The sequence below is a fragment of the Callionymus lyra genome, chromosome 16 (genome assembly GCF_982586985.1).
Source record: "Callionymus lyra chromosome 16, fCalLyr1.hap1.1, whole genome shotgun sequence".
Lineage (NCBI taxonomy): Eukaryota > Metazoa > Chordata > Actinopteri > Syngnathiformes > Callionymidae > Callionymus > Callionymus lyra.
In genome coordinates, this window is record NC_141833.1 from 25,070,894 (window position 1) to 25,142,982 (window position 72,089).

Consider the following 72,089-nt stretch of genomic DNA (forward strand, 5'->3'; position numbering starts at 1 on the left):
TTTATATGTGTAGTATTGTCCAGTACTTGACTCTGGTGTTGTGATAGTGTAGTAACAAGTATATATGTGTAGTATTGTCCAGTACTTGACTCTGGTGTTTTGATAGTGTAGTAACAAGTATATATGTGTAGTAGTGTCCAGTACTTGACTCTGGTGTTGTGATAGTGTAGCAACAAGTATATATGTGTAGTATTGTCCAGTACTTGACTCTGGTGTTGTGATAGTGTAGTAACAAGTATACATGTGTAGTATTGTCCAGTATTTGACTCTGGTGTTGTGATAGTGTAGTAACAAGTATATATGTGTAGTATTGTCCAGTACTTGACTCTGGTGTTGTGATAGTGTAGTAACAAGTATATATGTGTAGTTTTGTCCAGTACTTGACTCTGGTGTTGTGATAGTGTAGTAACAAGTTTATATGTGTAGTATTGTCCAGTACTTGACTCTGGTGTTGTGATAGTGTAGTAACAAGTATATATGTGTAGTATTGTCCAGTACTTGACTCTGGTGTTGTGATAGTGTAGTAACAAGCATGCAGAGGATCTTCCTGCAGATGTTCAATGATCCTCCTCAGAAAGTACTTCTACTCTGAACTTTCTTATAAACATGGTCTGTGTTGCAGGTCTGTTTACTGTCCAGACACACATGAGGCACTTATAGTTGAGAACTATCTTCACCTCATTACCTCTGATGGACACTGGACTTCTATACTTATACTTCTGTAACTCTATACTTCTTTAACTCTATACTTATACTTCTGTACTTCTATACTTGTACTTCTGTACTTCTATACTTGTACTTCTATCTTCTGTCTTGACTATTCTATTCTATTTCATGTCTAAACAAGAAAACATTTCTCACGTCCTTAAATCTCTTCACTACTTATTATTTATTTTAGGATCAACTTTAAAAACTTGACCTTTTAAGTTTTTATTTTATTGTTTAAGCACTTTGTGACCCTGGTCTAGAAAAGCTATAAATACTAATTACTTACTTCTATATGTTTTGTATTTTCATCAGCAAGTAACATCAGAATCCGTCCAGCTTTAAAGTTGAAGGTATTTATAAGATCAATATTATACAAGTAAACGTGTACAATGATTTTTACTGAGTAAAACTTCCTCGAAAACACATCACCTGGTGAAGCCAATCAGGTGCTTTGATTGTCACGTGACACGTGGCCAATGAGCTCGCTCTGCTCTCACAACAACAACAACAACAACAACAGCCTCGTTTCTTCCTCAACGTTCTCTCTCTGCAGTGAACGTGTTCACGTCAAGTTGTGTAAAGTGCTCAACAATTGTGTAAAGTGCTCAACAATTGTGTAACTGTAACACGAACAACAACTGCGAACACGAACAAAGTAGAAACACCGTCGAGTGAACTGCGTGTAAAGATGACGATGAGCGTTGATGGTGAAAAGAACACAAACTACACAATAAAAGCTACAGTTGTTGATCAACGAAGCCTTGAATAATGAAAGTGTGAAGTTGTTGCTCGACATGTTAGCATCAAGGCTAACGTTAGCTCAGAGGCCTCAGTGCGCATCACCTGAACACACACACACAGGCCTGAAGTACACAAGTTTACACGTCAACTGTCTACACACATACACACAAACACACACTTAATTCGAACCTTCGACTGAACAACAGACACACGTCTGTAACACATGGTCTCTCGAGCGTCAGTGTCGCAAACACATCAACTCACCAGCTGTCGATCAAAATACCTGCGAGTCTGTCTTCGAAGAATCAACTTCGATGATGAAGATGATGATGATGAAGATGATGATGATGAAGATGAAGATGATGAAAGTCACTAACCGTGTCAGCGAATAAAAGAGAGAGAGAGAGACAGATAGAGAGAGAGCTGAGCAGCGGATGTAAACACATGTCACGTGGTTGCAGCACTGCTCACTCACTTTCTCTCTTTATCTCCATCCGTCTTTATTCTCTTTATTTCTATGTATCTTTATTCTCTTTATCTCCATCCGTCTTTATTCTCTTTATTTCTATGTATCTTTATTCTCTTTATCTCCATCCGTCTTTATTCTCTTTATTTCTATCTATCTTTATTCTCTTTATCTCCATCCGTCTTTATTCTCTTTATTTCTATGTATCTTTATTCTCTTTATCTCCATCCGTCTTTATTCTCTTTATTTCTATGTATCTTTATTCTCTTTATCTCCATCCGTCTTTATTCTCTTTATTTCTATCTATCTTTATTCTCTTTATCTTCATCCATCTTTATTCTCTTTATTTCTATCTATCTTTATTCTCTTTATCTCCATCCGTCTTTATTCTCTATATTTCTATCTATCTTTATTCTCTTTATCTCCATCCGTCTTTATTCTCTTTATTTCTATCTATCTTTATTCTCTTTATCTCCATCCGTCTTTATTCTCTTTATTTCTATCTATCTTTATTCTCTTTATCTCCATCCGTCTTTATTCTCTTTATTTCTATGTATCTTTATTCTCTTTATCTCCATCCGTCTTTATTCTCTTTATTTCTATCTATCTTTATTCTCTTTATCTTCATCCGTCTTTATTCTCTTTATTTCTATCTATCTTTATTCTCTTTATCTCCATCCGTCTTTATTCTCTATATTTCTATCTATCTTTATTCTCTTTATCTCCATCCGTCTTTATTCTCTTTATTTCTATCTATCTTTATTCTCTTTATCTTCATCCGTCTTTATTCTCTTTATTTCTATCTATCTTTATTCTCTTTATCTTCATCCGTCTTTATTCTCTTTATTTCTATCTATCTTTATTCTCTTTATCTTCATCCGTCTTTATTCTCTTTATTTCTATCTATCTTTATTCTCTTTATCTTCATCCGTCTTTATTCTCTTTATTTCTATCTATCTTTATTCTCTTTATCTCCATCCGTCTTTATTCTCTTTATTTCTATCTATCTTTATTCTCTTTATCTTCATCCGTCTTTATTCTCTTTATTTCTATCTATCTTTATTCTCTTTATCTCCATCCGTCTTTATTCTCTTTATTTCTATCTATCTTTATTCTCTTTATCTTCATCCATCTTTATTCTCTTTATTTACATCCATCTTTATTCTCTTTGTTTCTATCTATCTTTATTCTCTTTATCTCCATCCGTCTTTATTCTCTTTATTTCTATCTATCTTTATTCTCTTTATCTCCATCCGTCTTTATTCTCTTTATTTCTATCTATCTTTATTCTCTTTATCTTCACCTGTCTTTATTCTCTTTATCTCCATCCATCTTTATTCTCTTTATTTACATCCATCTTTATTCTCTTTATTTCTATCTATCTTTATTCTCTTTATCTTCACCCGTCTTTATTCTCTTTATTTCTATCTATCTTTATTCTCTTTATCTTCATCTGTCTTTATTCTCTTTATTTCTATCTATCTTTATTCTCTTTATCTTCATCCGTCTTTATTCTCTTTATTTCTATCTATCTTTATTCTCTTTATCTTCATCCGTCTTTATTCTCTTTATTTCCCTCTATCTTTATTCTCTTTATCTTCATCCGTCTTTATTCTCTTTATTTCTATCTATCTTTATTCTCTTTATCTTCATCCGTCTTTATTCTCTTTATTTCTATCTATCTTTATTCTCTTTATTTCTATCTATCTTTATTCTCTTTATCTCCATCCGTCTTTATTCTCTTTATTTCTATCTATCTTTATTCTCTTTATCTTCATCCGTCTTTATTCTCTTTATTTCTATCTATCTTTATTCTCTTTATCTTCACCTGTCTTTATTCTCTTTATTTCTATCTATCTGTATTCTCTTTATCTTCATCCGTCTTTATTCTCTTTATTTCTATCTATCTGTATTCTCTTTATCTTCATCCGTCTTTATTCTCTTTATTTCTATCTATCTTTATTCTCTTTATCTTCATCCGTCTTTATTCTCTTTATTTCTATCTATCTTTATTCTCTTTATCTCCATCCGTCTTTATTCTCTTTATTTCTATCTATCTTTATTCTCTTTATCTACATCTGTCTTTATTCTCTTTATCTTCATCCATCTTTATTCTCTTTGTTTCTATCTATCTTTATTCTCTTTATCTACATCCGTCTTTATTCTCTTTATTTCTATCTATATTTATTCTCTTTATTTCTATCTATCTTTATTCTCTTTATTTCTATCTATCTTTATTCTCTTTATCTTCATCCGTCTTTATTCTCTTTGTTTCTATCTATCTTTATTCTCTTTATCTCCATCTGTCTTTATTCTCTTTATTTCTATCTATCTGTATTCTCTTTATCTTCATCCGTCTTTATTCTCTTTGTTTCTATCTATCTTTATTCTCTTTATCTTCATCCATCTTTATTCTCTTTGTTTCTATCTATCTTTATTCTCTTTATCTTCATCCGTCTTTATTCTCTTTGTTTCTATCTATCTTTATTCTCTTTATCTTCACCCGTCTTTATTCTCTTTATTTCTATCCATCTTTATTCTCTTTATCTTGATCCGTCTTTATTCTCTTTATTTCTATCTATCTTTATTCTCTTTATCTTCATCCGTCTTTATTCTCTTTATTTCTATCTATCTTTATTCTCTTTATCTTCATCCGTCTTTATTCTCTTTATTTCTATCTATCTTTATTCTCTTTATCTTCATCCGTCTTTATTCTCTTTGTTTCTATCTATCTTTATTCTCTTTATCTTCATCCATCTTTATTCTCTTTGTTTCTATCTATCTTTATTCTCTTTATCTCCATCCGTCTTTATTCTCTTTATTTCTATCTATCTTTATTCTCTTTATCTTCATCCGTCTTTATTCTCTTTGTTTCTATCTATCTTTATTCTCTTTATCTTCATCCGTCTTTATTCTCTTTGTTTCTATCTATCTTTATTCTCTTTATCTTCATCCGTCTTTATTCTCTTTTCCTGCATCCATCTTTGTTTTTTCTTATTTCCATCCCTCTTTATTTATTCTTTATCTCTATCCCTCTTTATTAATTCTTTATTTCGATCCATCTTTATTTATTCTTTATCTCTATCCCTCTTTATTTATTTTTTATCTCTATCCATCTTTATTTATTCTTTATCTCGATCCATCTTTATTTATTCTTTATCTCTATCCCTCTTTATTTATTCTTTATCTCGATCCATCTTTATTTATTCTTTATCTCTATCCCTCTTTATTTATTCTTTATCTCTATCCATCTTTATTGATTCTTTATCTCTATCCCTCTTTATTTATTCTTTATTTCGATCCATCTTTATTTCTCTTTATCTCTATCCCTCTTTATTTCTCTTTATCTCTATCCCTCTTTATTTCTCTTTATCTCTATCCATCTTTATTTCTCTTTATCTCTATCCCTCTTTATTCTGGACGTTTTTATGATCCACGTTCATTATGTTTGACACGTGGATAGTTTAATTTCCAGGTATTGAACGTGGAAATATAGTCATAAATATTGCGAACAGTGTGATCAACAAATGAGGATATTTTTTCAAACGTGGTAAAACCAACAGAAGAAATAATTCATCCTCACACACTGAAGCCTCTGCATCCAACGCTCATGTTTGAAAGTGTGTGTTGGATTCATCACTAGCGGCTCATTTTCACACATGGTGTTGACGGCAGCGTCACAATTGTCGTGTGGATAACAATGATTTTAAACTTTAAAAATGTGCTGGTTTAGTCAATGAAAGGAAATTTAAAGTGTATTTGATCCTTTCACTGTTGTAAACTTGGGTGCATCGATGGGCATGACAGGTCTCAGGAATGTTGCTTCCAACCTAAGAACCTTCTTCACTTACAGATCCTCCTGACAGTGACGCCCTGGCCTCACTCTCCTCTTCACCTCCCTTCATCTCTGTCCTTCAGCTGACCTTCACGCCTCTCACTCTCCTCACTCTCATGTTGTCGTCACATGTTGTGATGCTCTGTCACTTTTATGTGGTGCATAATGAAATAAGAACACGTATGAAGGCGCTAAGATAACGATGAGTTCAAGGATCTGCTGGTGACACAGCCACAGCCTTCTCGTCCTCCTCGGGCCTCCTGAGCCACTGCTCATCTAATGATGTGAACGCATTGATCAAGCCACTGTCTCGCTGAAGGACGATCGACAAATCACAGCTGGATGAGATTCAGATGACTTGCTGACCACCCAAACTCTTTTGCTATAACTCAGCGCGCACAGGCGTGGACGACACCCAAATCAATTAGAGGTTCATTGTCTTGCTCAAGGACGGCCCGACCGAGTCGGTGTTTGGCTTCACTAACATGTTGTGTGTGAGTGTGTGTGTCACACCAGCATGTTACTAGTCAGTCGTATCTTACCGCAGATGAGACTAAACTAGTTCATGTCACTGGATGTAATAACACTTGATATTATCATTGATATATTGATACAAGGATGATCAAAATGTAACAAAATAAACCTTCTTTGTTTCTCGATCAAAAGTATGGATCAGTCTTGACTCTGATATATTGTTTCAAACAATGGTTTGTATATAACTCGCATGTTCTCCTCCAACAGAAATGAAGTTCTGCTGATGGTTCTGGATCCACGTCTGACCACTAGATGGCACAAGAGCCTAATGTAAGTAACGGCAACACAAACGATTTGCAACGTGTAGTCGAGGCAAAGATTGCGGTGTGTGTGCGCGTGTGTGTGTGTATATATTAAATATATTAAATATACAGTATATATATATATAGATATATATATATATATATACTGTATTTATATATATAACCTTAAAATGTGCTGTCCCTGTAAAATGATCTCTTATTAAATCTTTTTTTAAATCACTTCCTTGCAAATCGTTGAATTGCGACGGATCTTTCTTTCTTCTTCTCTTGACTTCTAACTGCACGACTGTGTGATAAAGCATTTCCTCCTTTTTTCTCTTCTCTCAGAGATCAACCCTGTCAGTTGTTTCCACCTGTTCCACCCTGTCTGCACCAGGGCCGGGTCTAGACAGGCATGTATGAGGGGGCAGCCACAAATCTTGAGGGGGCATTGTTGTAGGCGCTATATAAATAGAGATTATTATTATTATTATTATTATTGTGCTGTTACTTACTTACTTACTTGTAAGTTTGAGGGGGCACAACATTTATTTGAGGGGGCCAGGCCCCCTCTTGCCCCTGGTCTGCACCCTCTTCTTCACCTCCCTCCATCTTTGTTCAAATATTTTTGGAATGTCTCTTGTTTAGAAGTGAATAATACACACGCCCATTTAAAAAGTTTATTTCTACCATACACAAACTGTACAACACAGCGCATATCTGTTTATTATGAAATAGTAAAAGTAATAGTCATCGATTTACAAACTACCTCAAATGAAAGAAAATAAAACTAGCATTTGAAGGGTTAAAGAAAAAAATACATTACAATTCCAATTCATACGAGTGTTTTTCCACAAAAGAAGCATTTCACATTACAAAACATCAAATACTAACAAGGGAAAATAAACATTTTCACAAAAACTTCCTGAGCAAACAATGCGTGGAGTAGGAATGAAATATAACTTTTGAATAATACATGAAGTCTAGGTTTACTGAATGTGATTCATTAAGAAATAAGATGATTTTAAATTTGGAGTTTGGCTTTGAAGCTGTTACATTACTTTAAGTGCTCATGGTGTTATGTTTTAACTCAATTACATTAAGTTTAGAATCCAATGTTTCTCAATAATTGACTTTATTACAATTAAAATATTCACCCACTTTTTTTTTCTTGTTTCCATTATTTTCCTCATGTTTTTACACAGAAACAATAATTCCATCACGTGCTCAGAAAACTGTGGAACTCTTGTGCAATTATACAAATTATTGTAAAGAATAATAATGAGAATACAAGAAAGTGCTTTTTGTGTTTCCATGTCTACGTAAATCATGAGTCTCAGTTGAGCAGTGAAGATCATTTTGTTGAAATACTAGCAGTGAGCTGTTGAGAAAAGATCATTTTTGAAAGACGAGTAAACAATCAAACTGATTCAAGTGTTAAGGCTTTTTCAAACAGGGCTTTTCGTCTTAATCCACCCAATTGTTTTTTTAAAAAAGGTCAAACAAACGCCAGAATGTATTTGGTCTGAGACCTCAAACAGTCATTCGAGACATATGAAAATAATTGTACTGTGTAATAAATTCGACACCATTCACGTAATACTGTCCTACCACAAAACATACTCATATATTTGTATGGATCCATGTACATTTAGGCACATACTATATGCACACACTCAAGTGTGCACAGAAGGCAGTTTAATAAGTATATTTGATTGAAAAATGAAAGAAAGAAATGGATAAAGTGGGTTATTGTTGCACTTTCAGTCACTAATTGCATTTAGTTCTTGTTTCTTTTTTGTTGTTTTGTTTTCTTGGAAAAATCCTAATACAGTACAATTGCATCTTCGTCATCCCAGTTGTTTTGTCATATCATACATTCAGTTTCCAATACACAGTAAAAAGCACAAAGTTAATATTAATTTGGTAGTTTTCTTCAAGGGAGCGTCAACAGGATCATTTCAACACTAGATGGCGAAGGAAAGCCGTGAAACTGAAATGTCATTTACAATGTGCAGAACTTTAATTCCATTTACTCTTCATGAAATAAATAAAAGTCAAATAAATACGTGAACGGACAAATATAATAATAATAAATAGCAATAATTCCAGAGTGACACCAACATATATATATATATATATTTTTTACGGAGTTAAATCAAGCAAACCATACAAAATAATGAAGTGCAAGAGGAGTAGAAATCTCAGCAGGATAAACGTATGAATGCAGGAACAGTACAAGCATTACAAATCTGGCTGGTCATTTTGGGCACCGTGTATTTACCAGGAAACACTCGTGTTACACATGCAACCACCGGCACTCGTCAGTAAAATAGATCTATCTAGTGCCATTATCTCAAGTCAAAGGAACCTACACGTGGATGCCCTTAATAGCCTGTTTGATGTTATCCAGGAGGACCTTGCACTCCGGAGAGTATTCATGTTCCGAGTTGTTGTACATGTCAGTCAAGGTGTTGACGTAGGCTTCAAAATTGTGCTCACTGATGGGTCCCTGCAAGCAGACAACACGCAGGTGACTATTATGGGAAATAGGAGGAACCCGAGGATGGTTTGTGCTCGGGTGTTACCATCTGAGGCAGCTGGATGTCCGTGAGACTGTTGATGAGCGCTTGGCTAAGGCGTGCGAGCTCCTTCAGAAGGCCGTCGTTGTGCTGTTCGATCATCTTGTTCTCCTCCTCGATGGTCCTCAGGTTACATTCCATCGAGGAGATCTGCTTTAGAGAACATCACAGTCAAATGGATGGACGGACGCTGGAGGGCCTCGGACCCTCTGTGTCGGGGGGGAAACTTACCTGGGTTTGCAGCTGCATCATGTCCGACTCGATCTTCATGTTGGAGTCGTTCAGCTCCTCGATCTCATGATCCAAGTGCTGAATGTCCTCTTTGTCCTCGATACCTTCGAGACAAAACATCTTTACTTCAAATAACATTTTTCCACGACTCGCCTTAAATTCTCTCTTCCAGTCAGTGAGTGAATATGTCTTTTCTCAACCTGTCACTCAAACTCTGGGATGGATTCTTGAACCTCACCAGCCTGTGAACTGATCTGAACCTCCTTGATATTCATCATAACTCTGACTTCAGTGACCTTTTAAAACACTTGTTTCATTACTACAAGATGACAAATACACATATTTGAATCTTGAATACTTTGAATACTTTTACTTTACTCGTCACCACAATGTATGATAATATAAATACATTGACTTTCTAAGCCTGAGCAGTAAAATACACATTTTTCCATAATAATGATCATATTTCAATTTTTCTTAAAGGAAATGCACTACTGTAGTAGAATGACTTATCTTTGTCATCAATGTGTGGTTTAAGTTTCATTTCTTATTATTTCTGATTCAGAAAATGTTTCTTTATAGTTATGTGACACAGTTTTTAAAACCATCTTTTTGAATGTGTGTGAGATCCTCACCACTGCTGGTCTTCAGCTTGATGGTCATCATCTCCTCCTCAGAGTGTTTCTTCTTGATGCTCTGAGCGTTCAGAGGACAACCCGACAGGCTGCGGCAGACTTGACGTTAGATTGGCGGTGAATGCAACATGTGTAAGATGGAGGACGGCGAGCTCACCTCCTGTGAGTGGCAAACACATTATTGGCGTGTCCGAGGCCGTTGCAGCCGGGCAGAGGACAATGAGGCAGCTCCTGTTTATTGGCCTTCCAGGCAAAGGGCAGACCGTTGATTGACGACTCCTTCTGTCTTTTGGCAGCCAGTGGACAACTGCCTGCTCGGCGGTGGCTGCTGTACTTTCCCGATATATGGCCCTGTCCATCACAGCCGAACACTGGACACCTGAAGCACAGGTGAGTCAGGAAATGACCATCAAATAATATACAGGTGCTTCCTCAAATGTAGATGATTGACAGCAACATGAGACATACTTCAATATATCGTCTCCATAACTTCATGTCGTGTGACTTCACGTTGAATAGACTTTCTTAAGAGCTTCAAACCCTTCTTCTTATTTTAGAGAAAATAAATAATCATAATATAATAAACATTGATTATTGATATAATATATATAAAATATATCATTGATTTATTCAAAATACTTTCAACATTTTTTTGCTTGTTGATCTGTAGTGTTGATGTACGTTTAAAAAGAAACAACGTTGTGTCATTTCACATTTTCCCCATTATTTGATTTTCTTTTGTAATATTTTAATGGAACTGTTTGACCTGAAAAAGTTCTAATAATTAGAGAAGTTCTAATTGATATTATTTCCAACAGGACAGAATATTTAGTGAATTTATACTCTTGTTTTTGACGTGACCCAATAGTGAGCTGTTGTGTGTCTGTTTATGCTTCAGTTGTGTGTTTGAAATCATTCAATGAATTGATGAAATGGTGAAAGTTTGAATCTATTATTGTGAGTAAAGGTTAAAGAGCACCTTCAGATGTTTCAGGAACATTTGTCTGCACCAAACGCATCAAAAAGGTCTAAAAACAAATAACTCTCTGAGATCATTAAAACTCCCTTTCAATAACTAGACCGGAAGATTTGTTCACCATTAAGTTGATTAATCCAACCAAATGCTGATTAAAAACAAAGTCTCCAAAAGTAGAAATGGATTCAAATAATCACGTTAAATGTAACTTACTAATCCGGTGAAACTTGAGCGCACGGCACGTTGCTTTCATTTATTTATTTGTGTGGCACAAACATCAGCAGGACGTCATTAAGAGTTTCTCGCTTGCGTTTCCATGCAGGTCAGTAATGGACTGACATGAATTACAGATAATTGTCATGTATCCCCTCATGCGAAAGAATGTAATTTGGAGGGGGCTCACCCCGTCCCTTATTGATAAAGGTGAAAGGTCAGCTGAGATGATGCAGACGATACAGAGTGCTGCTGCAAAAAGCCTGTTTCAGCATTTTGTGTTGGAGTGCTGCGCGGCTCTTAGAGGACAAAACAGCGGCTTCATTACATCCACGCAGGTAGAAGCTGATGCAAGTCACCAGGACAATAGCGGCGTGCCATATGGCCCACTATTTGCTATAATCTAGGGACATTTGCTACCATCCCCCGTCTCTCGCTTTCTCTCTTAATGTGTATGAGATCTATTCCAGTCTAATTCCTAAGCTCGTGCCCTTGCATTAGTAATTAAAAAGAAAAATCAGTGTCCAGATGTAGAAGTAAACAACAGCTCACATATCTGACTTTGGATTTCAACTGCAAATCAATTACATTAGTTTTGATCCAATACCACTTTCACAAACACAAAGAGCGCACACTAAGCTGCCAAGCGAAGTCCAGACCCACAAATATTTTCTTAATATAGTTTAATTATGAAGAAAGCACTGAAAATAAACATGCAGCTAATCCAAGAAATTAATCCACTAATGTTACCACGGAAGAAGTATTATGGTCTTTGTGTAACTAGTGGCCTGCAGGTATAACACTATCAACAATATAGTCTTTGTCTCAACAGCCACAACAACACAAAAACATGACAACAAAATGTCTTACTTAAGCTCTTGCTCATCTTTTTCATCCTTGTTTGGTGTGAGCTTCAATCCTCCTTTCCTGGCACGAGGACATCCTGACAGGCTGCAGATGTTTGGAAACAGCAGAGCAACATTTCAGGAGAAATATTCTGGACTTAGGAGCCGTGGAAGTGTTTAGTGTCGCTCTCAGGATGACACGTCGAGCACTTGTGCGACACGTGGATGTAACGAGGCCACTTTGATAGTGTTGTCGCGTGAAACTACAAACCACTGGTTCAATTCGAGGAAAACTATTAACAAATGAAAGAAAGTTCTTTTTGACGATCTCTCGCCACAATGTAATGTTGAAAACATTCATATCGTGCTTTTAGGATTCGTCTGCTGAACTCACAATAACTGACATGAATGAATGGTGAATAATTATAATTCAAATAATAGATAAGATACATAAATATTATATATTTAAATATAAAATCCAACTCATAAAGTGAGGCTTGTTTATATGGGCAACATTGGCATGAAAATGACGAGAGACGTTGGTGCTGACGACCTTTAAGCTGTTGGATCTGTGGATATATAGAGTTGGACGCAGAGAAACAAAGTGTCAGCCAAGACCAACTCATCACCACAGGAATCCAAAAGTGCAGCATGTTTGCAGACTCAAGTGAGATTTTCACCATCTGCTGGAATGTGATGCTCCGACAAATATAGATTTCCTGCTCGATGGAAGCTTCTGCGCGCGTACCTTCTGTGAGAAGCGTAGTTCCCGGTCACATGTCCAGATCCATCACAACCAGGTGTTGGGCACCTGCAGGTGGAGGAGGAAGCAGGTTTTTACAGCCAAGAAGAGAGAAGAAGAAACTCTGTCACGATGCATGCAGGAGGAGATGAACGACTCAAACTATCAGAAATCCTCTGGCGACAATGAAGGGCTGAGAAAACACCTACTTTAGTTCCTGAGAGTTGGCTGCCATCAGAGATTTGAGTGTTTTGTCAGCGAGGGGACATCCAGACACGCTGCAGAGGATCAAGAGCTCACCGTCATTTTAATGCACTCTTTGATCAGCGCCCAAACATCTCCACACAATAGCAGCGTGTTTACAAACAACAATCTGCAACTTGTTTTTCCATCCGTTGGTGAGAGTCATGTGTGCGTTATTGTGTTGAAGTGAGTGAAAGAATGTTTGTGTTGTTTGATTAGAAACAAAACCTTAAGAATACATTTAAACCAAAACTAGGTGTCAAATATGTTGTGTTTTCTTGAGGTCATGAATGTTTCTGACTTGTTCAGTTCAGACAGATATTTGTCGTTACTTTCCTGTATAAGAAAAAACACGTCAAAAGTGTTTTGTTATTATGAGGCAAGAAGGTTGTGAACCAGGAGTCGATGAAAATCATTTTACACCAGAGTTACTGACATTAGCATCTGATACTATCATTATGTTGAATGTAAATTGATTCTGTATTTTAAGACAAGAGCGAGTGAGTATTTATTTATTTACGAGAGTAAACTACAGTTTATTTGATGTGATTCACTCTTGAGACTCGTGGATGTTGAAGCAACAGAGAATCTCGTCCACCTTTGAGTCCAACTTTTATATTTAATCAAATTACAATTAATTACAATTAAGCTCAACGTTCTTTCCCAAAATGCACCACAACAGTTATTAATAATTGTTGCTTCAAGGTGTTCGAGGCTCAGTTTCCATTCATGGGTTCTTGAGATGAAACCTGTTGCGTAACAAGGTGACGTACCTGCGGTGGGAAGCATAGTTCCCGGTCACATGACCACTGCCGTCACAGCCTGGGGTCGGACAGCTGCTGGACGACACAGACATTCAAACAGAGATTAGTCGTCTCGTCTCGGTGCAGCCGCTCATGAACCTTCAACACTGAAGACTTGTTAGAGTTAGTACTGCAGGAAGTTTAGTAGAAATCAATCTGTTGTTTGCTCTCCAGTGAGGATATTACAGGAACTACAGGAGTTATTGGAGCGACATGCACTCTAGCTAGAAGATCAGAGGTTGTAGCTTTTTCAGGTGGAAACTCACTTTCACATCTATTTCTTCTCCATGAACCTGCAGACACACCGGTCACAATCAAGTTTGTGTCGCGACAGGAAGTGACGCCCTCGTTTAAACAAAGTTACACGTCTTATGCGCCGCGACCATCTGTCAGAGCGAGGCTACAAAGGCTCTCATTATGCACAGTTGACTGAGTAAATATGCTGCCGTCTCACACTGACCCCCCGGACCGCCCCCTTCGCTGCCCCCCCCAGTGTCACATGACGAACCTCAAAAGCTCTTTCTTTGAGTCTCGTAGAAGCAGTTTGGCTCTGGCGCTCATCAAACCTGCGTCTCCTTGATAATGTTCCTCCAGGGCGTCGTAATCCTCCTGAAACAACAGTGAGATATCAGGACGAGGAGGTGCAGAGTCTCCTGCAGGAGATTAGCATCGGAGGAACAAACCTCCATTTAAAGTCACACATAATCCACATAGTGTTCCTGATGTATAGACTTTCCTTTTTTCCCTCCAGTAGCTGGCAGATGTTCCACAAATGCAGGTCAAACGGGATAATTCTTAAAATCCCACAGAAGACTTAACTCGGTGCTAAATGTCCTACAAAGCCTGTGTTCTGACTCGACTGACGTGAAGTCGACACAGATGCACCTGAGATCTGGAGCAGGTATGAAGAGACACATGTTCTTCTGGAGACTGCTAACGTCCTCGTGGTCCAGCTTCACTGACACGTGTCCAGGGAGCATGACTGAATACGTCACATACATGTCAATCAAAAGTGAGTAAGAGGGCGAGGTGTCGTGTCCAGAGAGACACTCTCACCAGGAAAACCTTCAGCTTAATCCCTCTCGTATCTTAATCTTCTTACAAGTCGAGAATCCATCTCATTGTTTCGGTATCTGCGGCGTCTGCGAGCCGTGACTCCAGACGCCGTGACCTCTTGACCTCTTGACCTCACCTCGCTGTACTGCGGCGCGTGTGCTTTGCTGAAGTTGAGGGGTGCGTCCCAGCTGTCGCACAGAGGACGGTAGAAGGCGGCGAGCGAGCTTCCACTCTTGGGCGCCGCAGACTCCGGCGGAGGCTCGTCTGCCGGGGCTTTGGACGGGACTCTGACCACGTCCTTGGACTTCTTCATGCTCAGGTCCAGGGTTCCGTTCTCGTCCACTTCGATGAGCATCTCCTGAGAACACGGGAAGTTTCAATCAATACATTTGAGGATCGATGAGGACGTGTTTTCTGTGAATCTTTATCTTTATTTAGTCAAACGTCACGTGTCTCACAATAGTTGGTCGAACAAAATCTTCTTCTTATTGAAATATAGTGTCTTATAATAAATAATAAATAATAAATATTCTTAATTTCTTTATTTGGGTTTTAACCCAGAAGTATCTTCAAGCTTTTATATTATAGTCAATTGTTAATGACTGCAAAATAAATCTGTTAAAGTACAAAAACGAATCTGTTTTAAAAAAAAAGGTACAAACAAATATATCTTAAATAATAAATAAACAAGATAAACAAGTATATGAAAGAGGACATCGATGATAGTAATAATGTATATTTTGTATATAACGTGTATTCACACCTATTTAGCATATGCTTATATATTTCACTATATTATGTTACAGTGTTTATATTTTAATACATATATATATTTATTTATTGTCTTCTGTGTAAATATGTGCCACAAACAAAAGAATCATTAAAAAGGGAATAAAAAAAATACTTTCTCCTTTTTCAAACTACAGGGTTTTGTTTTGTTTTTTCATTCTGCTTTTGTGTTTGTTTGGTGTTTTGTTATTTTGTTTGTACAAATAATTAACACCTTTTTGTTAGAAAAAGTTTCAAACAAACAAGTTCATAATCATGACTTCAAACTTCAAATCAAAGATAATTCACACCAGTGACTGTAAACGAACATTTAAAAAAGCTTGAAGGTTAGAAGCTGAACTCAAACAACATTCATGTGTAAACAAGAAATATCAAAGCAAATAAACAACATATTTAAATAATGCATCGAGTGGTTATCTCCTTCCAGACAAAACACCAAACTAAGCCTGTATTAATTCTGCTGCTGAACACAAAAAATAATCACTGGTGTGTAGTTTTTTCCAGTGACAGCTGTGTCATCTGTTTTCTAGGACACACAACCAAGATGGCAGCTGGGGGTTGGGGGTGTTGGTTATGCAGGCAGAGAGGAGGGGGCGCTGGTTTTAGGTCATTATTATTAAAGCAAAAATTAAAAAGCTTAATGCGACATAAGTTTCCTCGCTGACAGATGTGTGTTTCCCCGTGTGTTGAAACGCAATCGCGTGATGACTTATGGCTTTTCATGGTATTAAAAGTTTTACCTTATTAAACCATGGAATTAGTTCCAATTAATACAAACGTTTCATTAAAGCAGATACATTTGTGAAGCCAAGAGGAGTGAATTAAAGGATGTTCTCGTGCGACGCGTCCACTTCAATTATCCATGAACACGACCCTCAGAACTGGGTTGGATCTGAGGTTTGATGCAAACAATAAAAGTTGAGTGTCGCACACATGCATATGCAGATCCCTATAGAACTCCACATGCCCTCACGCCCCCTTTTCCCTTCAGAAAGCTGTTCTTATTTTCCATGTCTAGATAACTAAGCTGTCGATGAGAACAGATGATTAACTTGCTAACACTGTTTTATTCATTCAGTGGGTTGGTACCTGGTACCGGGCCACATTCTCAGCTCCACAAGCTGGGAGACAAGGATCTGTGGTGTGTAGGTGTGGAAACCTTGAATCATCTGCAGTGCTGTGCACACACACACACACACACACACACACACACTCCGTATTCATGGCAAAGTTAGTCTGGACTAACTTCAGCACAATAAGTGCTTTTGGATTTAGACTGACTTAGACTTGTCAGATGTTAACTCCTTTAACTGATTGCTTTAATCCTTTTAAATGATTTAAGACTGGCTGCTGTAGACAAACAGCCTAATGCTGGATCATAAACCATCTCCGCCATCTGCAGCCTGGAGATGCGGTTTGAGACGCGTGGATGCCAGCTGATGTCAAAATTAAACACAATACTGCATGTTTAAAAATAAAAAAGACGAGTTGTTGTAAAGAAGGCTGATTGTTTATCCTCTTTTGATGTGATTACACAAATTTTCTTTTGTGTACATTAAAGCTTCATAGAGGAGACGCTCCTTGTTTCGCTGCCACCGGAGCGTCGTGCTCACTTTGCCAAAATCCTCTCTTTTGATGTCTTTCCTTTTTATACACAAATCAGAGTTCCTTTAAAATGACCGCACAAACACCTCTCCAAGTGTCTCATTACCTTTGTGGGCGCTGCCAGGGGCGCGTCGGCGGCGCCGTCCGTGCTCCTCCGATAGCGAGTGGAAAGGTTAAGGATGGCGGCGGTGGCGGTTTGAAGGCCGTCGTCTTGTTTGAACGGACTGGACGGGCTGAGCGGGTCGCAGCCGGGCAGCCGTCCACCGGCGGCGCCGAAGCCAGGATACGGCGGAGGCGCTAAAGGACCAATGATTGGTGAATAATTGCGTCGCTGATGCACCAGATGTTCCGACACCTGACGGTCGTGAGCGTCTTCTGACCGCATCACCACGAGTGATGTCTCTGGCCTGGTTGTGCGTTTGATGTCGCACACGCTCACTTAAAGGCCACAATTAATACTCACACTCGGGGAAATGTGGCGCTTCCTGCTCCGAGTTGTTTCCAATCAGAGGCTGTTTCCCGAAGACCTGAGCATCAAAGCTGGCGTAATCAAAGCGGATCCTGCTGTACTTGTCCATTTCTTTTGTGAGGCTGCTGTGCAACGCCGGGTGCGTCAGTGTGTAGTTGAGTTGGTTCATGTCGAACTTCTTTATCAGGCCGATGGCTCTGCGTGGAGGAAACGTGTCAAATGTTTAAAAAAGGAAAGTTCACTTGTTCTCAGGCATTGTTTAAAAAAGAGGAAGAGGTGCCAGAGCTTTTGTACACATGGTCTGGGATCTGATGTGTGTTGTAGATCCACAGCCAGGTTGCCAGACTAATTAATATAGTGGGAGTGGGCCGCCTGCCCATGATATATCCACAGGGAACAAAGAGTTCTGCTCTTTTATGGCGTCTAATAGAGAGGAACTGACAGGAGCGACACCATCAGTGGCTTGAATCCATCCTCACAATCGTTGTTCACGTACCTCGGCGAGCGCTCGCTCTGTCTGCACTTCACGCTCTCGTCCTGAGGTCTGGACACTTTGACGGCGGCGGCGATCGGGCAGCCGGACAGACTGTGACAGAGAGCAGAGTTGAGCTCATGGCTCTCAGCACCAACCGGTCCGGACGGTACCTGCGGTGTGTGCTACGGTTGCTGTTGACGTGGCCTCGGCCCGTGCAGCCCGGCGTCGGACACTTCAGGACGTTCTCGTGCATCGCTAGAACTGAAGCACAGGCATAGTTGTTCACTCTACACACACCAGTGACACACACACACACCAGTGACACACACACACACCAGTGACACACACACACACCAGTGACACACACACACACCAGTGACACACACACACACCAGTGACACACACACACACCAGTGACACACACACACACCAGTGACACACATACACACACACACCAGTGACACGCTTACACACACACACACACACCAGTGACACGCTTACACACACACACACACACACCAGTGACACACTAACACACACACACCAGTGACACGCTTACACACACACACACACACACCAGTGACACGCTTACACACACACACACACACACCAGTGACACGCTTACACACACACACACACACACCAGTGACACGCTTACACACACACACCAGTGACACACTTACACACACACACACCAGTGACACACTAACACACACACACACCAGTGACACGCTAACACACACACACACCAGTGACACGCTAACACACACACACACCAGTGACACGCTAACACACACACACACCAGTGACACGCTAACACACACACACACCAGTGACACGCTAACACACACACACCAGTGACACGCTAACACACACACACCAGTGACACGCTAACACACACACACCAGTGACACACTAACACACACACACCAGTGACACGCTTACACACACACACCAGTGACACGCTAACACACACACACCAGTGACACACTAACACACACACACCAGTGACACGCTTACACACACACACCAGTGACACACTAACACACACACACACACACACACACACACACACACACACACACACACACACACACACGAGCGACACGCTAACACACACACACACACACACACACACACACACACACACACACACACACACACACACACACACACACACACACATACACACACACACACACACACATACACACACACACACACACACACACACACACACACACACACACACACACACACACACACACACTAACACATAGGATCTGATCAATGACGAGGAGATCAGAGGACGAGCGAAGATAGAAAAAGAAAAAAGGCTTTTCAATGTTGCCAACATGTTGCTGGGATGTAAATAGCTTTAGTGCACAGAAGACGTAACACCACGATTATATTCTTCAAAACAAATGCGTCGTTAAAGGTTCGCTGCGGATCCTTTAGAAACTTCTTTTTTCACATATTCCCCAATTAGTTTGTTGGAGTTGTCTATTTATTTCTCAATACTGGTGGCCCTTTGATTTGAAATACTGGCTCCAGTCTAAGAACCCGCCTTAAAAAAAAGTTAATTACTTTTTCTGTTCCTTTTGTAACATTGCTGTTTAATGTGGAATGTTTGTGGAGTTATATAGAAATGAAACAATCGCCACAGACAGAAATTCAATATTCACACATTATGAGAGAGAAATCCTTTAATTGAAAGTTCAGGCACATCTTTGGTTTGAGTCTATAAGCAGGACTCTGTTGCTAAGAGGATTTCAGCGCCGCTTGATTGTTAATCCAGAACCGGCTAGTTTTGATGGCTTCTAATCATTTAATAGAAATGCACAGATCTGATTATGTGACTTACTTTCTGGGGGAACGCGGACTTTATGAGGACACCCCGACAAACTCCTGTGATGTGGGTACAAGCCTGTCACGTGACCGACGCCGTCGCAGCCGGGGGTCGGACACTTGATGTCCTTCTTGTCGGGGCGCGGAGAGTCTGGGGAGCAAACCAGAGGTTTCTACGGACCATCATGCACCAGGGTTGGCGTTATCATGGTGAAATAATCACGTAAATGACAAACACAATACAGTAAATGAAAATGCAAATATTAAACAAATATCAAATATTATTGTTGTTTTATGTGCCATAACATTAAATTGGGAAATAAAAATCCCAAAGAAACTAAAGGAGTAAAATCCCATGACAAGTAAAGATATATGAAGAAATATTCAGAGTTTAGGTGAAATACTGGACGTCTTGTGAAGGTCGACCTTGACTCGGGGCTACACGTGGTGAAGGTCACTGCGACTATCATAACTATCACGAGATTCCAAAATGCATGTTTTAATCTGTGATTTTAGTTAAGGCAGTTCAACACAGCGTTGACTTGTCAGCGTCCATCAAAGATTACACGTGGATTACACTCTGAGAAGATCCAGGCAGACATGAGAGGTACTTTAGCAGGATTTAAGACTTACGTTCATGGTTAAATATCCACTTGATTCCTATCAAAATCCAATATTCTGAGTAGTTGCAATTCCATCTGACTTTATTTTTCCTGCTCTTCATTATTTTAAACTGTTTATTTATTTCTTCACTTGTTGCCAAAATGTTTGAGTGCTTAAGAGGATTTACAATCGTCCAAATCACAATCAGATTTACGCTCCCAAATACTTTGCTTTTAGGATCAATGTTGAGGATCAAAGGCTCTTTGTTACCTTTCCCGACGTGGTAGTTGAGCCTGCAGTCCATCATCCGCGGGTTCCTGCGCTCGCTGCTCATCTGCTCCAAGAGGAAGCGGTCCATCTCCCGGTAGGCGTGATGCAGGACCTGCCTCTGCTCCGACTGCAGAGCGATGGCCTGCTCCAGCAGACTCATGTTCACTCGCCCTCCACTCATCTCCAGAGCCCTCTCGTGGAGGCCCAGATCCCAGTCCAGCCTGGGAGGCCGCTCCACCTCCAGCTCTCCTTCGCTGTCGTCCTCCGGGGGCTGGAGCTTGTATCGGAAGGCGCCGGCGTGGAGAAGGCTCGGGACGCCGTACTCGCTCTCGCCTTTCACGAGGCCATTTTTGGGAATGTGGTCTGAAGCTTGTGAGGGGCTGCAGCAGGTCTCGTGGACCTCCTCGGGTTGGGACTCCCACTGAGCTTCCCTCACGTCTGAGTAAAGACTCTGAGGGGTCGAAGTTCCGCTCGTTCTCTCTGGACTTTGGTGGTGGGCTTCATGTTTGAGGATCTGTTCATCATCCAGGTCCTGGTCCTCACAGTGCGCGGAGATGTTCGTGTGGACGATCCCTTGGATTCCGTCTGACATGAAAACACAGATTGTTACACACAGTGTTTCTAATCTTCAAATCCATTTAAGGTTTCACATGTTCTTTGCTATCTTGTGAACAACATGTTTTTAATACACGGAACATCTTCTCAACACCGTAATCCAACATCTTTACAAGTTATTTCAGATTCTAAACCTCAAGACGAAGCACAATTGTTTTCGCTACAGTTTTGAGCAACAGATTACGGTGGGATTACCATGTGCTGATTGTTAATAAGGAGTGTGTTTTGGGATTTAATCTCAGGAGAAGCATGTTGTCATCAGTGAGGTTGGAAAGAAAAGATTTGTTTCGAGGAATCATTGAGAATGTGATGTTTAAGCTGCTGAGCCGAGGATCAAACAAACATGTTTAGAATTGGACGACATGTTCACAATCCAGACGGACACGTTATGAACGTCCACGACATCAGTGGAACGAGTGAGTTCTTCACGTTTTCATCCAGTTGTAAACCACTTGATAAGACCAGAGCATCTGTCCATCTGGACCTGAGCAGGCTTTTCATGTTGACAGTATGTTCCTCGCCTGATTGTTAGGATCTGCTTCAGTGTTTTAGAAACATGTGGTCAGTAATATTCTACCACGTCTCGGGTCAAGCTTTACAAACGGTCTGATCAATAGTCATCGTGATTAACGTGCGACTCATGGATTCATGGAACACAGTCTCACTTCAAACTTCTGTGCAGCAGAAGCTCTTTGGTCGGTCGATGCTCTTCAGTGGCCGACAGCACAGTTTAGTGATTGATGCATCAGATCACACTTTAAGCCACTTTTTAAACAGTAATCCTAACAAAGCTTTAGAATCTGCAACATTAACACAAAGACTTTCATCCAAAGTATGTTCACCACATGTTTGAAATCATCGACTCCACACTGAGAGATTTAACCACTATCTTCATACAAATAAAAAAAAATTGGGGTGTTTTAAATACATATATATATGTATATATATGTATGTATTATATTACATATAATAAGACAAATAAATGTACAGTCGCACTTCCTGGCGCAGAAGGCTGGTGTCAACAACATGTTCGGTGAAGCTTTAAGATCAAGATTCAAGTTTTAAATCGACTGATAAATAAATTCTTCAAACACAAACTGAATCACAGCCAAGTATGAACGGCTGGAGAAAGATTAGCTTGTTTTACGCAGACATGGCAGACACACACACACACACACACTCACACACACACACACACACGCACACACACACACAGACACACACACACACGCGCACACACACACACACACACACACACTCACACACACACACACACTCACACACACACACACACACACACGCACACACACACACACACACACACACACACACACACACACACACACACTCACACACACACACACACACACACACACACACACACACACACACACACACACTCACACTCACACTCACACTCACACTCACACTCACACACACACACACTTATACACACACACAGACACACACACACACACACAGACACACACACAGACAGACAGACAGACAGACAGACAGACAGACAGACACACACATGCACACACAGACACACACACTCACACTCACACTCACACACAGACACACACAGACACACACAGACACACACAGAAAGACACACACACACACACACAGACACACACACACACACACACAGACACACACACACACAGACACACACACGCACACACACAGACACACACACAGACACACACAGACACACACACGCACACACACAGACACACACACACACACACACAGACACACACAGACACACGCACGCACACACACACACACACACACACACAGACACAGACACACACGCACACACACAGACACACACACACACACACACACACACAGACACACACAGACACACGCACGCACACACACACACACACACACACACACACAGACACACACACACACACACACACACACAGACACACACAGACACACGCACGCACACACACAGACACACACACACACACACACAGACACAGACACACACGCACACACACAGACACACACAGACACACACAGACAGAAGTGCAGCGCGAGGGGAAGAGATGGAGAAAAAAACTTGGATGTGCTTGTGGTTTGTTGGAACAGGTGAGCGGTTTGTTCTCCAGAACAGCCATTACCAGCTCTCTGCAGCAGGACTGCAGTTGGCGCCGTGAACACTCTGTGTCTCCACCAAACGAGAGGCTTATTTCTTTTTTTCTCACAAAAGCAGTCATGACTAGTTCCCTCTGTTGAATTCTTGCTGCTGCCTCACATTTCCAATTTTATTTTGACAGAGATTTCCTCCAGAATCTAACAATAACAGCTTAAGAAAGCGAGTGTTTATCAACATCGATGCTCGTCTGACACGCGTGACTTTGTCGTTTTCAGCCAGTGTTTGATTTTGTTTTAAAGCTGCTCTAAATAAAGACACTCGTCAACAGTGGACGACAACACACACTCACACACTCACACACACTCACACACTCACACACTCACACACACTCACACACTCACACACACCACAACAAAAACACGGCCTTCAGCGTGGAATCGTTGTGATAGTAGGAAACAAATAATGTCCAGCTTTATTTGTCGACACAATAATGAGCCGACATTATTCCTAATTATGTATTAGTGTGTGTTAGGCCTCGCACCAGCTTTCAAAGGCACAATTACGTGTGTTGCTAAGTTACGTGGTTAAAATATACCAATCAGTGCTGCTGGACAAGGACGTGCTGTGTTGCCAAAACTCTGCAATGGTGAGTCTGGCCTGAGCTCAGGAAGTTTGATCCCGGCCCAGAGAATCCAGATCAGCTGTCAAAACTTCCATTTGTGGCGGCGAGACACAAACCCGGAGCGTCTTCCACTTCCACCGCACAATGAGTGCGGCGGCTGGCGGCCGCGGAGCCAGGCGGATATGAATGCAACAGATGGGATTTTAAAATTCAGCGTCAATTGTTCATCAAAACAGACAAAACAACAGGACATCTGTTTACCTGCTGGAGTGTCAATGTTCCTCGGCTCGTCTTTGTGCCGCCGTGTCGCCACGTCCTCACTCTCCTCTTCACAGGCCGCGCTGGGACTGTAGTGGCGCGGCTTCATCAGCAGCGACTTCCTCTTGTTGATGGGGGCGCCCTGCACCCCGTCTGCAGCGCCCCGCTTACGAGCCGAGGACCCGCACGGGCTGAGAGACACGAGAGGTCACGGAGGTCACTGGATCATGAATGTTATTTACACTTGAGTTGTTCCTGATTTAATCCAGCCTTTGTATGAAAGTCAACAGCATCTTACTAAGTGTAGTTTGATGGTTTTCATAATTATTTTGAACCTTAATTCAAACTCATTTGCTGAATATGTTATAATTTCATAGTTTCCCAACATGTCTTGTACACGTGTGACACACACACACACACACACACGCACACACACACGTATATATATTCGTGCTGCACTTGTAACATTCTCCTCATGTGACAAAAGCTTGTGTGCGTCCATGTGTGTGTTCGGTCATTGTCGCCAGACTCTGGTTGCAGAAGCTTGGGGTGCATTTGCTTCTCGACGAGGAATTATTGCGACTTTTGAAGATGATGTAATCATGCGCGGTTGCTCCTTCACCAGCTCTTATCCTCCCACACTTTTCCTTTGCTGATTTTCCACGCAGCCGTCAGGCAAAGTCTTTCTCAATGAAAACTAACAGCATTAGCTGCAACTTCCTGCTCTGCAGCAGCTGCTAATCAATGATTTTCCCTTTTTTAGAAACTTTTCAGGAACCGTTTCGTCTTTTCATTTTTTGTTCCGAGGCAGAAATGATGTTTTCTTACCTGAACGTGTCGGCGACGCAGTCCTTCATCTCTGTGACACACACATAATGAAGTCAGGTTCACCACAGCGTCCATTAATATACTTTTGATGATGTTTATTTGAGTGGATTATCAATAAGATGTTGATACATTTGTTTCACTGTAGAGAAAGTTTCTAGTTCAACTGACTGATGATGTTTCGATGAACAAACGTTCAATTCAAACACTTGTAAAGCATCGTGTTCGGTGTGGATGAAAGATTCTTGTAAACTCTCACCGTGATCGTTGACACTTTTCAGAGTTTGTTCGTCTCCGTCTGATTCCATCTGTGAAGAGAGAAGTTGATGATGATATTTCTTCACCTTCAGAGATGATTCTTATCTCCATCATTAAACAACGTCTTCTTAGTATTGAAACACACTCAGTTGTGTAGTCAAATAAAAGTGATCATATTGATCCGTGTGTGTGTGTGTGTGTGTGTGTGTGTGTGTGTGTGTGTGTGTGTGTGTGTGTGTGTGTGTGTGTGTGTGTGTGTGTGTGTGTGTGTGTGTGTGTGTGTGTGTGTGTGTGTGTGTGTGTGTGTGTGCCTCACAGCCTTTTTTATCATGGTAGATTTGAGTGAGAAACACAAGTGTTGTTCACACAGACTCACAAACAGGCTGGACGACAACAGTCGGAGCGAGAGAAGTTGTAATGAGACGACATAATGACGTTAAAGTAGTGAGTGTGTTTAGATAGTTGCTCAGATCCAGCCACTCTGTTGCTTGTGGCTCCCAAATAAAAGCTATTAAAGCTAATTATTCCAGCCTGATGGTGGCGTATCGTGGTCACAGGCCAGCGAGACGTGTGAGTCACAGGATACGCTGCTACTTTTCTCTGGTAATGGGAAACATGACTCCTCTCTCTGGTTTGCTGTTGTGATTGAAGGCACTGACCTGTCATACATTTATAATAGGGGAGCAGGTGTGGCAGTGATGGACCTTAATTTCCTTTAATAAACCTTTTATGTGGCTCACTCTTAATGCCACGCCGGGCCCTCAGAGGTCCTGCTCGTAATGGCTTCATTACTTTTGATTACGACGGCTCGTCCACACAAACAACGGCAACACTATAGATTACGTCGTGTCAAATAAATGTTGCTCATTAGTTCAGTGTTTTTGTTGTTGACTTCACTCTTTCTTTGTTTCCTTCTTTACAATATATTCTTCTTCACAATATACCTTTTTTTAGGATGATTTTCACTTCATGCTAAAAACATCTTGTGTTGTTAATGATGGACAGAGCGAGGTCCGGGGGCCGCGCGCAGGCCTTGACTGGATTTTTGTGTCGTGTGTTTATTTAATTTATTTATTTAATCCTTTATTTATTCAACTCTTACTCAAACTTCCTACAGTTTTATTTGTAGCTTCATGTTCCTGGAAAGTAAATACAAAAAACATTTTGTAACAAATGATCTTCTTTTTTTCCGTCTGTAAATAATTCCATATTTTCATGATTTAAAAATGAATATAAATATTTAATATATCACCTTCTCTACCTTGGGTTGTTGCTTGATGATCGATCTGTCCGACGGGTTGCCAGGTCCACTCTGTCCCCCCCGATCAACACGTACACACTTGTTGTGTCTCAGGACACGATCATGTACTTTATTGCCTGCACAAGAAAACACAAACACAAACACAAACATAAAGTGACTAATTACAACAAAACCAAGATAATGTGTACATTAAGCTGCAACTTCTTAGGCCTCAGTATGGAATTATTTATTTGTGTTTGCTTTGAAAAACACACTAATTACTGCTCGCGGACAAAAGTCGTCAGAAGAAAGACGTCGGGGCGTCACAGCGGCTCATTAGCATATGAAAGGAGGGTCTCATCATGTGCTGAATCATATTCTTCAGCTGCTTCTGCCTGGACCCGTCCTCAGGGGAGAGTCCACGGAGACCCCAGACTTTCTGTGTTAATCTGGCCGTCCTTGAGCCCGCCCAGTCCCCCTCACCCGCCCAGACCCCCTCAACCAGACCCCCTCAACCAGACCCCCTCATCCAGACCCCCTCGCCCATCTGCCTGCTCCCACCACAGACCCTCCCGTCCACGTCATGAATAACCATCTCGGTGATGATGGTTGTGACCGGCTCGTGTCTCGTCCTCTTGTTCTTGTGATCCTTGTGTAGATGCAGCTGCAGCATCTTCACAGTGACCTTGAGTCTTTGTGTCCTCGTGGTCCTGGTGGTCCTGGTGGTCCTGCATCCGTGCACTCGGGACCCTCTGCTGTAATTAACTGAGGCCGACGATCCCTCGTCAGAGTGAAAGTTAGATTCAATATACGTTTGCTTTAGATAAGCCGGAGCCGGCGAGATGATGGAGGCGAACGAGATTACAGGGAATAAGATTTGAAATGTCAGAGCGACTGCTGTGATTGGACGAGTGTGTTAATGTCATTATGTGTTTGATACAATACGTACGTAAACACAGCGGCTCTTCTTCACCTCAATGGTATCATCGTGAATTATAGTCGACGGATGGATGCTCTGTGCAAGGTCACTGTGTGTGTGTGTGTGTGTGTGTGTGTGAGAGTGTGTGTGTGTGTGTGTGTGTGTGTGTGTGTGTGTGTGTGTGTGTGTGTGTGTGTGTGTGTGTCGCCCCCCTCGCTCGCCCACCTCCTCCTTATCCCCGCGTCTTGTTTTTGTTTCCTGGTGCAGAAAAGCACACGGAGCGAAGGGTTAAAATTGGAATGGATTTAATTATGGAATGAATGGAATTATAATGTGCCTGCAGCAAGTTTTCCTCCTTATTTATTAAAGCAGCTGATGGGCCAGGTTTGATGAGCCACTTCTGGCATAATTGAGTCATCACACAAAGAGGGTTCCTCGCATTCAGAGTGGTTTTATCAGCAGCAAACAGACCTGATTACTGGCAATTACACTCTGATCTAGAGGAAGGAGGAAGAAAGGCTGAACGTACGGCGTCACTCGTGTGTTTAGAGTTTACCTCGGCATCGTTTTCAAGACTTTATTTACTTTCATATATCCGCTGGTCGCACGCGTGCAGGTGTGTTTCAGAAGGTCCGCCCACTGAAATCTGTCTCGCTGGGAAGGTGAGACTTTACCTGATGATCGCACCTTCACTGTGAGGCAGGTGGCGCTAGACACAGACAGAAGGTTCTTTTTTCATGCAGACGAGAAGATCTTTGAAGAGGATCAGATCTACTTTCAATAAAACACTCGTCGTTGTGAAGCTTTTTATGAAACTTTTCTCTTCAGCGGTTCATTCAACGCCAGGAATATTCAAGAGTTGAAGTGTTGATAATACTAGAGTCTGAATGAAACATTTCATTCACGACAAGAACCTTCTCAACTGCTGCTTCAAGAATCTTTCTGGGTCAAAGTTCACTCCGAACTGCTGCCTGAAGCGTTGGTTTTCTTCACTTTTGAACCTTTTTTATCCACTAGATGTTCAACAGCTGCTGATTCATAACTTTCTGGATCTTTCTCGTGTCATTTTAAAGATGCGGTGAAAAGTTTGTGAAGCAGATGTTCAGTGTTTCCACCCGTTTGGTCTGCTGTGGACACTTTGATGCCACGAAACAAGTCAAATTGTTTGTGAAGGAGTTTGTGAAGCATCTTCTGATCCTTGGATTCATCAGACTCACAAATCTTGAAGTCAACTGTGATTTCAGATATAACAGCCTCACAGCTACCCTGACGGCCAAGCAAAGTGTTTGTGCCTTTTGCCAAAGAGTACTTTTATGGATGAGCGTATTGGCATCTTCTCACTTCTCCAAGACAGCGAGGCTTCAATAAAAGAACAGAGCCACAGAAATCTTAACAGACAATTAGATGCTGGCGCTGCTGCCGCTTCAATCATTTGTTGTGATGGCAAAACTACAGGGGAAACTTGTTATTGGAGCCAGTTAGCAAGAGGCCCATAAAAGAGTCAGATGGTGACACCTTTGCCGAGGTGATTCATGCATCTTGTCATCGCTCTCCAAAGTCACGCCGAAGCCTTCCCTCTAAATTGAGTTCATCTGGAGCCGGACCACACGCCGCCGAGTCCACATCGTTTCTTCTCGCATCAAAGCACCCATTTCTCTTTTTCACCAAATTTCTTTTAGTTCCATTATGTTACGAAGCTTTGGATGATGAGCTATTTTAGTCCAGCCTTTCAATCCAATTAAGAACAAGCAAAATATTGGGACAAACAGAACCGGCGTCGTCGTCACTAACGCTGGCGCCGTGGAGTCGCTGGCGTGTTCGTCTCAATCTTTGCGTCGACGCACGAACCTGTCTGGAGCGAGGACAGGTGTTTGGGGGAAAACAAGTTCCAGCCCCGGCGAACAATGAGCAGAGTAATCCAGCTCATTGTTGGTCCGAGGAGGTTTTCACGCGGGAGGTCCGCTGAATGCTTCCAGGTGGTCGGCAATTTGAGAAACGTAGTAACCGTTCCAGCTAATCTCGCGGCACAAAAGGCAGGTCTCGGAGCTGGAGGCTCTCCGGGGCGACGGGGGAAAGTTTGGGCGACGAGAGGAGTCAGAGGCGGCGCCGCTGATTTCTAATCAGATTGCACTGAAGTGAACAGCTCGCTCGGCAGCTGTAGTCGTCCAGGGTTAATTACCTTCAGTGCTCGCTGTAAACGAGTCAGCTGGTCCTGTCATTAAACAACTCTGTCTCGCGTCTGCGTCCAGGACCAGCTTTAGCTCTTGACACACCTGAGAGTCCAGGCCGTGATCGAGTGCGTCTCTGCTGTGTTAGCGCGTCTGAAGACGCTCGCCGTACAGGCCGACGCCCCCTTTTTTTCACCTGTGTCGGCGTGATGTTGACATGATGTCACAGCTCGTCCTCGACATCACCTGCCGGGACATTTGCAGCTGATGAACCATACATTTGATTCTACGAGGCGCCGCAAGTTATGAGCTTCACAAACCTGTGTTCGTAGTATTACTGCGAGTACTACTCATCACCCTGTGTTCATAGTATTACTGCGAGTACTACTCATAAACCTGTGTTCGTAGTTTTACTGCGAGTACTACTCATCAACCTGTGTTCATAGTATTACTGCGAGTACTACTCATCACCCTGTGTTCATAGTATTACTGCGAGTAGCACTCATAAACCTGTGTTTGTAGTTTTACTGCAAGTACTACTCATCAACCTGTGTTCGTAGTTTTACTGCAAGTACTACTCATCACCCTGTGTTCGTAGTTTTACTGCAAGTACTACTCATCACCCTGTGTTCGTAGTTTTACTGCAAGTACTACTCATCAACCTGTGTTCGTAGTTTTACTGCAAGTACTACTCATCAACCTGTGTTCGTAGTTTTACTGCAAGTACTACTCATCACCCTGTGTTCATAGTATTACTGCAAGTACAACTTGTAGCCAAACCTGGAGTCGCTGAAGCTTCGGAGGTTTTCAAACATCCAGGTCAGGAAGTCAAACCGGAGAAAATATTATCAATAATATTATTGTAGTCCGAAGATTACGGTACATTATATTCATAAATACAAATGTGAACAGAAATGAACGATTGATTTTAAAAATCAAACGAAAACATTTGTCTCTTAAGATGATGTCAAGTGAGTGAAGAAAGTAGTTAATAAATATATATACAGTATATATATATATTTATAAAGATCTTTTTTAAATATGGATATTTTTGTGACATATTTCAAAAATATCGATCGTGTGTAAATGTTTAAACGACCATCACTGATTACAGCTTTATTTTATAAACGCTTCTCGATGAATGAAAAGATGGTGAAAGTGAAGATTGAACGTCGGATCAACAAGATTCATGTGTTTCTCGTGTTCAGACGTTTGTTTGTTCGCGTTAAAAACGCTCGGAGATCGTTTCGCCATCGATTCCCAACAATCTGTTTGCTCAGTGGCTCAGGAAGCTGAGGGAGTTTAAAGTGGTTTTTCCGCCACTGTAGGTTGAAATCCCTCGGCCACCTGGATTACAAACTCTAGTCCTTTAACTCATGCCAGTATAAATCCGTGTTAACTCGGCTTTACCTCTGGCATATGATTCTCAATCTGCGTAAGCTTTGTTTGGAAGGAGACGAACATAAGTATTCGCAGCAGGAAGAGTTTCTGGCGAAGAGTCGAGCGAGTAAACAAGGAGGAGAAACATCAGTTTATCAGACGGTGACGTCGTGTGACCGACCACGACCAGGTAGAAGAGTGTGCGTCGCCATAGCGACGGATACAAACTCAGCTCCATCGCACAAGATTCGGCGTATTGTCCGAGCGACATTATTTGCACAGTTGTTCAAACACACGAGCTGGTCCCGGACCAAGAGCCACCATGATAAAATAAAATATGGCACGAGCAGCCTGGAGGATCTAAATTAAGTATTATCCAATATCCATACAATCTCTCACACACACTCACACACACACACTTCTGGGCTAAGCCAGACTATTTTGTACTTAAAAGGTTAGCAAGGCTGTTTTGTGAGTTTGATCCAGACTCGCCAAACCAGCAGATGGTCCATGAATATGATTATATGCCCCAATAAAAGAAGTAATCTTTAACAAAATGTAAATTTGACTTAAGTCCAGGCTTTAATAAACACCATGGACTTTAACCCACTTTCCGAGCCGCGCATGATAAGCTAATGCACGTCTTTTTTTATCTTTTTATTGTCACTTAAACCAGTAACAAGTAAAGATCGTCTTCCAACGATTTATTTTGACGTGTTCGTGACGATACACTCGACTTGTTGCTGTTTGCAGAGAAACGACACTTTATTTCATTTAATAATAATATCATGGAAGCTTCAATCATTTAACATCACGTTGATTTAACGCAAGAATCACTTCATTATCATTTAAACACTAAATATTTCAATCGTACATCAGAGTCAAATATTAACGTAATGTATGAAAAACATTAGTTTTTATTTTAAAACGTTAAATAACATTTTCTGCACTTTCACCAAAAATATAGTTGAACTTTTTCTTGAATCACTACTTTTGGAACGAAAAGAAAATCCGTGATTATTTTAACTATTATTGGTAATGAAAATCTGTTTTTCTAATCCATCGATTTATTATTGACTCATCTTTCAGGCAGTTTGTTAACGAGTGGTTAAGAGTTAAAATGAACGAGTGGTTAAGAGTTAAAATGAACGAGTGGTTAAGAGTTAAAATGAACGAGTGGTTAAGAGTTAAAATGAACGAGTGGTTAAGAGTTAAAATGAACGAGTGGTTAAAAGTTAAAATGAACGAGTGGTTAAGAGTTAAAATGAACGAGTGGTTAAGAGTTAAAATGAACGAGTGGTTAAAAGTTAAAATGAACGAGTGGTTAAGAGTTAAAATGAACGAGTGGTTAAGAGTAAAGATGAACGAGTGGTTAAAAGTTAAAATGAACGAGTGGTTAAGAGTTAAAATGAACGAGTGGTTAAGAGTAAAGATGAACGAGTGGTTAAAAGTTAAAATGAACGAGTGTAAGAGTAAAGATGAAGAAGATCGTGGGTTGATCAGAGTGAAGAGACTCACCGAACCTCGTCCTCCTCCTGACACGAGGATCAGTCTCTCCAGGACCGTCCTCACTCGTCTCCTCACTCGTCTCCTCACTCGTCTCCTCACTCGTCTCCTCACTCGTCTCCTCACTCGTCTCCTCACTCGTCTCCTCACTCGTCTCCTCACTCGTCTCCTCACTCGTGTCCTCACTCGTCTCCTCACTCGTCTCCTCACTCGTGTCCTCACTCGTCTCCTCACTCGTCTCCTCTCTCGTGTCCTCACTCGTCTCCTCACTCGTCTCCTCACTCGTCTCCTCTCTTGTCTCCTCTCTCGTGTCCTCACTCGTCTCCTCACTCGTCTCCTCACTCGTCTCCTCACTCGTCTCCTCTCTCGTCTCCTCACTCGTCTGCGTCGCTGACTGTCTCTGATATTCAGCCGACGCTTCTTCCCTTCATTCACTTCACAACCAATCTCATTAGCCGCCGCGGATACAATGAGCGCGTTCTTCCTCCTGCGATGATGCTGAAGGTGAACCTCCAGGGCTTTTCCATCAATCAAAGCCACAAACTCAAGAGTTTGCTCATGGTTTTATATTTTAAACTGTGAATAAAAGTTGACACGCGTCACTAAGATCAATGTTTGTGATCTGAGTGTGTTCGTCGCACACACTGGTCCGGAGTCGTGTTGAATAAACGAGTGACTGAAGTGTCCAAAGGTAACTCAAGTGAACGTGAGGACATCTGTCCTCGGCCTCAGGGACGCGTCTCTCGGACGACTTGACCTCTGTTAGTGAAGACAAAACAAATGGCAGGAACAAAAAGAGCGGCTCAGCCCGGGACCACGAGCCGGGTCACTGGAGAGGTTCCAGACAAACGCCACCGTGGGAGGGAGGAAGAATAAAAAGGACAGAATCTCATTTTAACAGACCGCACACAATCTGGGCTCCCAGAACTATCTCTGCCTGACCGCCTTCTATTTATCCCTTATCAGTGTTTACCAACCGCTAGTTTTCTTTCATTCACACTGTGAGGCAGTTCTCTTACTATCAGTCAACAGCTGACACCGTGGAACAGCCTCAAAGGCGAGAGGAAGGGATCAAAACTAAACCAAAGCTGTTTAAACAATACAACAGAGGAAATAAATTCATAAATCCTAATTCTTCTCGGCCCACAAGGGTATAAGCAGATCCTTTCTAGTGAGGCCAGCAGAGCCGGCGCAGCCAACGAGGTACAATCAAGGTAGACGCGCAAATATATTTGGACAAAAACACACACAGGATTAAAAACATCTCATGTAATATTAATTAGGAACATTTCGCGTCCGTGTCAGAGCAGCGTTAGCATTAAAAGTTGACTTTGATCATGTTTTTAAAAACACGGAACAAATGATGCATCGAAAGAAAAACATGTTTAAATTAAATCTCCTTCATTTGTTTTATCAAATTGAAACGAGTGAAAGATCTGGGATTAATAATCTGTAAATGTTTAAAGCTCCACCTGACACACACACACACACACACACACACACACACACATTGTTTCTCTGATAACTGTGTAAAAGTAAGTAATTAATAACATTTATCCGTCGACAGCTGCGCGACAGCAGATGGATCGTTTCAGAGACTTTGTTGAATTAAATCCACGTCATTCGTTTCCTGGATTAACTGTTAAACAGGTAACATCCAGTCAACGTGGAATTATTGACATCCATTCACCAGGACTTGATTTCTGTTGGTTCTGGTTCTGGTGGTCCTGAGCGTCCTCAGGTACCACGGACAGTTCCACCAGGAGCCGCGAGTGTTGACGGAGAGACGCACAATGACTTATCTCAGGCCCGCACACACACACACACACACACACACACATGCTTGTGTTTGTGTAATTAACACGACGTGAGCAGGTGTCGCTTCACGACCTCACTTGGTTCTTTAACTTTGTGAAGTTTGTTCAGCAACACAACGATCAGACGCACACGTTTGGAAACACAACTCTTTACTCATCACACACACAACTGGAAAAAAGAAGAACGCAAACAAAAGCAACATTTGTTTATATTTGTTTAGGTTGAATAATATTTGTGAATATTGTCGAACGTTTGTTGATGTGTTTGAATATTTTTGTAAACATTTGTCGTATTTTAAATCTAACCAGTGATTAGTTTAGTTTAACTAGTTTAGTTTGTGTTTCATTAGAATTGTTGTGTCGCAAACAAACCAGTTTCTCGTTGTAATTATGGTTTGTTTAATTTAACGTACGCCGTAAACAAACTGAGAGTGAAAGATGCAAATTATATAAACTCACATTTATTGTGTATTTATCATCGTTTATATATTATATTTAATCACAAATGTAGATTTTTTTCTTATTTTAAACGTTTATTTATATAGTTTTCAATTATTCTTTTAAATATATTTAACATATAAAACTGAATTATTTATGATTTAAATCCGTGAGTCAAATATTGACTTGAACATAGTCTTGAATAAAATGATTAAAACATGATAATTATAATTAAAATAATAATATGTTTACTGTTGTATTATAATGAAGTAAATAAAGTCAACCTGACATTTGACTCTATTATTATCAACATGTTCTCGCGACGCTTCACACAAAAGTACTTTCATCTAAAACTCTTTAAGTTGTTCTTTAACAAGTTTCACTTCACAAACGATGTCAACACGAGACTTTAACACGTTTGTCAACAAATACGATGACACGAAGTGACAAACGTTGAAGTGACTCTTCAAGCGTCTCTGGATGGGTTGGACTCTCGCTGCTCTGAGGTCAGATGGGAAGAACACTTAGAGCTGCTAACACCTCGTAACGACACAAATCAAACTTCTGCACCAACCTGGAGCTGTGATCCCAGAACTTTGATTCTCTCCAGAGCTGCTGCTTTGAAAGGTAGTCCCGGGAATATGACATCCTGAGCCTTTGACAGCCTCAGATAAGCACCTGCGTCGTCTTTCTCTACGTCACACCATTCACAGCTTCAGCAGCACATTTGCACATCAACAGCCCCCCCCTCACCCTCCTCCCCCCTCACCCCCTCACCCTCCTCCCCTCCTCCCCCCTCCATCACTCCCCCCTCCATCACTCCCTCCTCCTCCTACGTCCACAACACAAACACAAGGAGGCAGATGCGTTCGCTCGCATCTACTCATGCGCAGACATGTGTGTGTGTGTGTGTGTGTGTGTGTGTGTGTGTGTGTGTGTGTGTGTGTGTGTGTGTGTGTGTGTGTGTGTGTGTGTGTGTGTGTGTGTGTGTGTGTGTGTGTGTGTGTGTGTGTGTGTGTGTGTGTGTGTGTGTGTGAGCGGCGCCACAACTACACTCAGATCAGCCTATTATTTATTTGATATCAGCTCCTCCTCCTTCTCCTCCTCCTCCTCTTCCTCCTCCTCTTCTTCCTCCTCCTCCTTCTCCTCCTCCTCCTCTTCCTCCTCCTCTTCTTCCTCCACCACCTCCTCCTCCTCCTCCTCCTCCTCCCCTGCTTTGTCATGGACCGGCTCGTGCCCTCCTCTTCCTCCTCCTCTTCTTCTTCCTCCTCACCTTCTCCTCACCTCCTCCTCTCCTCCTCCTCCTCCTCCTCCTCTCCTCCTCACCTCCTCCTCCTCCTCTCATCACTCCTCATGCAAATGAGCGGGTGTCACTCCTGAACAGATGGCCGCGGACGATAACAATGAGCACTTTCAGCGTCTGACACTTGATCGCTACGGCAACAACCAGAGTAGAAGATATGATGAAATCCCTTCATGCTGTCCAACCGTGTTCATGAGGGGTCTGAACACGTTAGCATGAGAGTTAGCATCAGAGCTAGCATCAGAGCTAAAATCAGAGCTAGCATAAAACCTAGCATCAGAGCAAGCATCAGAGTAAGCATAAGAGCTAGCATCAGAGTTAGCATCAGAGCTAGCATCAGAGTTAGCATCAGAGCTAACATCAGATCTAGCATGAGAGCTAGCATAAGAGCTAGCATCAGAGTAAGCATCAGAGTTAGCATCAGAGCTAACATCAGATCTAGCATGAGAGTTAGCATCATAGGTAGCTTTAGAGCTAGCATCAGAGCTGGTATCAGAGCTAGCATGAGAGCTAGCATCAGAGTAAGCATCAGAGCTAGCATCAGAGTTAGCATCAGAGCTAGCATCAGAGTTAGCATCAGAGCTTACATCAGATCTAGCATCAGAGTTAGCATCAAAGCTAGCATCAGAGTTGGCAACATAACTAGCATCAGAGCTAGCATGAGAGCTAGCACTAGCATCAGAGTTAGCATCAAAGCTAGTATCAGAGCTAGCATCAGATCTAGCATCAGAGCTAGCATCAGATCTAGCATGAGAGCTAGCATCAGAGTTAGCATCAGAGCTAGCATCAGAGCTAGCATGACGTCAGTGCTGAGGCCCCAGAGAGTCAACATTAAGGTCGTTGAGCAAACACAGCAGATCACAAAGACCACACTTGTGGGAGGAGCCACGGGGAACATAAGTGATACCATGAGACCCCCTCACTCCCCCAGAGACCCCCACTGATAGAGGGGTCACCCAACACCCCCCTCACCCTGGGTCCCCCGGGACTGACGTGTGAAGACAATAACGTCACGATCATGTGACGCTGCAGAATATATTAGTCAGACGGTTGATCCTGGTTTGATTAAACTCTGGAGATGATTTCAATATTGTGTCACTTTTGATCACATGTTTGTAATGATTTGAAAATACATGTCGTTAGTGATTCTATAATTGATTTAACAACATTTAACATTGATTTAAAATATACTTCGTTGACTTTAAATAAATAAAGGATGTAAAAGAAACATTCGAATCAGTCACAGAGAAAAATAATAAATATATCAACAATTATTTATTGTTATTATCACTAGTATTATGAAAACTGTTAGTATAAATAGTATTTTAGGTGTATAATTAGAAATACATGAACAATAATCCATATTGAAATATTTCTTGTCATTATGTGTCAACGTTGTAACATAAGAACGAACGATAATATATATATATATATACAATATTAACACTTTGATTTTTTTGTGATTAATTCTTATTTTGACTCATTTTTTAAGTCTTATAATTAACCATTAAGACATTTTCCTAAGAATATTTTAGATTTTATTAATAAACTAATTTGATATAATAATATAAAATAGTATACATAGCTTTAAAAATAACCAAGTTAGTGTATAAAATGTATTTGCTTTCATTTGCAATGAAAGGTATTTTCTTAATTGTACTTAATAAAATAGAATCATTGGACAGTAAAGCATCTGATCGTCCGTTTGAAAGAGTTTTGATTGTTTTCATGTCTTGAGTCGATACCAGAGTTCTTCTACGCTCGCTTGCTGGATCAATGGATGAAAGGATGGAGGGAGGGATGGATGGAGGGAGGGATGGATGGAGGGATGGAGGGATGGATGGATGGATGGATGGATGGATGGATGGATGGATGGATGGAGGGATGGATGAATAGAAAGATGATGGATGGATGGATGGATGAATAGAAAGATGATGGACGGATGAATAGAAAGATGATAGATGGATGGATGGATAGATAGATGGATAGAAAGATGGATAGAAAGATGGATGGATAGATAGAAAGATGATAGATGGATGGATAGAAAGATGGATGGATAGATAGAAAGATGATAGATGGATGGATAGATAGATGGATAGAAAGATGGACGGATGGATAGATAGAAAGATGATAGATGGATGGATGGATGAATAGAAAGATGATGGATGGATGGATGGATAGAAAGATGATAGATGGATGGATGGATGGATGGATAAATAGAAAGATGATGGATGGATGGATGGATGGATAGAAAGATGATGATGGATGGATGGATAGATAGATAGATAGAAAGATGATAGATGGATGGATGAATAGAAAGATGATGGATGAATGAATAGAAAGATGATGGATGGATGGATGGATGGATAGAAAGATGATGGATGATGGATGGATGGATGGATGGATAGATAGATGATGGATGATGGATGGATAGATGATGGATGGATGGATAGAAAGATAATGGATGCATAGAAAGATGATGGATGGATGGATGGATAGATAGAAGATAATGGATGCATAGAAAGATGATGGATGGATGGATGGATGGATAGAAAGATAATGGATGCATAGAAAGATGATGGATGGATGGATGGATGATAGAATGATAGTTCATGGACGACACGTGTGGAAAAGCATCATCTCTGCAAAAGAGTGGGTTGAACAGAATACGAGTCACATCAGGTTCACGTTTAAAAAGTGCTGTGTTTGTAAAAGTGTTTGATTGCGTTTACGAAGGTATTACTGAGGGTCACATGTGCGTCTAAAAGCTCTTTCACTGCAGATGATGTGTGTCACAGGCTGTTGTTGTCGAACTACACAAACGTGTGCGACTCGTTCTTCTAATGGATCACAGTGTACATGACCAGCTTCTCCTGGTCCTTCACCACTTGATGTGCTCAAGACCGCTCATTAGCATATATGCAAATGTTCACGGCATCATCTTCTACACAACACGTTAAGATTCCATCACTTCGTCTCTGGGCGGACGTGACCGTGACCTCCTCCCAACATGTGACTTTGAACTTCCTGTTGACACGACAAGAGAAATATTTAGATTTGTGCTGGTGAAGATTTGTCCAGACTCGAGTGTAAGATCTAGTCCAGGATCAAGTGTAAGATCTAGTCCAGGCTCAAGTGTAAGATCTAGTCCAGACTCGAGTCTAAGATCTAGTCCAGGCTCAAGTGTAAGATCTAGTCCAGGCTCAAGTGTAAGATCAAGTCCAGACTCGAGTGTAAAATCTAGTCCAGGCTCAAGAGTAAGATCTAGTCCAGACTCAAGAGTAAGATCTAGTCCAGACTCGAGTCTAAGATCTAGTCCAGGCTCAAGTGTAAGATCTAGTCCAGGCTCAAGTGTAAGATCAAGTCCAGACTCGAGTGTAAAATCTAGTCCAGGCTCAAGAGTAAGATCTAGTCCAGACTCAAGAGTAAGATATTTTGCAGACTCAAGACTAAGATCTAGTCCAGGCTCAAGTGTAAGATCTAGTCCAGACTCGAGTGTAAGATCTAGTCCAGGCTCAAGAGTAAGATCTAGTCCAGACTCAAGAGGAAGATCTAGTCCAGACCCGAGAGTAAGATCTAGTCCAGACTCAAGTGTGAGATCTAGTCCAGACTCAAGAGTAAGATTTAGTTCAGACTCAAGTGTAAGATCTAGTCCAGACTCAAGAGTAAGATCTAGTCAAGTGTAAGATCTAGTCCAGACTCAAGAGTAAGATCTAGTCAAGTGTAAGATCTAGTCCAGACTCAAGAGTAAGATCTAGTCAAGTGTAAGATCTAGTCCAGACTCAATTGTAAGATCTAGTCCAGACTCAAGTGTGAGATCTATTCCAGACTCAAGAGTAAGATCTAGTCCAGACTCAAGTGTAAGATCTAGTCCAGACTCAAGACTAAGATCTAGTCCAGACTCAAGAGTAAGATATACTCCAGACTCAAGAGTAAGATCTAGTCCAGACTCAAGTGTAAGATCAAGTCCAGAATCAAGTGTAAGATCTAGTCCAGACTCAAGACTAAGATCTAGTCCAGACTCAAGAGTAAGATATACTCCAGACTCAAGAGTAAGATCTAGTCCAGACTCAAGACTAAGATCTAGTCCAGACTCAAGAGTAAGATATACTCCAGACTCAAGAGTAAGATCTAGTCCAGACTCAAGAGTAAGATCTAGTCCAGACTCAAGAGTAAGATCTAGTCCAGACTCAAGTATAAGATCTAGTCCAGAATCAAGTGTAAGATCTAGTCCAGACTCAAGAGTAAGATCTAGTCCAGAATCAAGTGTAAGATCTAGTCCAGACTCAAGAGTAAGATCTAGTCCAGACTCAAGAGTAAGATATACTCCAGACTCAAGAGTAAGATCTAGTCCAGACTCAAGACTAAGATCTAGTCCAGACTCAAGAGTAAGATATACTCCAGACTCAAGAGGAAGATCTAGTCCAGACCCGAGAGTAAGATCTAGTCCAGACTCAAGTGTGAGATCTAGTCCAGACTCAAGAGTAAGATTTAGTTCAGACTCAAGTGTAAGATCTAGTCCAGACTCAAGAGTAAGATCTAGTCAAGTGTAAGATCTAGTCCAGACTCAAGAGTAAGATCTAGTCAAGTGTAAGATCTAGTCCAGACTCAAGAGTAAGATCTAGTCAAGTGTAAGATCTAGTCCAGACTCAATTGTAAGATCTAGTCCAGACTCAAGTGTGAGATCTATTCCAGACTCAAGAGTAAGATCTAGTCCAGACTCAAGTGTAAGATCTAGTCCAGACTCAAGACTAAGATCTAGTCCAGACTCAAGAGTAAGATATACTCCAGACTCAAGAGTAAGATCTAGTCCAGACTCAAGTGTAAGATCAAGTCCAGAATCAAGTGTAAGATCTAGTCCAGACTCAAGACTAAGATCTAGTCCAGACTCAAGAGTAAGATATACTCCAGACTCAAGAGTAAGATCTAGTCCAGACTCAAGACTAAGATCTAGTCCAGACTCAAGAGTAAGATATACTCCAGACTCAAGAGTAAGATCTAGTCCAGACTCAAGAGTAAGATCTAGTCCAGACTCAAGAGTAAGATCTAGTCCAGACTCAAGAGTAAGATCTAGTCCAGGCTCAAGTGTAAGATCTAGTCCAGACTCAAGAGTAAGATCTAGTCCAGAATCAAGTGTAAGATCTAGTCCAGACTCAAGAGTAAGATCTAGTCCAGACTCAAGAGTAAGATCTAGTCCAGACTCAAGAGTAAGATCTAGTCCAGACTCAAGACTAAGATCTAGTCCAGACTCAAGAGTAAGAGCTAGTCCAGACTCAAGAGTAACATCTAGTCCAGACTCAAGTGTAACATCTAGTCCAGACTCAAGAGTAAGATCTAGTCCAGACTCAAGTGTAACATCTAGTCCAGACTCAAGAGTAAGATCTAGTCCAGACTCAAGAGTAAGATCTAGTCCAGACTCAAGAGTAACATCTAGTCCAGACTCAAGAATAAGATCTAGTCCAGAATCAAGTGTAAGATCTAGTCCAGACTCAAGAGTAAGATCTAGTCCAGACTCAAGAGTAAGATCTAGTCCAGACTCAAGAGTAACATCTAGTCCAGACTCAAGAATAAGATCTAGTCCAGACTCAAGAGTAAGATCTAGTCCAGACTCAAGAGTAAGATCTAGTCCAGACTCAAGAGTAAGATCTAGTCCAGACTCAAGAGTAACATCTAGTCCAGACTCAAGAGTAAGATCTAGTCCAGACTCAAGAGTAAGATCTAGTCCAGACTCAAGAGTAACATCTAGTCCAGACTCAAGAGTAACATCTAGTCCAGACTCAAGAGTAACATCTAGTCCAGACTCAAGAGTAACATCTAGTCCAGACTCAAGAGTAACATCTAGTCCAGCTTCACTAGGTTCAAGCTTCACTGTTTGTAACCACAAGTCAAACTCTTGATTCTTTGAACTGCAGCCATGAGCTCAAGGGTGTGTGTGAGCCTCGTCTTTAAGACTTGTGTGTTCAAGTGTGTAGCACGTGTTTGTTGTGTTGTGTTCATTGAAGGTTCACGACGTTGATAATGACATGATAATGTCAACAGTTTCATAAGTCGCATGACCTCCTTGACCTCTGACCTTCAGCACCTGAGTCCTTCAATAAATCATCATTAAACTTCAAATCATCGTCAGAAAGAACCTGTCAATCAAAGTGGATCAGGAGAGAAAAGAGAAATTACCGAAAATAATCAATACGTTTTAAACGTGTTCAAACCTAAATCATTAAGACCAGAGTGTGTAGCTCAGAGTGTGTAGCTCCGGACACACACTGTGTGTGTAGCTCAGGACACACACTGTGTGTGTAGCTCAGGACACACACTGTGTGTGTAGCTCAGAGTGTGTAGCTCCGGACACACACTGTGTGTGTAGCTCAGGACACACACTGAGTGTGTAGCTCAGAGTGTGTAGCTCCGGACACACACTGTGTGTGTAGCTCAGGACACACTGTGTGTGTAGCTCAGGACACACTGTGTGTGTAGCTCAGGACACACACTGTGTGTGTAGCTCAGGACACACACTGTGTGTGTAGCTCAGAACACACTGAGTGTGTAGCTCAGGACACACTGAGTGTGTGGCTCAGGACACACTGAGTGTGTAGCTCAGGACACACACTGTGTGTGTAGCTCAGGACACACACTGTGTGTGTAGCTCAGAACACACTGAGTGTGTAGCTCAGGACACACTGAGTGTGTGGCTCAGGACACACTGAGTGTGTGGCTCAGGACACACTGAGTGTGTGGCTCAGGACACACTGAGTGTGTGGCTCAGGACACACTGAGTGTGTAGCTCAGGACACACACTGTGTGTGTAGCTCAGGACACACACTGTGTGTGTAGCTCAGAACACACTGAGTGTGTAGCTCAGGACACACTGAGTGTGTGGCTCAGGACACACTGAGTGTGTGGCTCAGGACACACTGTGTGTGTGGCTCAGGACACACTGTGTGTGTGGCTCAGGACACACTGAGTGTGTAGCTCAGGACACACTGAGTGTGTAGCTCAGGACACACTGTGTGTGTGGCTCAGGACACACTGAGTGTGTAGCTCAGGACACACTGTGTGTGTGGCTCAGGACACACTGAGTGTGTAGCTCAGGACACACTGTGTGTGTGGCTCAGGACACACTGAGTGTGTAGCTCAGGACACACTGTGTGTGTGGCTCAGGATACACTGAGTGTGTAGCTCAGGAAAAACACTGAGTTTGTATCTCAGAGTGTGTTGCTCAGAGTGTGTAGCTCAGAGTGTGTAGCTCAGGACACACACTGAGTGTGTAGCTCAGGACTGGTCTTTAATGTGGACCAGTAGATGTTTGTCGACACTTGTTGTGTCACATGTGTGCGACCATCACGTTCAAATGAGCACAAATCAACTCTTATGCAAATCACCTTTGAGCGAAACAAAGACATTGATTATGAAGTTTGTGCGACTCAAGCGTGTGCGAGTGATTCATGAGTCATTGATTTGCTATTGTTGAGTTGTGCGTTTACTTCCACTACACAATCATGGTTTGTTTCGCGACAATAAATCCAATCGAGACTCTCGTGTCTTGGTCTGAGCTGGAGATGTTTGTTTGTTTGTTGTGATTAGATATTGTTGTGGTCGTGAGGACGAACCTTCAGTAACTCGACCTCATTAGTATTCATGTGACCTTTAAAGACTCGTTTATGTCGAGTCACATGATTCACTTTTAACATCTTTCAAATCTGTTGATTCTTCTGTTGATCAACCTTCACATGATCAATGTTACACAACAACTACACAATCAATGACACTTTTGTCTCTGATGACTCGACTCAATGAATCATTTGATTCAATCATTTCATGACTTCTTCAAACACCAGCTGTTTTGATTGACACACGTCTGATCCAATCAAATCTCTCAGTGCTCAAGCCTCCCATTGGTTGACGTAACTCGTGGTCCAATCAGCTGCAGCTTCACTAACATGAGTATGTGAGTCAATGAAGTTGTTGTTATAGTAACACAATCAAACATGTCATGTGACTGAACTGATGACATCATCATCATCATCTTCATCTTCATCTTCATCATCATCTTCATCTTCATCTTCATCATCATCATCAACTTCATCATCTTCATCATCATCATCAGCTTCATCTTCATCATCATCTTCATCATCTTCATCATCATCTTCATCTTCATCTTCATCATCATCAGCTTCATCATCATCTTCATCATCATCATCATCATCAGCTTCATCATCTTCATCAGCTTCATCTTCATCTTCATCTTCATCTTCATCTTCATCTTCATCATCATCAGCTTCATCATCATCATCTTCATCATCATCTTCATCATCATCAGCTTCATCATCTTCATCTTCATCATCATCTTCATCTTCATCTTCATCTTCATCATCATCATCATCATCATCATCATCATCAGCTTCATCATCATCATCTTCATCTTCATCATCTTCATCATCATCACCTTCATCACCTTCGTCTTCATCATCATCAGCTTCATCATCATCATCTTCATCTTTATCATCTTCATCATCATCACCTTCATCACCTTCGTCTTCATCATCACCTTCATCATCTTCATCATCATCTTCATTATCATCTTCATCTTCATCACCTTCATCATCTTCATCATCATCACCTTCATCACCTTCGTCTTCATCATCACCTTCATCATCTTCATCATCATCACCTTCATCACCTTCGTCTTCATCATCACCTTCATCATCTTCATCATCATCTTCATCATCATCTTCATCATCATCTTCATCTTCATCTTCATCACCTTCATCATCTTCTTCATCTTAATCACTTTCATCATCTTCTTCATCTTCTTCATCATCATCTGATCTGAACATCTTTAACATGTTCGTGTCTTCAAAGTCAGACGTCATGTGACCTGCATGTCAATCAAGTGACGGATGGATGATGGACTGACGTATTTATAATATCTTGATTAACACACACTTGATCAAAGTATTGATCAAAGTATTGATCGTCTCCAGATTTTTGTTGCTGCTGCAGTGACATCTATCACCGCAGAGGGCGCTCTACACCCACTCTACAGACTCACGTGCTTTGAGCTTCAGGATCGATTTTCATCATCGATTAGAAAGACTTTGATTGTGACGAAAAAGATAATGATCTGTTTTTATTTTAATCTGATTTAAAAACTCTTGATTATTTAAATGATGATTTAATTAGTCATTTAAATGATGATTTAAATTACGATTTAATGAATGATTTAATTGCCGATTTAAACAATTATTTAAATGATAATTTAATTAATGATTTAATTGATGATTTCATTAATTATTTAAAATATGATTTAATTGATGATATAATTAATTATTTTAATGATGATTTATATAATGATTTAATTAAGGATTTAAATGATGATTTAAATGACGATTTAATTAATTATTTAAATGATGATTTAATTGATGATATAATTAATTATTTAAATTATGATTTAATTGATGATATCATTAATTAATTTAATGATGATTTAATTAATGATTTAAATGATGATTTAAATGACGATTTATTGGATTATTTAAATGATGATTTCATTAATCATTTAAATGGTTATTTAATTTAAGATTTAAATTTTGATTTAATTAATGATTTAAATGATTATTTAAATGAGCTTCTTGACGATTTAACATTTGATGTTATTGATTATTCTTCTGAAATGTTAAATGAGATCAATTTACGTTTATTTGTTCATTAACATTTAAATATTAAAACAGTTTTCTTTAATAAAAACATCAGTTAAAACGTTCATTTACACAAACGTTAATAAATGTTAATAGATGTTAATAAACGTTAATAAATGTTAATAAACGTTAATAAATGTAAATAAACGTTAATACATGTAAATAAACGTTAATAAATGTAAATTCACGTTATTAATGTAAATAAACGTTAATAAACATGTATAAACGTTAATTAATGTAAATAAACGTTAATGAATGTAAATAAACGTTAATAAATGTAAATAAACGTTAATACATGTAAATAAACGTTAATGAATGTAAATAAACGTTAATACATGTAAATAAATGTTAATAAATGTAAATAAACGTTAATGAATGTAAATAAAGGTTAATAAATTTAAATAAACGTTAATACATGTAAATAAACGTTAATAAATGTAAATAAACGTTAATAAATGTCAATAAACGTTAATACATGTAAATAAACATTAATACATGTAAATAAACGTTAATAAACGTTAATAAATGTAAATAAACATTAATACATGTAAATAAACATTAATACATGTAAATAAACGTTAATAAACGTTAATAAATGTAAATAAACGTTAATACATGTAAATAAACATTAATACATGTAAATAAACGTTAATAAACGTTAATAAATGTAAATAAACATGAATACATGTAAATAAACGTTAATAAACGTTAATAAATGTAAATAAACGTTAATACATGTAAATAAACGTTAATACATGTAAATAAACATTAATACATGTAAATAAACGTTAATAAACGTTAATGAATGTAAATGAACGTTAATAAACATGTATAAACGTTAATGAATGTAAATAAACGTCAATAAAGATGTATAAACGTTAATAAATCAGACACGATGCAGAGACAGTACTTCAAGCGAACATGTATATTCGCTCGAACCTTCAACACTTTTCGTCAGACTCTGAAGAAACTTCCTGATTTCTCGCCTCATCTCCAGATAGTGATAATACGATTTGTGTGAGAAACAAACTGGATTATGAGGCGATCGCTACATAAACAGCTTCTAAAAGGAGGCAGCTATTTTAAAAGAGGCTGAAGAAATGCAAAGAGGGATTTAAATTTTAATTTGAATTTATTCCAGCAAGTGAAAGGTTCTTTTGAGAAGGGATTTCAGCGAAGATGATGGTATTTAAAAGTGATAAACAAGCATCTAAACCTCCAGAGGAAAAACACTTCTTTCTAGTGTCGCTCGCGTCCAAAAGAAATACTAGTAATTAAAATGTAAATATGTGAGTTTGAACTGTGACTTCATGTCAACGTCACACTTTAACTTTCAAGACGTTCAACTGTCGTGACCGAGTCGCTCGCACAACACACACCAACGCTTGCATCATCCTGTCCAGACTTCATCCAGACACACTCACATCTGCAGTCACATGACGCGTCACCTGACCTGTCACATGACGCGTCACATGACTCGTCACCTGACCTGTCACATGACGCGTCACCTGACCTATCACATGATGCGTCACCTGACCTGTCACATGACGCGTCACATGACTCGTCACCTGACCTGTCACATGACGCGTCACATGACTCGTCACCTGACCTGTCACATGACCCGTCACCTGACCTGTCACATGATGCGTCACATGACGCGACACCTGACGCGTCACATGACCTGTCACATGACGCGTAACCTGACCTGTCACATGACCTGTCACCTGACCTGTCACATGACACGTCACCTGACCTGTCACATGACCTGTCACCTGACCTGTCACATGACGCGTCACCTGACCTGTCACATGACCTGTCACATGACCTAACACCTGACCTGTCACATGACCTGTCACATGACCTGTCACATGACGCGTCACCTGACCTGTCACATGACGCGTCACCTGACCTGTCACATGACCTGTCACCTGACCTATCACCTGACACGTCACCTCAACCACACTGACGCTGAACGTGTTCTGACACCTGGCGCTGACCCACCTGGCAACACTCCTCGTCAATACTATACAACACAGTATGTTTGTGTACAACTGTACCAGTGTACCAGTGTACTAGTGTACTTGTGAACAAGTGGACTAGTTTGCTAGTGTACTTGTGTACTGTATACTAGTGTACTGTGTACTAGTGTACTAGTGTACTTCTGTACTAGTGTACTGTGTTCTAGTGTACTAGTGTACAAGTGTACTAGTGTACTAGTGTACTTCTGTACTAGTGTACTGTGTACTTGTGTACTTCTGTACTGGTGTACTTGTGTAGTAGTGTACTAGTGAACTTGTGTACTAGTTTACTGTGTACGAGTGTACTAGTGTACTTCTGTACTAGTGTAATAGTGTACTAGTTCACTAGTGTACTTGTGTACTGTGTACTGTGTACTAGTGTACTAGTGTACTTATGTACTAGTGTACTTATGTTCTTGTGTACTCGTGTACTTGTGTACTTGTGTAGTAGTGTACTTCTGTACTGGTGTACTTGTGTAGTAGTGTACTAGTGAACTTGTGTACTAGTTTACTGTGTACGAGTGTACTAGTGTACTTCTGTACTAGTGTAATAGTGTACTAGTTCACTAGTGTACTTGTGTACTGTGTACTGTGTACTAGTGTACTAGTGTACTTATGTACTAGTGTACTTATGTTCTTGTGTACTCGTGTACTTGTGTACTTGTGTAGTAGTGTACTTCTGTACTGGTGTACTTGTGTAGTAGTGTACTAGTGAACTTGTGTACTAGTTTACTGTGTACGAGTGTACTAGTGTACTTCTGTACTAGTGTAATAGTGTACTAGTTCACTAGTGTACTTGTGTACTGTGTACTGTGTACTAGTGTACTAGTGTACTAGTGTACTTATGTTCTTGTGTACTCGTGTACTTGTGTACTGGTGTACTTATGTTCTAGTGTACTAGTGTACTTGTTTACTGTTTACTGTGTACTAATGTACTTGTGTACTAGTGTACTAGTGTACTTGTGTACTAGTGTACTGTGTTCTAGTGTACTAGTGTACAAGTGTACTAGTGTACTTATGTTATTGTGTACTAGTGTACTTCTGTACTGGTGTACTAGTGTACTTCTGTACTAGTGTACATGTGTACTAGTGTACTGTGTATGAGTGTACTAGTGTACTTCTGTACTTGTGTACTTGTGAACTAGTGTACTAGTGTACTAGTGTACTGTGTACTTGTGGACTAGTGTGCTTGTGTACTAGTGTACTTGTGTGCTTTTGGACTAGTTGACTAGTGTGCTAGTGTACTTGTGGACTAGTTGACTAGTGTACTTGTGGACTAGTGTACTGTGTACTGGGACTAGTGTACTACTGTACTTGTGGACAAGTGGACTAGTGTACTTGTGGACTAGTGTACTTGTGTACTGTGTACTGGGACTAGTGTACTACTGTACTTGTGGACTAGTTTACTTGTGGACTAGTGTACTAGTGTGCTAGTGCACTAGTGTACTTGTGTACTTGTGTACCAGTGTACTTGTGTACTAGTGTGCTCGTGTACTTGTGTACTAGTGTACTTAACATTGTTTAATTTTCTTGTTTCGATAAAAACTGGAGAAAAAAAGAAGTTAATCTTTTACTGAAATCATGTTGATCCTGGAATCTTAGTCACTGTAGCTGTTGATTCCATTATTGATCGTATTACTGATCATGTTATTGATCATGTTATTGGTCATATCATTATATAGTATTGATCATGTTATTGGTCATATCATTATATAGTATTGATCATGTTATTGGTCATATCATTATATGGTATTGATCATGTTATTGGTCATATCATTATATAGTATTGATCATGTTATTGGTCATATCATTATATAGTATTGATCATGTTATTGGTCATATCATTATATGGTATTGATCATGTTATTGGTCATATCATTATATGGTATTGATCATGTTATTGATCCAGTCACTGATCATACTATTGATGAATTATTGTGGTAAGGTTGTTTCTATTATGGTCAGTTGACGACAGAGTGACATCTAGTGGAGGTGAGTCACACTGCAGTCACATGACTCTCCTCCTGCGCTGGTGTCGCTGCCAAACTAGAAACTCCCTTCGGCCCCGAAACCTTCAATAGACGAGGCCTGGAGCCAAGACTGGAGCCAGAGAGAAACAACTATTATGTTCGTACCTGAAAATATGTTTGTTCGACTGCGAAGTGTTGATAATTCTGTCACCAAGAAATGTCAAGATTTAATTTGACATTTGTTGTTATAATCTTGAACATCATGAAATCAATAAAAACATGATCACATGATGGATTTATTCGACGTCTAACATCAACAAAGCAACCAAACACAACAAAACACTCACAGCAGGAAAGTTGCAGGTTTGATTTCCTTTCATTCAATGTGTGTATATTGTGTGTGTGCGGAACTCTGGTTTCCTCCCACAGTCCCCGAGCATAGAGAGGTTCATTGATGATGAAGATGAAGATGTAGATGAAGATGAAGATGAAGATGATAAAGATGATGATGAAGATGATGATGATGATGAAGATGAAGATGAAGATGGAGATGAAGATGATAAAGATGATGATGAAGATGATAATGATGATGATGAAGATGAAGATGTAGATGAAGATGATAAAGGAGATGATGATGAAGATGAAGATGAAGATGATGATGAAGATGAAGATGATGAAGATGATGAAGATAATGATGAAGATGATGATGATGAAGATGTTGATGATGAAGATGTAGATGAAGATGATAAAGATGATGATGATGAAGATGAAGATGAAGATTAAGATGAAGATGAAGATGAAGATGAAGATGATGATGATGATGAAGATGAAGATGAAGATGAAGATGATGATGAAGATGATGATGATGATAAAGCTGATGATGATGAAGATGATGATAAAGATGATGAAGATAATGAAGATGAAGATGATGGTGATGAAGATGATGATGATGGTGATGAAGATGATGATGATGAAGATGATGATAAAGGTGATGATGATAAAGATGATGATGATGATGATGATGGTGATAAAGATGACGAAGATAATGAAGATGATGAAGATGATGAAGATGATGATGATGATGAAGATGATGAAGATAATGAAGATGATGAAGTTGATGATAAGATGATGAAGATAATGAAGATGAAGATGATGGTGATGAAGATGAAGATGATGGTGATGAAGATGATGATGATGAAGATGATGATAAAGGTGATGATGATAAAGATGATGATGATGATGATGATGGTGATAAAGATGACGAAGATAATGAAGATGATGAAGATGATGAAGATGATGAAGATGATGATGATGATGAAGATGATGAAGATAATGAAGATGATGAAGATGATGATAAGATGATGAAGAAAATGAAGATGAAGATGATGAGGATCTGAATTGTTTATCCATATTGTTCCTCCTGTGCCTCTCGCCCCGAGTAGCTGGGATCGACTGCAGCATGACTTGGGAATGAAATGAATCGACGAGAATATAATGTTTTCTTGTTCACGACTGAGACGGTTGATTATTCATGTGTCCCAGCAAGCCAGGGGAAATAAGTTTAACATTAATATGTCGTTTTCATTTTATCATGTTACATTATGCAAATGTTTAATGTTTGTAGGTAAATAGAAAATAATGCTGCAGACAAACTTAGTTAGTCACGTAGTTGAACTACTACTAAAGTGTGTATTTATTATCATCGTTAATATATCGACAGTAAAATAGTTAAATGTACAAGAAGGTTTATTGTTAGTCGTTGATATTGAATCGTAGTCATGAGTCTGTCAGTAAATAAATTCTATTGATGGATCTTGAGCGTTGCTCGTGGGTTGAGGCAGGATCTGCTCACTGAGGCTCCAGAGATGTTGAGGTTGTTTATCTCTGGCTGCGTCCCAGCGTCGCACAAAGCTTTGAACGGACCCACTACTGCGAGACAAGCAGCTTTTCAAACTCACAAGGAAAAGTTTTCAGCATTAAAGTGTCTGCGGAGCCGCATTAGCATGAGAAGAGAATCAACATTCTCCGTTACACACTCCACCTGGACGCACACCAACGTGCTTGTCAGAAGTCCACCCACCGCACTGGCTAACACTGAAAGACCTCCTGGGGACCAGTGACCATTCACTCTGCTGCACCTGTGACTGGGTTTTGTTTGCTATTTTCTGCTTTGTCTTTTCCTGGCAGCTCCGTATCATCGGAGACACACTTTCTCTCAAAAGGAATTCTCCAGACCAACAATGTGGTTTGTTTGTTCCGCGGATATGGCAGAGAGTCACACACACACATGTACACACACCTATACACATGTACACACACCTATACACATGTACACACACCTATACACATGTACACACACCTATATACATGTACACACACCTATACACATGTACACACACATGTACACACACCTATACACATGTACACACACCTATACACATGTACACACACCTATACACATGTACACACATGTACACACACCTATACACATGTACACACACCTATACACATGTACACACACCTATACACATGTACACACACATGTACACACACCTATACACATGTACACACACCTATATATATGTACACACACCTATACACATGTACACACACCTATACACATGTACACACACCTATACACATGTACACACACATGTACACACACCTATACACATGTACACACACCTATATACATGTACACACACCTATACACATGTACACACACCTATACACATGTACACACACCTATACACATGTACACACACATGTACACACACCTATACACATGTACACACACCTATACACATGTACACACACCTATACACATGTACACACATGTACACACACCTATACACATGTACACACACCTATACACATGTACACACACCTATACACATGTACACACACACCTATAGACATGTACACACATGTACACACACCTATACACATGTACACACACCTATACACATGTACACACACCTACACACATGTACACACACCTATACACATGTACACACACCTATACACATGTACACACACCTATACACATGTACACACACCTATACACATGTACACACATGTACACACACCTACTGTATACATGTGTACACACACATATATACATGTACACACATGCACACACACCTATACACATGTACACACACATGTACACACACCTACTGTATACATGTGTACACACACATATATACATGAACACACACATGCACACACACCTATACACATGTACACACACATGTACACACACCTACTGTACACATGTGTACACACACATATATACATGTACACACACATGCACACACACCTATACACATGTACACACACCTATACACATGTACACACACCTATACACATGTACACACACCTATACACATGTACACACACCTATACACATGTACACACACATGTACACACACCTACTGTATACATGTGTACACACACATATATACATGTACACACATGCACACACACCTATACACATGTACACACACATGTACACACACCTACTGTATACATGTGTACACACACATATATACATGAACACACACATGCACACACACCTATACACATGTACACACACATGTACACACACCTACTGTACACATGTGTACACACACATATATACATGTACACACACATGCACACACACATATATACATGTACACACACATGCACACACACATATATACATGTACACACACATGCACACACGTGCATACATGTACACATGTATAAATAAATGTAAAAATAAATGTTTGGATAAATTTGTCAAAATGTCAAAATAAATAAATGACTCTAATTTAATTTTTTTTAAAGAATTGAGCTATTTTCCGTATAAATACACATTTTGACATTTATTTATACATTTTGACATTTATTTATACATTTTGTCATTTTGTTTTGGATGTATTTAGGTTTTTATACATTTTGTCATTTTGTCATTTCGTTGTCCGTATGCAAATGAAGTGGGCGGGTCGAACATCAGGCTAAGGCAGTGATTGGTTACAGCTTTGGATCAACTACCACTGCCTTGAGAGCATCACACGTTCATCACACGTTCATCACATGATCATCACATGTTCATCACACGTTCATCACATTATCATCACACGTTCATCACATGTTCATCACATGTTCATCACACGTTCATCACATGTTCATCACACGTTCATCACATGTTCATCACATGTTCATCACATGTTCATCACACGTTCATCACACGTTCATCACATGTTCATCACATGATCATCACACGTTCATCACATGATCATCACATTATCATCACATGTTCATCACACGTTAATCACATGTTCATCACATGTTCATCACACGTTCATCACACGTTTATCACACGTTCATCACATGTTCATCACATGATCATCACACATTCATCACACGTTCATCACACGATCATCACACGTTCATCACACGTTCATCACATGTTCATCACATGTTCATCACACGTTCATCACATGTTCATCACATGTTCATCACATGATCATCACACGTTCATCACATGTTCATCACATGTTCATCACATGATCATCACACGTTCATCACACGTTCATCACATGATCATCACACGTTCATCACATGTTCATCACATGTTCATCACATGATCATCACATGTTCATCACATGTTCATCACATGTTCATCACATGTTCATCACATGTTCATCACATGTTCATCACACGTTCATCACATGTTCATCACATGTTCATCACACGTTCATCACATGATCATCACACGTTCATCACATGATCATCACACGTTCATCACATGTTCATCACACGTTCATCACACGTTCATCACATGTTCATCACATGATCATCACATTATCATCACACGTTCATCACACGTTCATCACATGTTCATCACACGTTCATCACATGTTCATCACATGTTCATCACATGATCATCACACATTCATCACATGATCATCACACGTTCATCACATGATCATCACATGATCATCACATTATCATCACATGTTCATCACACGTTCATCACATGTTCATCACATGTTCATCACATGTTCATCACATGATCATCACACGTTCATCACACGTTCATCACACGTTCATCACACGTTCATCACACGATCATCACACGTTCATCACACGTTCATCACATGTTCATCACATGTTCATCACATGTTCATCACACGTTCATCACATGTTCATCACATGTTCATCACATGTTCATCACATGTTCATCACACGTTCATCACACGTTCATCACACGTTCATCACATGATCATCACACGTTCATCGAAAGTTCATCACATGATCATCACACGTTCATCACATGATCATCACACGTTCATCACATGATCATCACATGATCATCACACGTTCATCACATGTTCATCACATGATCATCACATGTTCATCACATGATCATCACACGTTCATCACATGTTCATCACATGATCATCACACGTTCATCACACGTTCATCACATGATCATCACACGTTCATCACATGATCATCACATGATCATCACACGTTCATCACATGATCATCACACATTCATCACATGATCATCACACGTTCATCACATGATCATCACACGTTCATCACATGATCATCACACGTTCATCACACGTTCATCACACGTTTATCACATGTTCATCACATGTTCATCACATGATCATCACACGTTCATCACATGATCATCACACGTTCATCACATGATCATCACACGTTCATCACATGTTCATCACATGTTCATCACATGATCATCACACGTTCATCACATGATCATCACACGTTCATCACATGATCATCACACGTTCATCACATGTTCATCACATGTTCATCTCATGTTCATCACATGATCATCACACGTTCATCACTACAGTCGCTGCAGGATCAATAGTTTTCAGATCGACATCCATTGCTGTGTTTTGTTTTACCTTTTTAACCAATCACGGCCTTAGACTGATGTTGGACCCGCCCACTTAATTTGCATACAAACAACAGAAAGTATAAATGTATAAATAAATAGAAGACACAACGTATTAATGACAAAATGTGTATTTATACGTAAAATACAAAATTAAATCAGACGTCTTTTATTTATTTTGACATATTGATATTCATCCAAACATTTATTTACACATTTATACATTTATTTATACATACATGTATGCACATGTACACACACACACATGTATATACTTACACACACTTACACACATACACATGTAAACACACGTACACACACGTACACACACACACATGTATAGACTTACACACACTTACACACATACACATGTAAACACACGTACACACATGTACACACACACAAGTATAGACTTACACACACATACACACCTACACATGTAACACACGTACACACACACACATGTATAGACTTACACACACTTACACACATACACATGTAAACACACGTACACACACGTACACACACACAAGTATAGACTTACACACACATACACACCTACACATGTAACACACGTACACACACGTACACACACACACATGTATAGACTTACACACACATACACACCTACACATGTAAACACACCTACACACATGTATAAACTTATACACACATACACACCTACACACATAAACACACATACGCACACACCTACACATGTAAACACACCTACACACACACGTACACACACACACATACACACCTACACACGTAAACACACGTATGCACACACCTACACACACACACATGTTTAAACTTACACACACATACACACCTACACATGTAAACACACATACGCACACACGTACACACACACATGTATAAACTTACACACACCTACACATGTAAACACACCTACACACACACGTACACACACACATATGTATAAACTTACACACACATACACACCTACACATGTAAACACACCTACACACACACGTACACACACACACACATGTATAAACTTACACACACATACACACCTACACATGTAAACACACCTACACACACACGTACACACACACACACATGTATAAACTTACACACACATACACACCTACACATGTAAACACACCTACACACACACGTACACACAGACACATGTTTAAACTTACACACACATACACACCTACACATGTAAACACACGTACGCTCACACGTACACACACACATGTATAAACTTACACACACATACACACCTACACATGTAAACACACCTACACACACACGTACACACACACACATGTATAAACTTACACACACATACACACCTACACATGTAAACACACCTACACACACACGTACACACACACACATGTTTAAACTTACACACACATACACACCTACACATGTAAACACACGTACGCACACACGTACACACACACATGTATAAACTTACACACACCTACACATGTAAACATACCTACACACACACGTACACCCACACACATGTATAAACTTACACACACATACACACCTACACATGTAAACACACCTACACACACACGTACACACACACACACATGTATAAACTTACACACACATACACACCTACACATGTAAACACACCTACACACACACGTACACACACACACATGTATAAACTTACACACACATACACACCTACACATGTAAACACACCTACACACACACGTACACACACACACACATGTATAAACTTACACACACATACACACCTACACATGTAAACACACCTACACACACACGTACACACACACACATGTATAAACTTACACACACATACACACCTACACATGTAAACACACGTACGCACACACGTACACACACACATGTATAAACTTACACACACATACACACCTACACATGTAAACACACCTACACACACACGTACACACAGACACATGTATAAACTTACACACACATACACACCTACACATGTAAACACACCTACACACACGTACACACACACACATGTATAAACTTACACGCACATACACACCTACACATGTAAACACACCTACATACACACGTACACACACACACATGTATAAACTTACACACACATACACACCTACACATGTAAACACACCTACGCACACACGTACACACACACACACACATGTATAAACTTACACACACATACACACCTACACATGTAAACACACCTACACACACACGTACACACACACACATGTATAAACTTACACACACATACACACCTACACATGTAAACACACCTACGCACACACGTACACACACACACACACATGTATAAACTTACACACACATACACACCTACACATGTAAACACACCTACACACACACGTACACACACACACATGTATAAACTTACACACACATACACACCTACACATGTAAACACACGTACACACACACGTACACACACACACATGTATAAATTTACACACACATACACACCTACACACGTAAACACACGTATGCACACACCTACACACACACACATGTATAAACTTACACACACATACACACCTACACATGTAAACACACCTACACACACGTACACACACACACATGTATAAACTTACACGCACATACACAACTACACACACACACACCTACACACACGTAAACACATGTACACACACACACACAGTGAACCGTGACACAGGAACAGGAAGTAAGTCTCAAACAGGAAGTTTACCGTGGCGGTTCTGGCGGTTCTGGCGGTTCTGGCGGTTCTGGCGGTTCTGGCGGCGTCGACGTTCCTCGCAGGTCAACTTGGACCGGTTCTCCTCGGACGGCTCATCCGGCTTCTCCACGGTCCTGGACCTTCGAGAGCTGCTTTCCCGTTTTCCAAAGGACTTTAACACAATCGCTTTGTGCGCCGCTTTCATTGTTGTGTGTCGAACATCCACGACTTCAGGTTCATCCTCGGCTGAGCATCTGCCCTCGTTCTGGCGCCGCAACCTGAGCATCTATTGTTTCTCGTCTCACTCTGGCATCTTTGACACATTGTTTCCTCTGACGGTTGTTTCTCCAAAGACAATAACTTCTGCACGACTCGCCTGCACAGCAGACGCACAAACATGGAACCTTGACGTCTGGAGTGTTTCAGTCACAGATCAGGATTAACTAGTTCTGGACCCGCGGTGCCAACGCCGGTCCACGTCCTCACGCTGCAAATCCAGTTGTCGCTAAATACAGGAAGAACTTAAGTCCCGGCGAACAGAGAGAAGACGGATCAGGACGACGCTCAGCTTCTCAGAAGCACTTTCACAACCAGGTTCAACAAATATGCAAAGTCCAGATCAGAACGATCCTTTGATCTGCAGCCGAGTTCCAGCTCCGGCTGTTGTTGTCAACACTTGTGTGAACCTCAGCGTCTCTCAGGTGATCCACTCACCTGCTGCAGCACCAGTCGCACAAACAGGCTCAAGAATCACACGCTACACAACTTTGCTGACCAACTTCGCTTGTTTTGACGCACAAAGAGAAACGCTGTCCCTTCAAAAACAACAGCATAACTCGGGTCACGGCGGGGGGTGCAGCAGCACAGCGGGGGGCGCAGAACAAATGAGCTCCTGACTGGACCTCGCTTCCCGGGCCGAGGCCGCAGTGACGGCACCGGCTGACACGCACACCAACAACACAACTCTTGTACAACTTCTGCTCTCGACGCTTTCAAATGAAAACAGTTTTAACGGCAGAACTTTTCCTTGACCTTCGACCCTTAAACAAGAATAAGTTTGTTGACATTTCTGTTCATCAAACATGATGTTGAAGCTTCATGAAGCGTCGCCGTTACTTTCAGAGCCCAGTAGGAGGCGCTGTCGGCTCAATGTTCGCTGATAGTATATGATTGTATGAAGGCAGGAGAAGGGACACCCTGGAAAGCGGATAGAAAAAGATGACAGATCATAGTAGTGTTTGTTGAGCTGAAGGTTCAAGTCCTGCCCTCTGGCTCAGCTCTTAAAGAATCACCTCCATGAAACAAACGTAATCATGTATTCAAACTCAAGACTGTGGGAGGAAACCAGAGTTTTTATCGACGTCTCATGAAAGAAACACGACTTGTTCCAAATGAAAAGAGAATAAATATAAATATATAGTATCTCGTATAGTTTGGACCTGAGAGAAGGTTCTGGTCCATGAGTGTCTTCTGGAAACATCTAAACCTTCATGTTTTAAAGATTCTGTCAAGATCCGCTCGATTAATTCCATGAAACACGTTCGTAGCTTCGACACGAACTCCTCGACTTGTTATTCTTTCCTGCCAACGAGTCTGAGTTCAGTCGCTGCTCATTTCATTAGCGAACGAGTTCATCCCTCGCTTCTGCACTTTCACTGGAAACTAAGTGAGCAAAAGTCTGGACTTCAGAGGCTTTAATATCAACAATAACTGTGTTATTACATTAGCTTAGCACGTTAGCTTAGCATGTTAGCTTGCTCATGCTACGAATACACGTCGTTTTAAAGAGTGATCGTGTCAAACTTAGTTATATTGATTATAACCAGGTCGTGTTGCTGTGATTGGTTCACAGGAGTGACATCCATACGAACATATACGTCTAATTCTCTAGAAGATCTCTGGACGATGAAACCCTCTCAGGTCTGGAAGCTGCGACGGAGCTTTTTTAGGAAAACCTGGAAGAGGATTTGTTCGTAGCGAGAACAGAATGTACCATATTCTTGACCCGTCTGCCTCGACACTCGTGGAGTCGGTTCTGGACTGAATGGATGGACTGGTGAGGCGGCAGTTGTGTGGCGGCGGGTGCGAGCGGCACATATGCATTATGGGAGAAAATTGAGAAATGACAGATTCCGGGTGTGATTGTGAGCGAATGACTAACTACGAGCTGCAGGCTGTCGCGCCGCACAAGCAGTTTGCACATGAGTTTATCTTGTCAATCAGATTCCTGGAAGAGAAGAGGTGACTGATAACTTGAATTAATTATTTTCTTATTGCATGCATGTGTTAATTCATGGTAATTTATGTCCCTTACAGGCCCGAGCCAGAATATCCCGAGTAAAGCGCCACCTCTGGCACGAAGATCACCCGCCGCTCTCTGTGCATATATTTATGTTCAGTGAAAGAGTTTTAATCCTGTTGGAACAACACTCGCTGCCAACCCTCGTTTTTAAATGTACTTTTAAGCCGTTCATGGTCGTTTTTTCTTAACAACTGAACAGGCAGTTTGTGCCGTGAAGGGATTTGAAAGTTGCATTTTTTATACGCCACTGAAAACACATCCAACCTCTTCCCGCCGGATAATTGTAGCACTTTTAGCATTTTACCTCCTCAGTCAACGAGGTTCACACTTGATCATCTTTAAACTCTTAACTAGTGTAACGTCCTCTGATCATCTTTAAACTCTTAACTAGTGTAACGTCCTCTGATCATCTTTAAACTCTTAACTAGTGTAACGTCCTCTGATCATCTTTAAACTCTTAACTAGTGTAACTTCCTCTGATCATCTTTAAACTCTTAACTAGTGTAATGTCCTCTGATCATCTTTAAACTCTTTACTAGTTTAACGTCCTCTGATCATCTTTAAACTCTTAACTAATGTAACTTCCTCTGATCATCTTTAAACTCTTAACTAATGTAACGTCCTCTGATCATCTTTAAACTCTTAACTAGTGTAACGTCCTCTGATCATCTTTAAACTCTTAACTAGTGTAACGTCCTCTGATCATCTTTAAAATCTTAACTAGTGTAACTTCCTCTGATCATCTTTAAACTCTTAACTAGTGTAACGTCCTCTGATCATCTTTAAAATCTTAACTAGTGTAACGTCCTCTGATCATCTTTAAACTCTTAACTAGTGTAACGTCCTCTGATCATCTTTAAACTCTTAACTAGTGTAACTTCCTCTGATCATCTTTAAACTCTTAACTAGTGTAACTTCCTCTGATCATCTTTAAACTCTTAACTAATGTAACGTCCTCTGATCATCTTTAAACTCTTAACTAGTGTAACGTCCTCTGATCATCTTTAAACTCTTAACTAGTGTAACGTCCTCTGATCATCTTTAAACTCTTAACTAGTGTAACGTCCTCTGATCATCTTTAAACTCTTAACTAATGTAACTTCCTCTGATCATCTTTAAACTCTTAACTAGTGTAACGTCCTCTGATCATCTTTAAACTCTTAACTAGTGTAACGTCCTCTGATCATCTTTAAACTCTTAACTAGTGTAACGTCCTCTGATCATCTTTAAACTCTTAACTAGTGTAACGTCCTCTGATCATCTTTAAACTCTTAACTAATGTAACGTCCTCTGATCATCTTTAAACTCTTAACTAGTGTAACGTCCTCTGATCATCTTTAAACTCTTAACTAGTGTAACTTCCTCTGATCATCTTTAAACTCTTAACTAGTGTAACGTCCTCTGATCATCTTTAAACTCTTAACTAGTGTAACGTCCTCTGATCATCTTTAAACTCTTAACTAGTGTAACGTCCTCTGATCATCTTTAAACTCTTAACTAGTGTAACGTCCTCTGATCATCTTTAAACTCTTAACTAGTGTAACTTCCTCTGATCATCTTTAAACTCTTAACTAGTGTAACGTCCTCTGATCATCTTTAAACTCTTAACTAGTGTAACGTCCTTTGATCATCTTTAAACTCTTAACTAGTGTAACGTCCTCTGATCATCTTTAAACTCTTAACTAGTGTAACGTCCTCTGATCATCTTTAAACTCTTAACTAATGTAACTTCCTCTGATCATCTTTAAACTCTTAACTAGTATAACGTCCTCTGATCATCTTTAAACTCTTAACTAATGTAACTTCCTCTGAACATCTTTAAACTCTTAACTAATGTAACTTCCTCTGATCATCTTTAAACTCTTAACTAGTGTAACGTCCTCTGATCATCTTTAAACTCTTAACTAGTGTAACTTCCTCTGATCATCTTTAAACTCTTAACTAGTGTAACGTCCTCTGATCATCTTTAAACTCTTAACTAGTGTAACTTCCTCTGATCATCTTTAAACTCTTAACTAGTGTAACTTCCTCTGATCATCTTTAAACTCTTAACTAGTGTAACGTCCTCTGATCATCTTTAAACTCTTAACTAGTGTAACTTCCTCTGATCATCTTTAAACTCTTAACTAGTGTAACGTCCTCTGATCATCTTTAAACTCTTAACTAGTGTAACTTCCTCTGATCATCTTTAAACTCTTAACTAGTGTAATGTCCTCTGATCATCTTTAAACTCTTAACTAGTGTAACTTCCTCTGATCATCTTTAAACTCTTAACTAGTGTAACGTCCTCTGATCATCTTTAAACTCTTAACTAATGTAACTTCCTCTGATCGTCTTTAAACTCTTAACTAGTGTAACGTCCTCTGATCATCTTTAAACTCTTAACTAGTGTAACTTCCTCTGATCATCTTTAAACTCTTAACTAGTGTAACGTCCTCTGATCATCTTTAAACTCTTAACTAGTGTAACTTCCTCTGATCATCTTTAAACTCTTAACTAGTGTAACTTCCTCTGATCATCTTTAAACTCTTAACTAGTGTAACGTCCTCTGATCATCTTTAAACTCTTAACTAGTGTAACTTCCTCTGATCATCTTTAAACTCTTAACTAGTGTAACGTCCTCTGATCATCTTTAAACTCTTAACTAGTGTAACTTCCTCTGATCATCTTTAAACTCTTAACTAGTGTAACGTCCTCTGATCATCTTTAAACTCTTAACTAGTGTAACTTCCTCTGATCATCTTTAAACTCTTAACTAGTGTAATGTCCTCTGATCATCTTTAAACTCTTAACTAGTGTAACTTCCTCTGATCATCTTTAAACTCTTAACTAGTGTAACGTCCTCTGATCATCTTTAAACTCTTAACTAATGTAACTTCCTCTGATCGTCTTTAAACTCTTAACTAGTGTAACGTCCTCTGATCATCTTTAAACTCTTAACTAGTGTAACTTCCTCTGATCATCTTTAAACTCTTAACTAGTGTAACGTCCTCTGATCATCTTTAAACTCTTAACTAGTGTAACTTCCTCTGATCATCTTTAAACTCTTAACTAGTGTAACTTCCTCTGATCATCTTTAAACTCTTAACTAGTGTAACGTCCTCTGATCATCTTTAAACTCTTAACTAGTGTAACTTCCTCTGATCATCTTTAAACTCTTAACTAGTGTAACGTCCTCTGATCATCTTTAAACTCTTAACTAGTGTAACTTCCTCTGATCATCTTTAAACTCTTAACTAGTGTAACTTCCTCTGATCATCTTTAAACTCTTAACTAGTGTAACGTCCTCTGATCATCTTTAAACTCTTAACTAGTGTAACTTCCTCTGATCATCTTTAAACTCTTAACTAGTGTAACGTCCTCTGATCATCTTCAAACTCTTAACTAGTGTAACTTCCTCTGATCATCTTTAAACTCTTAACTAGTGTAACGTCCTCTGATCATCTTTAAACTCTTAACTAATGTAACGTCCTCTGATCATCTTTAAACTCTTAACTAATGTAATGTCCTCTGATCATCTTTAAACTCTTAACTAATGTAACGTCCTCTGATCATCTTTAAACTCTTAACTAGTGTAACGTCCTCTGATCATCTTCAAACTCTTAACTAATGTAACTTCCTCTGATCATCTTTAAACTCTTAACTAGTGGAACTTCCTCTGATCATCTTTAAACTCTTAACTAATGTAACTTCCTCTGATCATCTTTAAACTCTTAACTAGTGTAACGTCCTCTGATCATCTTTAAACTCTTAACTAGTGTAACGTCCTCTGATCATCTTTAAACTCTTAACTAATGTAACTTCCTCTGATCATCTTTAAACTCTTAACTAGTGTAGCGTCCTCTGATCATCTTTAAACTCTTAACTAGTGTAACTTCCTCTGATCATCTTTAAACTCTTAACTAATGTAACTTCCTCTGATCATCTTTAAACTCTTAACTAGTGTAACGTCCTCTGATCATCTTTAAACTCTTAACTAATGTAACTTCCTCTGATCATCTTTAAACTCTTAACTAGTGTAACTTCCTCTGATCATCTTTAAACTCTTAACTAATGTAACTTCCTCTGATCATCTTTAAACTCTTAACTAGTGTAACGTCCTCTGATCATCTTTAAACTCTTAACTAATGTAACGTCCTCTGATCATCTTTAAACTCTTAACTAATGTAACGTCCTCTGATCGTCTTTAAACTCTTAACTAATGTAACGTCCTCTGATCATCTTTAAACTCTTAACTAGTGTAACGTCCTCTGATCATCTTTAAACTCTTAACTAGTGTAACTTCCTCTGATCATCTTTAAACTCTTAACTAGTGTAACGTCCTCTGATCATCTTTAAACTCTTAACTAGTGTAACTTCCTCTGATCATCTTTAAACTCTTAACTAGTGTAACTTCCTCTGATCATCTTTAAACTCTTAACTAGTGTAACGTCCTCTGATCATCTTTAAACTCTTAACTAGTGTAACTTCCTCTGATCATCTTTAAACTCTTAACTAGTGTAACTTCCTCTGATCATCTTTAAACTCTTAACTAGTGTAACTTCCTCTGATCATCTTTAAACTCTTAACTAGTGTAACTTCCTCTGATCATCTTTAAACTCTTAACTAATGTAACATCCTCTGATCATCTTTAAACTCTTAACTAGTGTAACTTCCTCTGATCATCTTTAAACTCTTAACTAGTGTAACTTCCTCTGATCATCTTTAAACTCTTGACTAATGTAACTTCCTCTGATCTTCTTTAAACAAATGTAACTTCCTCTAATTATCTTTAAACTCTTAACTAATGTAAGTTCCTCTGAACATCTTTAAACTCTTAACTAATGTAACTACCATGAGTCATCTTTAAACTCTTAACTAATGTAACTTCCTCTGATCATCTTTAAACCCTTAACTAATGTAACTTCCTCTGATCATCTTTAAACTCTTAACTAGTGTAACGTCCTCTGATCATCTTTAAACTCTTAACTAATGTAACTTCCTCTGATCATCTTTAAACTCTTAACTAGTGTAACTTCCTCTGATCATCTTTAAACTCTTAACTAGTGTAACGTCCTCTGATCATCTTTAAACTCTTAACTAGTGTAACTTCCTCTGATCATCTTTAAACTCTTAACTAGTGTAACTACCTCTGATCATCTTTAAACTCTTAACTAGTGTAACTTCCTCCGATCATCTTTAAACTCTTAACTAGTGTAACTTCCTCTGATCATCTTTAAACTCTTAACTAATGTAACGTCCTCTGATCATCTTTAAACTCTTAACTAGTGTAACTTCCTCTGATCATCTTTAAACTCTTAACTAGTGTAACTTCCTCTGATCATCTTTAAACTCTTAACTAATGTAACTTCCTCTGATCTTCTTTAAACAAATGTAACTTCCTCTAATTATCTTTAAACTCTTAACTAATGTAAGTTCCTCTGAACATCTTTAAACTCTTAACTAATGTAACTACCATGAGTCATCTTTAAACTCTTAACTAATGTAACTTCCTCCGATCATCTTTAAACCCTTAACTAATGTAACTTCCTCTGATCATCTTTAAACTCTTAACTAGTGTAACTTCCTCTGATCATCTTTAAACCCTTAACTAATGTAACTTCCTCTGATCATCTTTAAACTCTTAACTAGTGTACCTTCCTCTGATCATCTTTAAACCCTTTACTAATGTAACTTCCTCTGATCATCTTTAAACTCTTAACTAGTGTACCTTCCTGTGATCAACTTTAAACAGATGTAACTTCCTGTGATCATCTTTAAACAAATGTAACTTCCTGTGATCATCTTTAAACAGATGTAACTTCCTGTGATCATCTTTAAACAGATGTAACTTCCTGTGATCATCTTTAAACAAATGTAACTTCCTGTGAACATCTTTAAACAAATATAACTTCCTGTGAACATCTTTAAAGAAATGTAACTTCCTGTGATCATCTTTAAATAAATGTAACTTCCTGTGAACATCTTTAAACAAATGTAACTTCCTGTGAACATCTTTAAACAAATGTAACTTCCTGTGAACATCTTTAAATAAATGTAACTTCCTGTGAACATCTTTTAACAAATGTAACTTCCTGTGAACATCTTTAAACAAATATAACTTCCTGTGATCATCTTTAAATAAATGTAACTTCCTGTGAACATCTTTAAACAAATGTAACTTCCTTTGGTTTATCTTAAACAAATATTACTTCCTGTGAACACCTTTAAACAAATGTAACTTCCTGTGAACATCTTTAAACAAATGTAACTTCCTGTGAACATCTTTTAACAAGTATAACTTCCTGTGATCATCTTTAAACAAATGTAACTTCCTGTGAACATCTTTAAACAAATATAACTTCCTGTGATCATCTTTGAATAAATGTAACTTCCTGTGATCATCTTTAAACAAATGTAACTTCCTGTGAACATCTTTAAACAAATAAAACTTCCTGTGAACATCTATAAACAAATATAACTTCCTGTGAACATCTTTAAATAAATGTAACTTCCTGTGAACATCTATGAACAAATATATCTTCCTGTGAACATCTTTAAACAAATGTAACTTCCTGTGAACATCTATGAACAAATATAACTTCCTGTGAACATCTTTGAATAAATGTAACTTCCTGTGAACATCTTTAAACAAATATAACTTCCTGTGATCATCTTTAAACAAATGTAACTTCCTGTGAACATCTTTAAACAAATATAACTTCCTTTTATTATCTTAAACAAATATTACTTCCTGTGAACACCTTTAAACAAATGTAACTTACTGTGAACATCTTTAAACAAATGTAATTTCCTGTGAACATCTTTAAATAAATGTAACTTCCTGTGAACATCTTTAAACAAATGTAACTTCCTGTGAACATCTTTAAACAAATATAACTTCCTGTGATCATCTTTAAATAAATGTAACTTCCTGTGAACATCTTTAAATAAATGTAACTTCCTGTGAACATCTTTAAACAAATGTAACTTCCTGTGAACATCTTTAAATAAATGTAACTTCCTGTGAACATCTTTAAACAAATGTAACTTCCTGTAACATCTTTAAACAAATGTAACTTCCTGTGAACATCTTTAAATAAATGTAACTTCCTGTGAACATCTTTAAACAAATATAACTTCCTGTGAACATCTTTAAACAAATGTAACTTCCTGTGAACATCTTTAAATAAATGTAACTTCCTGTGAACATCTTTAAACAAATGTAACTTCCTGTGAACATCTTTAAACAAATATAACTTCCTGTGATCATCTTTAAACAAATGTAACTTCCTGTGAACATCTTTAAACAAATATAACTTCCTTTGATTATCTTAAACAAATATTACTTCCTGTGAACATCTTTAAACAAATGTAACTTCCTGTGATAATCTTTAAACAAATGTAACTTCCTGTGAAGATCTTTAAATAAATGTAACTTCCTGTTAACATCTTTAAATAAATATAACTTCCTGTGAACATCTTTAAACAAATGTAACTTACTGTGATCATCTTTAAACAAATGTAACTTCCTGTAAACATCTTTAAACAAATATAACTTCCTGTGAACATCTTTAAAGAAATGTAACTTCCTGTGATCATCTTTAAATAAATGTAACTTCCTGTGAACATCTTTAAACAAATGTAATTTCCTGTGAACATCTTTAAACAAATGTAACTTCCTGTGAACATCTTTAAATAAATGTAACTTCCTGTGAACATCTTTTAACAAATGTAATTTCCTGTGAACATCTTTAAACAAATGTAACTTCCTGTGAACATCTTTAAACAAATATAACTTCCTGTGAACATCTATAAACAAATATAACTTCCTGTGAACATCTTTAAATAAATGTAACTTCCTGTGAACATCTATGAACAAATATATCTTCCTGTGAACATCTTTAAACAAATGTAACTTCCTGTGAACATCTATGAACAAATATAACTTCCTGTGAACATCTTTGAATAAATGTAACTTCCTGTGAACATCTTTAAACAAATATAACTTCCTGTGATCATCTTTAAACAAATGTAACTTCCTGTGAACATCTTTAAACAAATATAACTTCCTTTTATTATCTTAAACAAATATTACTTCCTGTGAACACCTTTAAACAAATGTAACTTACTGTGAACATCTTTAAACAAATGTAATTTCCTGTGAACATCTTTAAATAAATGTAACTTCCTGTGAACATCTTTAAACAAATGTAACTTCCTGTGAACATCTTTAAACAAATATAACTTCCTGTGATCATCTTTAAATAAATGTAACTTCCTGTGAACATCTTTAAATAAATGTAACTTCCTGTGAACATCTTTAAACAAATGTAACTTCCTGTGAACATCTTTAAATAAATGTAACTTCCTGTGAACATCTTTAAACAAATGTAACTTCCTGTAACATCTTTAAACAAATGTAACTTCCTGTGAACATCTTTAAATAAATGTAACTTCCTGTGAACATCTTTAAACAAATATAACTTCCTGTGAACATCTTTAAACAAATGTAACTTCCTGTGAACATCTTTAAATAAATGTAACTTCCTGTGAACATCTTTAAACAAATGTAACTTCCTGTGAACATCTTTAAACAAATATAACTTCCTGTGATCATCTTTAAACAAATGTAACTTCCTGTGAACATCTTTAAACAAATATAACTTCCTTTGATTATCTTAAACAAATATTACTTCCTGTGAACATCTTTAAACAAATGTAACTTCCTGTGATAATCTTTAAACAAATGTAACTTCCTGTGAAGATCTTTAAATAAATGTAACTTCCTGTTAACATCTTTAAATAAATATAACTTCCTGTGAACATCTTTAAACAAATGTAACTTACTGTGATCATCTTTAAACAAATGTAACTTCCTGTGAACATCTTTAAACAAATATAACTTCCTGTAAACATCTTTAAAGAAATGTAACTTCCTGTGATCATCTTTAAATAAATGTAACTTCCTGTGAACATCTTTAAACAAATGTAATTTCCTGTGAACATCTTTAAACAAATGTAACTTCCTGTGAACATCTTTAAATAAATGTAACTTCCTGTGAACATCTTTTAACAAATGTAACTTCCTGTGAACATCTTTAAACAAATATAACTTCCTGTGATCATCTTTAAATAAATGTAACTTCCTGTGAACATCTTTAAACAAATGTAACTTCCTTTGGTTTATCTTAAACAAATATTACTTCCTGTGAACACATTTAAACAAATGTAACTTCCTGTGAACATCTTTAAACAAATGTAACTTCCTGTGAACATCTTTTAACAAGTATAACTTCCTGTGATCATCTTTAAACAAATGTAACTTCCTGTGAACATCTTTAAACAAATATAACTTCCTGTGATCATCTTTAAATAAATGTAACTTCCTGTGATCATCTTTAAACAAATGTAACTTCCTGTGAACATCTTTAAACAAATATAACTTCCTGTGAACATCTATAAACAAATATAACTTCCTGTGAACATCTTTAAATAAATGTAACTTCCTGTGAACATCTATGAACAAATATAACTTCCTGTGAACATCTTTAAACAAATGTAACTTCCTGTGAACATCTATGAACAAATATAACTTCCTGTGAACATCTTTGAATAAATGTAACTTCCTGTGAACATCTTTAAACAAATATAACTTCCTGTGATCATCTTTAAACAAATGTAACTTCCTGTGAACATCTTTAAACAAATATAACTTCCTTTTATTATCTTAAACAAATATTACTTCCTGTGAACACCTTTAAACAAATGTAACTTACTGTGAACATCTTTAAACAAATGTAATTTCCTGTGAACATCTTTAAATAAATGTAACTTCCTGTGAACATCTTTAAACAAATGTAACTTCCTGTGAACATCTTTAAACAAATATAACTTCCTGTGATCATCTTTAAATAAATGTAACTTCCTGTGAACATCTTTAAATAAATGTAACTTCCTGTGAACATCTTTAAACAAATGTAACTTCCTGTGAACATCTTTAAATAAATGTAACTTCCTGTGAACATCTTTAAACAAATGTAACTTCCTGTGAACATCTTTAAACAAATGTAACTTCCTGTGAACATCTTTAAATAAATGTAACTTCCTGTGAACATCTTTAAACAAATATAACTTCCTGTGAACATCTTTAAACAAATGTAACTTCCTGTGAACATCTTTAAATAAATGTAACTTCCTGTGAACATCTTTAAACAAATGTAACTTCCTGTGAACATCTTTAAACAAATATAACTTCCTGTGATCATCTTTAAACAAATGTAACTTCCTGTGAACATCTTTAAACAAATATAACTTCCTTTGATTATCTTAAACAAATATTACTTCCTGTGAACATCTTTAAACAAATGTAACTTCCTGTGAACATCTTTAAACAAATGTAACTTCCTGTGAAGATCTTTAAATAAATGTAACTTCCTGTTAACATCTTTAAATAAATATAACTTCCTGTGAACATCTTTAAACAAATGTAACTTCCTGTGATCATCTTTAAACAAATGTAACTTCCTGTGAAAATCTTTAAACAAATATAACTTCCTTTGATTATCTTAAACAAATATTACTTCCTGTGAACACCTTTAAACAAATGTAACTTCCTGTGAACATCTTTAAATAAATATAACTTCCTGTGATCATCTTTAAATAAATTTAACTTCCTGTGATCATCTATGAACAAATGTAACTTCCTGTGAACATTTTTAAACAAATATAACTTCCTGTGAACATCTTTAAATAAATGTAACTTCCTGTGAACATCTATGAACAAATATAACTTCCTGTGAACATCTTTAAACAAATGTAACTTCCTGTGAACATCTTTAAATAAATGTAACTTCCTGTGAACATCTTTAAATAAATGTAACTTCCTGTGAACATCTATGAACAAATATAACTTCCTGTGAACATCTTTAAACAAATGTAACTTCCTGTGAACATCTATGAACAAATATAACTTCCTGTGAACATCTTTGAATAAATGTAACTTCCTGTGAACATCTTTAAACAAATATAACTTCCTGTGATCATCTTTAAACAAATGTAACTTCCTGTGAACATCTTTAAACAAATATAACTTCCTTTTATTATCTTA

The 72,089-nt window shown here is 39.0% G+C and overlaps 2 protein-coding genes across 8 annotated transcripts in view; both read right to left on the bottom strand.

The window, feature by feature from the left end:
- pcmtd1 (protein-L-isoaspartate (D-aspartate) O-methyltransferase domain containing 1) overlaps positions 1 to 1,886 on the bottom strand; it is a 7,399-nt gene extending 5,513 nt beyond the window's left edge. Inside the window, exon 1 of one of the 3 annotated variants that reach the window (XM_087810671.1) lies at positions 1,733 to 1,886. The gene's annotated coding sequence lies outside the window, so the exon portion shown is untranslated. Of the gene's footprint in view, positions 1 to 1,713 lie in introns of all 3 variants that reach the window. The other 2 variants (XM_087810672.1, XM_087810673.1) reach the window with 2 other exon arrangements.
- Positions 1,887 to 7,193: 5,307 nt separating this feature from the next.
- On the bottom strand, positions 7,194 to 59,179 carry st18 (ST18 C2H2C-type zinc finger transcription factor). 5 transcript variants are annotated; one of them, XM_087810680.1, is made up of 22 exons: positions 58,711 to 59,179; positions 26,867 to 26,982; positions 25,607 to 25,655; positions 25,351 to 25,381; positions 24,526 to 24,713; positions 20,912 to 21,496; positions 20,055 to 20,189; positions 18,361 to 18,451; positions 18,212 to 18,301; positions 17,710 to 17,912; positions 17,353 to 17,543; positions 14,989 to 15,210; positions 14,305 to 14,405; positions 13,767 to 13,832; positions 12,960 to 13,028; positions 12,757 to 12,819; positions 12,034 to 12,114; positions 10,132 to 10,353; positions 9,975 to 10,063; positions 9,340 to 9,443; positions 9,115 to 9,261; positions 7,194 to 9,038 (listed from the first exon to the last, which is right to left on the bottom strand). In XM_087810680.1, exons 1-22 carry the CDS (start codon positions 58,982 to 58,984, stop codon positions 8,898 to 8,900), a joined length of 3,258 nt encoding a protein of 1,085 aa, XP_087666806.1. In that variant the 5' UTR covers positions 58,985 to 59,179; the 3' UTR covers positions 7,194 to 8,897. The 5 variants fall into 5 exon arrangements, with proteins under 5 accessions (XP_087666806.1, XP_087666805.1, XP_087666803.1 ...); XM_087810679.1 differs by having other exon boundaries at positions 9,115 to 9,258; positions 13,767 to 13,829; positions 26,858 to 26,982; XM_087810677.1 differs by having other exon boundaries at positions 13,767 to 13,829; positions 26,858 to 26,982.
- Between the last annotated feature and the right edge of the window lie 12,910 nt (positions 59,180 to 72,089).

What these genes read in the sequence shown, in the direction of transcription:
- st18 (XM_087810676.1), bottom strand. Translation starts at nt 58,984, where the DNA reads ATGCTCAGGTTGCGGCGCCAGAACGAGGGCAGATGCTCAGCCGAGGAT. An exon ending in CAACTACCACGTCGGGAAAG is followed by an intron (nt 20,190 to 20,911) that starts GTAACAAAGAGC and finishes TTTGCTCCCCAG; the next exon opens with ACTCTCCGCGCCCCGACAAG. An exon ending in AGTCCGCGTTCCCCCAGAAA is followed by an intron (nt 18,452 to 20,054) that starts GTAAGTCACATA and finishes CCTGTGCTTCAG; the next exon opens with TTCTAGCGATGCACGAGAAC.